Below are 72,089 nucleotides of genomic sequence, written 5' to 3'. Positions count from 1 at the left end.
GTTCTTTGTATTCATAAACCTCTAGCAAATATCACATGGTCCAAGAATACAGGGCCCGGTTCCAAGAGGCTTAGGAATCCTGTAAGAACGGGTGAAGGCTCCGAGCTGCCCGCCAGGGAAGCCTGCTCTCCATCTCTATAACATTAACAGGAACTCACAGTTGTTAATAGGAATGAATAACCTAATTAAAGCCTTCTGGTTAGGAGAACACAGACTCCCCATGGTCTAGTTGCTGGAGAATTAAGTTTGGAAAGGGCTGTGGGCCTGCTCGAAAGAGAAAGCCCTTGGCTGTATGTGAGGAACAATCCAGAGACACTTCGCAAGCTATGCTCTATATCATCATATAATACGGTAGAATGTTTTAATGCATACGATAAAACCTGATGGTGGTGATGTACACTTTTAATCCCAGCACTCAGGGAGGCAGAGGCAGGAACTCTATGGGTTCAAGGCCAGCCTCTTTTATGGAGCTGGTTCCAGGATAGCCAAGATTTCATAGAGAGAACCTGTATCAAAAATCCCCAAAAATAAAAATCTAAAAATTTAAAAGGAAATAAAAATAAAGTATGTGAGAAAACTATGTGCCTCGCCCTACCACCAAAACTCCTAACGTTTTACTTATTGAATAGATTATCACTCAGACTCCTATCACTCCAGTGAATGGTCCCATTTCCCCTACTGGTCAGTCAGGTTCCTGTTTTATTTCCTTAGCCACCTCATTCTCTTTAATGGATCTCATTCCACATTGAAAAATTCTGATGGGAATTTCTCTTTAATTGTGCAGTCCTCTTTGACGTCCCCATGTGCCCCTGTCTATCATACTCAGCATGTCAGCTCAAGCAAATAACCCAATATTGTTAATATTTAAATGTAAAATACCTCTTCACTGTCCAGTCTATCCTTAGGCCTTACTATATAGACCACAGCACTGGCATGTTGCTGTCTATAATACTGTGTCACTGACTGCTCCACTTCAAACATACTTGCCCACAGCTCCTCTACAAACCTGGTTTGGTTGGCCTTTCTACAGGTGTCCCCACTTATCAGATATTTGCCTTTTTGCGATGGTATTTTAGCAGCAACCATCATACTTCTAAACTTGAATACCTCCATAATTTCTACGTTTTTGTTAGCAGAAGCAGCAATCACCGAGTACTCTGTTCACTGTTTGTTCTCCAACTTGCTTCCTAGGCCTTGACGTTCCCAGGTTAGAAATACTCAGATAAAGCAAAAGGCAAGTATTAGCTGTCTTTTGAAAGCATCCCACTGAGATCGCTTCAATTTCTTAAATCACTCCCTCATCTAGGGCTCTTCCCTAGCTTGCTTGGATGTTTGTTGTGTCTGTTTCTATAAGTCAGACTGTCACTAAATCATCCTGCTTTAGCAGAACTCCCTTTGCAACCCAGGCTGCCCAAGGACTAGCAGTCTTTCTTCCTGAGTTGGCAATGAAGGTGTGCAGGGTGGCAGTGCTATTTGCCTGGCTTTTATAACTCTCATATGTCTACTATATGTCAAATTTCTACTGTAGTTCAGACCACTTTTGTGTTCTCCTTCTCTTTCTACAAACCTTCTGGTGGCTAATAAAAGCTTGTGTAACCACTTCCAGTGTGGCACATTTTAATCCCAAAAGTCTGAAACTGTGATCCTCCTCTGGGTCATTCATACTTGATTCAGAATAAATTAGTTCATTACATAAACAAATAATTGAATGTAATGAAAAAAAATAAAGGAAGCTAAGGCAGTGAAGTCACTCAGCAGGTAAAAATATTTGTCCCCAAGCCTGAGGGTGGCCCTGGTTATATCCCCAGACCCCACATTTGGAAAAAGACAACCTACTCATTCACAGTACTGTGTTACCTCCACGTGTGTACTCTGTCGTACACACACACACACACACACACACACACACACACACACAAAGTATACTCTCACACACACACACATACATACATACATACACAAAGTAATAAATATATATTACTATATCTAAAATATTAGATATAGCATTTTAACAGAATAGCATCTCCTATTTTATTGAGGTAAGAGCTGTATTTTTATTTAAGCAGGCCAGGTATCATTCTAAGCATTTTATGTATAATCTTCAGGATGCTTATGAAAGCAGCGGGTTCTCTGCATCATAATATCCTATCATCACTTGCTATTAACATGAAACATATATTTTCAACAAGATTGTCAAGTCGGCATTATACTTCCACATCTCGCAGAAGGGAGATGGACCCTGAATGGTGAGATCGCTTATCTTTTCTTCCTGAGTCTCATGGTTATGGTAATTAGCAGATGTGGCAGTAACAATGATGTCTGCTGACTCCTAGCAGGAACTGTGGATGCATCAAGTGGACTTAATTCCTGGCTCCCCACTTCCTCTCCTTGTCCAAAGTGTTTCTCTGCTATGCTCACCAGCTTTCATCTTTGTGTATGAGTTGTGCTCCTGAGAGGCATGGGGTTTGCAGTTGGTAACCCTTAATTATTCATCTTGACATCATCACTTTAGCCTGGATTCAGTGCATTGTGTACTGTGGAAGTGTTTTATAAGGGACAAAACTAAATGTGGAAGTGTGGTATATGTTTCGCTAAAGACAAAAAGCAAATGAGCTATGCTCACTATACATAGTGGCATCCTCTGAGTGAAAGAAACTGTGTTACAACTTTAAATAGCTTAAACCCATTTAAACAAACTCATAGAACACTTCTTGTGAGTCAGACATGGCAACGTAACATAATATATTAACATATCCATTTTCTATGTGACTAAGATAGCAAGTGATAGAACATCCATTGACATCTGCAGAAGTTGAGACAAAAGTTTATACAACTTGTCAAGTAGCATGGCTGACACGTGGGAGACATAAAAGAGAAGGCCATGGAACTCATCTCCATGCTCATCTCTCACCCTGGTTTGGATGATGAGTCCCAAGCCACTTCCTTAAATAATGAAGTCTCCTAGAATATGCACACACACACAGAGTCACACACACACACTCACACACACACTCACAAACACACACTCACACACACACTCACAAACACACACACATACACATTCACACACACACACACACACACAAACACACACACACATACACATGGAGGGAGGGAGAGAGAGAGAGAGAGAGAGAGAGAGAGAGGGAGGGAGAAAATTCTAAGGCATGAGTGGAACAGGGAACTAAACAGAATATGATGTGCAACATCTGTTCTTTGGCATCTATTCTAAGAGAGTAGGCTTGAATCTCTCCATGTTTATAGTGAGCAAGAATCCCCACCAGTGGAATTAAAAGCCTTCAGCCAGGTGTGGTGGCGCACGCCTCTAATCCCACCCCTAGAGGAGGCAGAGGCAGGCAGATCTCTGTGAGTTAGAGGCCAGACAAAGTTACACGGAGAAACTCTGTTGCCAAGGTGTGGGGGAGATTAAAAGTCTTCAAAGGCATAATGTGTTATATTTGTACATTATCTTTGATGCTCACTATTTCCAAGGAAACAGACTGAGGTAGACTATAAGATAGGACACATACAATCACACAGTATGTGCTATTTGCATACAGACTCCAGTACAGACATATCTAAAATGCATGCAAGGAAAAGTGGTTTCTAGGGATGGATTTTGCATGGTCCCCACCGGGAGGGAGTGTGTCAAGCATGGGTCTCGCCTTCTTAGTTCTTGCTTCCTCGTCCTTGGGTTCTGATCTCAGCAAGTGCTGTATTGAGCACATTCCTAAATATAGAATAAAAATGGTTTCGTGGATAAAAATCACAACTTGTGGCTTTTTGTAGACAACAGAAAGTACTTCAAAATATATTTTTGTTGTTCGAAACTAAACACACAAAATATGATCTATATAAAATATCCTTACCAGTATTTAACATGTTCTTTCGTGTGCCAGTTAGAGGTAGAACAGGTAGTATGCACCTGCACAAGAACTCTTACATAAGCCTTTGCTTGTTGACATCATACTTAAATGGATTGTATGATTATATCATTATCATTATATAAAAAATTATAAAAAACACAGTCTCTCTACTAAAATAAGTAATAGAATACTAGTCAGGGTAGATAAATGAGAATTAAACATATTTAATTTTATACCACCAATGACATAGCTGTGTTCCATGTCGTTCAATTCCTGTGTGCAAGATGTGCAATCATTATATATATATTAATACATGTATATTGATTACATACAATATTATAAATAAAACTTGTCTATAAATTATAAAATTCAGCCAATGTTTATATCAATAGTTATGTATTTGTCCAAAATTGAACTTTACATAATATAGAAGCCTGAATTCAGAGCTATGGCTTTGTGATGACACCAGGTTAAGTGTAAAATTTCAGTTCACATACTGCACTTGAATCCTGCACAGACCAGTCAGTCTGTACTCTCATGCCTTGTGACTGTTTTATCCCAGTCTTCCTCAGCATAGTCATTGCCATCCACAGATGAAGCTATTGTTATAATTCAGTCTCAGGCCAAAGATATATATTTATCAACAAGATGATAATTGTTATTTTAATTGGCTCTATGAATGTATAGCCATCTGTCCCATAATACAAATAAAATATTTACCTTTCTAATTTATCAGACATTATGATGTATAATATTGGCAACTATGAGGTCATTTCCAAGGGATGAAAGGATAGAATCAGTTTTATAGTTAATTGCTTCCTTTCTCTTCCACTAGCTGGGGTTGAGGTGAGGCAGCTCTTATGAATTTTCTGATTTTGAATTGATTGAGGTTGGTCAAGACCACATATCTTCTCAAATACCACTTAGTGGTTCAAAGTAAAAACATAAAAATGGCCTAGGATAAGATGTACTTTGTGAGATATTAAACACAAGGTGACTTTCACTCCAAGACCTAAGTATGAGAAAATGCCACTTCATATTTAGTTATATAGACAAACAAAGATCTTCAGGAGATACTTGGGGAGGCAACTGTTCTTGCTGTGAGGATTTTTCAAGCTACTGTGCTTTCCAGGGTGTTCCCCATCCCTGGCTCATCTCTGGCACAAAGTGAAGACATGAGATTGGGCAACAGATGCAGTGAAAAGTGAGCTAAGGCTTACCTTACCCCCGGGGGCCTCTAGCCTAGAAAAGATATTATTAGCCTGCAATTCATATCCATATGACTAGTGAGTCAGTACCCACTTAGGGAGATCTGCAGCATATATACACAGAGCTCTGTGGTACCCTTGCCTGAGTGGTCTGACTGAGGCCTAAGGGTGAGGGCTCATGACTCACAGCTTGTGATTTTGGCTGGTATCCCTGTTACAGTGGGATGATGAAGACGTTACAACACATTCCTGTCTTTAGTGCCATCTATCTTAAGAGCAACAACTGTAAAAATGATCAGTATGTGCATGGGAGAAGACTATGTAAGCACATCGTAGTAGTATAAATAAATAAGTTTAAAGGTACATTGTAAAAATCGAGTAATCAAGTTTATTCCTTCTCAAGTCTCTAATGGAGTTGAAGACCAGGTAGCTTAGTTCCGCAGTGAAGTTTAGTTGTTTAGAGGTTAACATGTTTTTAGGTTTAGATGATGCTTTAAGTTGATAATGACAAGATGTAATGGAGATTGAGTTACATTCAGAATTTTAGACACACCAAGATAGGAAAGATGTTTTCTTCATGGCTGTCAAATACAAATAGCCAAAACACGAAGAACGTAACATTTATGTAATTCCTGATTGTGTCATGGTTCTTCTTGCTATAGGTAGTTTATTGTATATATGTGTAACAATATAAAAGTATATGTAAAATGTTTAATTAATAAAAAAAGAAAAGAAAATTGGGTATTTCTGTGTTCTGATTGCTTCATGGTACACAAAACTGCAATATTCAAGTACCTTGTTCTTAGTGACTCCAGTTTTGAAAGCAAAAGTTTGTTTCATTTTGAGTACAAGTTCTAAGGAAAATGGTTCTGTAAGTTTGTACAAGTCACCAGCCACCATATGTCTAGTGAAACCATGAGCCTTAGGCTGAGAAATACCTTATCTCTACCGACAAAACTTAAGATTTACAGACTTACCAAGCTAGATCATGAACTTGTGGATACATGGACTAAGAAACAATGTCAGATAGGAGTTCAGCAAGCACCTGACTGAAGAATGAGACAACCCTCAATCGGGGTGATAAGAACTCAGGGGTTCCAGACATTGGGTCTAGCAGTATGTGGTGACATGCTTTTGGAACACCTGGCACATCTATTCTGAAATAATCAGGACTCACTTCCCTGATTCAACTAACCACGGCTCTAACTAGACCAAACCCATCTCAGCCCATGCTAAAGAAAGCTCATGACTTTCACACATACTCTGGTGCCCCATATTTGACCATGTCCCCTGGATGGGGAGACCTGGTGGCACTCAGAGGAAGGATAGCAAGCTACCAAGGAGAGACTTGATACCCTATGAGCATATACAGGGGGAGGAAATCCCCCTCAGCCACAGTCATAGGGGAGGGGAATAAGGGGAAAATGGAAGGGAGGGAAGAATGGGAGGATACAAGGGATGGGATAACCATTGAGGTGTAACAAGAATAAATTAATAAAAAAATCAAAAGAAAATAAAAAGAAAAACAAACAAACAAACAAACAAAAAAGAAAGCTCTGTGTTCTCATGGCAGTAGGTACCTTTCATCTCTTTACTCTGAAAGTATTATGACTAGGTTGAGAGTTAACATTTTGGAATCTTTAAGCCTTTTCTAGATGGCTTGATCTGTATTTAATACATGAAGTGTACTGTGTGAGGATTATAAGTTTAGTCATCAAGTACATGAAGGGGGCTAAAGTGATGTCATCCATTAAGAACACTGGCAACTCTTCCAGAGGAGCCAGGTCAGATTCCCAGACCCTAAATGACAGCTTTTTACCTGCTGTAACTGCAGTTATAACAGATGTGACATGCTGCTTTGGCCTCTGTGGGCAGTAGATGTGCATGTGGTATACAACCTTACATGCAGTAAAACCACTCACACACAAAAACATATTATACAATTTAAAATGATTATATAAAAATAAAAGAACCCTTGCCTGAAAGTGGTCATGATCACCAAGTGAAATCAAGAATGTTCCATGACTTAAGGTAGGTAAAATTGGCACCGCATGTGGATTCATTGCTATTCAATAAGTTTTGACACTATAAAAATATGCAAATACATCGACCCGACGATGCTCCTGGGATAGCTTACTTATGATGCATTTATTTTAATATGAATTGTTCATATGCACAATGGTATATACATTCATGAGAGAGAGAGAGAGAGAGAGAGAGAGAGAGAGAGAGAGAGAAATTCAGAGTGAGATAAAGGCACTGAGAAAGGACCTTTGCTAATTGCTTTTATGTTATATTGTGTTTGCTTTTAAATCTTTGATTTGTTGTAAATCAATGCCATCATGTGCACAGCAACACTAAGCATAAGATACAAAGCCCTTCTCTTTCATAGCTGCCCACTCCATTATCATTACCACACACAATCGTGAACATTCAAATATGTACAGACAGATGACTATATTCCGAGTCCACAGTGTACATGGGGACGCATTCCCAGTCTGTGTCTCCATCATCTTTGACAAGATGTACAATGACTTGCACATCATATCATCACCACCACACCGTCACTGATCCTAAACCCTCTGTTCTCCCTTCATGCCTGAAATTTCTTCTGTTTTCTTGTGTCCCTTTTTATGTCATGCTCTTCACATCATATAGTGTGTAATCCTTCAAAAATAGCAAATTCATTGGTAATATAAAATTAATGATCCTCAGTATCTTTCATTGTTTAGTAACTTACTTTACTTAGAATGTCATAATATTCTATTATCTGCATTTACCAATTTAATATATTGAAGAGCATTATATAAGTTACATTTCCATTGCTGTGATCAATTTACCTGACACAGATGGCTTATAGAAGAAAGAAATTATTTTGGTTCTTGGTATCAAAAAATTCAGTCTGTGAGAAAGGCATGATAACCAAGCTCAGTGCATAAGGGTGCCTTACTATCTTCTCTTTCCCATCCCAGATGATGCTGGTACCCACATTCATGGTGGGTGTTCCTTAATCCTCTATGGGAGCATCTTCACAAAGACACTCTGAGATGTGATCCAGTCTCCCCATTGATTTCAAATCCAATCAAGTCAACAATGAAGATCAGTGACCATAAACATTATGGTTGTTTCCAAGTTTTAGCAACAATAAATTAAACTGTTATAAATGTTGGTGTTAAATCCTCAGATGCCTTGAGGGTCACCAAGAGGCTCAGTGGCTGAGCAATAGTAAAAGCATTTTCGTTTGGGGGAAATCCTGTAAACGGTTTCCTAGATTTGCCATGAGCATTCTTTATCCCCACCACAAAGTTATATAGCTAATGTCACTGCACATTCTCATCAGTAATTGATAACATTAGCTTGTGGATGTGGGGCATTTTAATGAGGATATTACCTAAGGCGTTGCATAAGTTCATATTCTTCAGGATACGTGACCGAGTGACATCTTTATTGGTATGGGACAGTCATGTTGGTTAATCTCTCATGTTTAACAATTCCTTGTATATCTTGGCCAACAAATTTATACCAGATAGTGTTTTGAAAATGATTTTTCCTAATCTTTACCTTGCTATATTAGCCCTTGACATGGTCCTTCATAAAACAAACTTTATATTTTAATAATGTCTTGCTTATTAATTATTTCTTTTCTGGTACTTGGTATTTGAGTTTAACTGAAAACTCATAAATGTAATGATGGGTATCTGTGAAATATTATCATGGGGAATTATAACTTTATATTCTTCATTTGTTAGACTACAAATTTTATTAAAGGAAGGGAGTAAAATATATGTATGTGTGCATGTGTGCGCACTTGGCTTTGTGCTCTCTGATTGATCCAGGACAATTTGTTGAAATTCATTTCCTTCCACTTCCCTGTATTTGCCCCTTTATCTGCTGACTATGCTCATCTGTGTCTGTTAACAGGCTCTCTCTTCCTCTGCTTAGAGTGTGTATTCTCTCAACAGTGCCACCCTGTTTACAGGAAGCCTTAGCATTAGCAACTGTCAGGCCTCCAACTTTGTTCTTCTCACAATTCTCCTTCTATTCAGTATTGAGTAGTATTTAATGGGGACTAAAACTTGCTCCTGTAAAGTGAAAGGAAAATGGAAATAGAAAAAAAAGTTTTCATGACTGATGATAAAAACTGATTTCAAAATTTTGTTGGGAAATAAATTAAGCTTGAATATCTTTAAAAAAAAAACAGAGTTCTGAAGCCTACAAACTAATCACAGTGAGGTGTCAGTGGTAGCACTGAAGACATTAAAAACTGATGAGCCCTGGTCTTTTATTTTCTTTACCCTTATTTTTCTTGTTTTCCCTCCTTTTCTTCCTCCTCCTCTTCTTTCTCACTTTGCTGTTCTTTCTCTCCTGCCTCCGCCCCCTCCTCTTCATATTCATTTATTAGTTGGAGTCAATTGTTAAGAAATAGTGAAAGATAAAACTCAGACCTAAAGAAGCTACAGGAGCGTGGGGGACGGCACGCTGCCGAGAGCAGGAGAGGGGGAGCAGATGATCCATGACGTCATCTAAGAAGACAGAGAACATCTGCTTCTCTCGGCATTCTTGGCATGTGAAGTGTGCATAATAATCCATCCACTGAGTTACTGCTCACAACTTTGTCCACTTACAGAGTCTTTCTCCTGCTTTTACTCAGGAGCGACAATGTCCACTGTCTCATGAAGCCACAGGACCGGTTTCGCTTCCTGTCACGCCTTTCACCACCTCGCCACAAACTCAGACTCCCAAGGGTCCCTAATTTCTTCAATGTGCTTTGTGAGAAAGGAAAAGCAAAGTGTTGCTCCGAGAGTCTTTCTGGAACATTCTCACTGTTTCCAGAAAATGCAGATGTCCCCGGAAAAGAGCCACCTAAGAAGTATTTTTCTGAATCATGAGCTGCTAATAGGTCAGTAAACAAGATTTATTAAACACAGCTGCTTTCAAGGCCGTGAAGAACCGCAGGCTAGGGGGAAATGCAGAACTGAAATCTTAAAAGTGAGGGGGATTAAGAGAGACTCAATTAAAGTTTGCTAAGTAGGGAAAACTCAATTAGATGAAAGTAGTGTATCTGTTCTAGTAGAAATGTGTGGGTAGAATTTAAGTGAAGATTTGATCTGGGTTCTGTCGACAAGCAACAGAAGCAGAAAGACGCCAGGTGTGTGTGTGCGAGTGCATGTGCGTGTGCGTGTGCGTGTGCGTGTGTGTGTGTGAGTGTGTGTGTGTGTGTGCGCACACGCGCCCATGAAGATGATGTTAGGAAGGGTAATGAGGAAGGAGTTAGATGTGTATTTGAACTAAGTCAGCATAGTAACATTGGGCTTTGATCCCACAGTGCTCTAGAGTTCTGTAACCACAAGCATACTGTTGAATCTGTCTGTATCTCAGATATGCAAAATAATGTTTCTGAAAGATGAACTGATGAGTTATTAACCTAGTTAATAGTCATATTTTTATTACATTTTATTGTTTGTGTGTGCTTATGGGGACTGCTCTTAGGATATACATATGTCGCTGAGAATCTGTGAGGATCAGGGGATAATCTAAAGGAAACAGTTCTCTCATTCTGCCATGTGGGAGCCAGTGACCAAAATCAAGTACCCACATTGAGAAGCTAGGACTCAGTCATCTAGCTGGTCCTGATTAATATTTTTAAAGAGCAGTAATATTTGTATTATTTTGATCTGTGCTTTCATGGTCTTTTGAGTGGTTTACATGTGGGTTGGAACGTGTGTGTGTGTGTGTGTATGTGTGTGTGTGTGTGTGTGTGTGTAGATACCATGCATGTGTGCACTCATAAAATTGGAGACCAAGAGGTTAATGTCAGATATATTTTTTAATTGTTCTCCGTATTATATTTTGAGGTAGGGGCTCTTGTTTAGTCATGGAGCACACCTGATTCTACTAGTTTAGCTAGCCAGCATGTTTCTAGAATCTTCTGTCTCTGCCTTCCCAGCTCTGAGATGTCAAGGGCTGCTATTCCCACCTGATAGTCATGTGGCTGATAGTGCCAAACCTTGCACACCTAGTGCTTCAACACTGACTCATCTTCCCAGCCTGTAAAGTAATTTTTCTTTTATTTTAACAGTTCAATTCAATGAATTTTTTTTTTTTTAGCATTAACCTTCTCTGTTTTTCTGCCTGGGATTCTATAGCCTCATCCTCACTTATACCAACCTAAACAAAGCAGTGCACTTTGAGTGTCCATCTCCAAACTGGTCTTTGTTTTCTGCCACTTTTCTTTACAATTATTCCCTCAGTGGCTTTCCATCTTTGCTGCATTCTATCGCAGATCTTCGATCCTTTCCAGCTCTGTTTTCACCACATACCATTTGTTGTTGTCATTTTAATCTCTTGATCTACCAGTTTTGGCAATTACTTGCATATATTCAGACAACATTGGTTATTTTTATATTTCATCCCAGCATATGTAGAGCCCTTTGCTTATAATATTGACTACTTATTATGTTAAATCAAACTTTACATTTTCATCCTCTTAGCCCAGCTTCTCTCATGTAGAAGTTAAGCACCTTGCTATATAGAGGAACTCAACTCCACCATTAGAGAACTGTGCAGCAGCACACATTGGCACACATTGGCACACACTGGCCTCTTTGTTCCCCATTCACTCTTTGCCTGTGATCGTCATGACACCGTGGATATTGTAAATGCATGGATAATGTATAATCCCACTATATTTACCAGGGAGACTTTACAAACAGTATCTTACTAATGAAAATGTTGAAACCACTGAGTCACCCCAGTGGACAGATGTGCAAACATTGCTTGAAGTCCATTTAAGGTAAACTGTAGGTCTTCATGAGTTGAATGATATCCTGCGAGTGTTGAGAGTGTATACACATTTATAGAGAGTGAGTGCTGTCTTACACGTATGATGATAGCTTTGTATTTTCAAGTGAGGAATCTATGGAGAAATGGTAATTCGGTGAAGTAAGAATTGTTTATAGTTCTAAAAAGATTAAATCAGTATGAACAAAATATAATTTCACAGTGAGGAAAGCAGCATCCAAAGGGGAAAAAAGGAAAAGAAATACCACTGACAGGCTTCACTGGAATGGTTGATTCGTAGACATTAACAAATGTGCATATATCAATTTGGAGAGAGTTCAAATAACGAGAATGAGAATAAACTGTTCAGTGAGGCCAGTGATTTGCTATAAATGAGTCTAGGATATAAAATTTTTAAAGAAACGAGGTAAAATAGATCAAGTTGTTCTAAACTTTTTCCTGTGAAGAAAGAAGATAGCCGTGATTATGAAGCAGTTGGCAAAAATATTAAAACAAGAACTCATCTGTAATGGATTTTATTCAGAGATTCATTTCTTAAAATGTTGCCATAATTCAGGCGATCTTGAGGCAGGAGACAGCTGGAATTGATAATAGGGCTGCTCAAGCCTGTCATTAGTTCTGCAATATTAGCTTAAAATTAGTATGGGGGAGAATGCAAAGTTCATGCAGATATTTGGTTCAGTTCCTTACAGCACATAAAAGATGAAACAACATCTTTTACAAATTACAGGAACTTGTGCTCTTCAGAACACAGTGGTCTCCATTGTTAAAGTAGGCTATTAGAAACCATAGTTTACTAAGCATATAGAAATATGTTAGTAATATTTTAACCTAATTATAAAATAAATTAATTCCACAAAATAAAAATTTTCCCTAAAATAACTATGCTTTCACTGAATTATTTCATAAAGATTCACTCCAGAAGTGTTTATTTATCTTTAGGAAAAGACACATCCATCCTTCTTAGCTTTTTCTCCATTGGCTAAGGTGGAATGCCCTCACAGACGCAACTTAAGGGGAAAGGGGTCTATTTTGGAACACAGTTTCACCATTTGGATAAAGTCAAGTTTCATAGCAGAGGAGTCACATCGGCAAGAGCATTACAGGTATAATTAGAGACAATGAGCAAAGAACTCATGCTAATACTCAGACCTTTACTTACCCTTTACACAATGTCTATGGAATAGTCTTTCCTACAGTTAGATTTTTCTCTCAACTCCAGCTAACACAATCAAAGCTGTTTTCCACTGATAAACCTGGCAATCCATCTCCCACACTACTCTGGATTTTGTTAAATTGACAGTTCACCCTGACCACCAAACCATCTATTGCATAAATAGGATAAGTTAACTATGTGTAGTAACTTTGATTTTCAATAAATTAATATGATACCTATTAAATATCAACAATTAAAACCAGGTTAAGTATGCATTGAAGCAGTATCATTCCTTCAAAGGCCAAGTACTCAGATTGGATGCACACATGTAAGACCAACATTTACATGTAAACTACAGAGACTCAACAAAGGATATTAACTTTCTCAAGCCACAAAATCACATCTGACATTTTAGAAGCATAACAGAAACATTTGGTGTTTAATGAAATAAAAGCAACATATAAGCACTTTTATATTACTTTTTATGTTGGCACGAATTAATACAAATATATAAATTGTATTGAAATATCAAAAATGTTGCTTAATTCACCACAGACATAAAATCACACCAGGTACATAGATTTACAATATTTAGAGTTACATAATGATTCATAGTGAACTGTTTACTTGTCTGATTATCATTTTATATATTGTCTCCTTTTCTATCTGCATTCTTTTAATTGGTGTTTTAAAGAACCAAGATTGAGTCAGATGTTTTAATCAATTGTATCTCTATGGCTTTATTTTATTTAAAAATTATTCATGTAGGTTTTCCTGAGGCACTTCTGGTGGGCCTTGAGATACTGGCTAATATATGTGCATAATAACAAGTCATTAGGAATCACTTTGAGCATCCTCCCTTGATCCTCCTTGTTACTTATCTTCTTTCGGTCTGTGCATTGTATTATGCTTATCCTATATAATATGGTTAAAATCCACTTATAAGTGAGTACATACCATGTGTGGTGAGTCTTTCTGGTTCTCAGTTAACTCAGGATGATCTTTTCTAGTTCTATCCATTTGCCTGAAAATTTATTTCTTTTTCTTTTTTAATAGCTGAGTAGTATTCCATTGTGTATATGTACCAGTTTCTCCATCCATTCTTTGGTTGAGGAACATCTAGATTGTTTCCAGGTTCCTTTTATTATTAATAAGGCTGCTATGAGCCTGGCTGAGCAAGTGTCTGTGTTGAGTAGTGGAGCATCTTTTACGTATATGCCCAGGAGTGGTATAGCGGGGTCATGAGTTAGAACTATTCCCAATTTTCTGAGAAAGCACCAGATTGATTTGCAAAATAGTTGTGCAAGTTTGCACTCCCACCAGCACTGGAGGAGTTCCTCAAATATCACTCAGAAGGGGAGATAGAAAAGACACAGGTAGTGGCTTAAGAGAGGGAATTAAGTAGGAGAGGAAGTGGACAGAGATGGGAGGGAGGAGATCTGACCTGGGGAGAGCAGGGGCAGGAGGAGAGAGGGCCTGCAGAGAAAAGAGGAACTGTGCACAGCAGCATCTCTGGGACAAGCTGGAGACCTAAGTCAGGGTAGGCCTCTGGGAGGACATGAGGGGACACTCTGGCAGAGTCTCCTAGTAGCAGTGTCCGTAGTGTCTGAAGAGGACATCCTTTAAATGGACAAGACTCCTAGTGAAAGGAAGAGAACATCAACCCCCACAAAAACTTCAACCCAAAACTCACCCTGACTACAAGATGTGCAAGATAAAGATACAGCAGAGATTAAGGGAATGAATGTCCAACCAGTACCTGGCCCAACCCAAGACCCACTCCATGGGAGGGAGCCAGTCCCTCGCACTATTGATACTCTGCTATGCTTGCAGACAGGAGCCTAGCAGAGTTATCCCCTGAGAGGTTATATTCTGTGGCTCAACTGGGTAACATCCTTAGCAATAAGGTCTTGCTGTCTGTTTTTAGGGGAAAATAATCAAGAATATTACAATAGTCTTTAGTGTTTGGAGGTTCATGGGGCTTACTTGTCAACAAATACAAAAGAACTAATCTATTCTTAGCATTTTCCTTTTTTCTCTTTTTGCCATGTTTTAAGGGAACTCTATCTTTAAAATACTTTTTTGTGTGTTGATGTGCCATAGTTACTTTTCTACTGCTGTGAAAAGACACTATGACCAAGGAAACTTATAGAAAAAAATGTTTTTTATTTTGGCTTACAATTTAGGGGAGTGAGTCCATTAGCATCATGGGAGAAATTATGGCAGCAGGCAGGCAGGCATGGTGCCTGCTGGTGCAGTAGCTGAGTACTTACATTTTTAGGTGCAAGCAGGAGACATATGTAGAAACAAAGAGAGGGACGGACAGACAGACAGACAGACAGATGGGCACACACACACACGCAGAGAGAGACAGAGAGAGAGACAGAGAGAGAGAGAGAGAGAGAGAGAGAGAGAGAGAGAGAGAGAGAGAGAGAAAGCGAGGGGGGGCGAACTTGGAAAACATGGCATTTTGAAACCTCATCCCATTCCCAGTGGACACACCTCCTCCAACAAGCCCACAGTGCCTATGCCTTTCTCCTTCTCTGTGGCTTCTCCCCCTGGGTCCAAACAGTCACAACTATGAGCTGATGGGATTCGCTCATTCTAACCACCACAGTGAGTGTTTATTTTGGGAAGCTTCTACAGCAGATTTCCATATGGTTTCCCCTCTACCCTGCCTTCTCATCCCACATCCCATTTAACCCCCTTTCAAACATCATTTCCTTTTTTTTTCCTATATATCACTTTATTTTATATTTGTTCTCTTGATACCTTCCCAATCTGGAGTTTAATGGCTTCTATTATTATTCCAGTGGAGGCATAGATATATGCAGATTCAAAGTTAATATCCACAAAAGAGAAAATACTTAACATTTGCCTGTCTATGGCTAGGTTACTTTACACAAGATGACTGTTTCTGGCTTGCTTTGATTAACGCAGAGGCTCTCAACTGATCAAGATGTTGAGAACAGGTGACCACACTCAGCACTAAATAGGACCTCTACATCATATCTCCTCCTCCAAGTCTTGGGTACCACTGAACAAAGGGGAATGAAGAGGGAGGTTATCAGAGCAGAAATAGTGGTGGACTCTAAGGATACATTGTTTACCATACACAACTAGGGAGTCACACATAGTAAATCACAGCAGTTACGACAGCACATACACGACCTGCACAAATTCAAGCAAGACACAAATCACAGCACAGAGGTGGAGTTGAGCCTGAAGTCCCATTGTACACTAAGAGGCTCTCTGCAGTTAATAGTTTCTAGGAGAGGAAGAGTCAGTTTTCTCGAAGGGTATGAACCCTTGCAGGTCAGTAACAGTGCATTGCATAGCCATATCCAAGTGCACATGATCAGCAGGAATTGGACTTAGTAGGTTGTCCTCCATAAAGTGTTATGGCATGGTATGGTGCTTTGAATTCAGATGTTAATAATTTGTCCCCCACCCCAGATTCTTACTGTTTTACAAGCAGATTATTAAGTACCCCAAATGTTGCTGTGTAACCTCGCCTCCAAATAATCTCTGTTTAACCAAAAAAATGCTTACACTTGGGCAGGGCAGAAGTGAGGTAGGTGCAGGCTCAGGTGAAATAAGCCTTATAAAAACCTATCAGGTGTCTGAGTCTTTTATGGATATGGTAGTGAGTTAATAATGATTGCTGCACTAATTATAGGCTATTAATAGTAAATACTACATTGGGATAGAATGAAACACTTTGTTATATATAATAGTCATATGGAATGTAGAAAATGGGAATATATATGTGAGGCTACAATATATCCTACAATATAGGATTCATTGAAAGCATGAATGAAAGTAATGAGGAAAAGCATAAATGCAAGTAAGACTAACCAAACTGCACTCCACAGACCTAAATAAGCTAGATAACAAGGAGGACCCTCGGGAGGATGCTTAACTCTCATTCAGAAGGGAAAATAAAATAGACACCAGAAGCCACTGAAGAGAGGTCACAGGATAGGTGCCTACCATAGATGTCCTCTGAAAGACTCCATCCAGCAGGGGATCCAAGCAGAAGCCCACCTTTTGGCAGAAGGCATGGAGTCCTATGGAAGAGTGGAGGGATAGAAGGACCCAGAGGGGACAGGAGCTTCACAAGAAGACCAACAGAGCCCACGAATGTGTGCCCCAGGGGCTGGCAGAGACTGATGCACCAAACAAGGACCATTATGGAGAGGACCAAGGTCCCCCGCTCAGAAGTAGAAAATAGGCAGCTCAGTCTCCATATGGGTCCCCTAGTAAGGGGATCTGGGAGGAAATGACAGAGGGCCCTATCATTGGGATGTATAGTGAATTAATTTTTAAAAATAAATGTAAATTTAGAAAACTAACCAAACCCTCTTTACTATGCAATATAAGTAACAGGTTTACATACATTCAGAAATGTAAACTATACAGAGAGGTCAGGAGAGTGTTGTTTGTGGGTGGGAGGTGGAACAAGATCAGAGAGAAGCGTGAGGTGTCTGCACTTTATACTTAGTCTCCTTGATGTATTGACAGGCTTACATGCTTCTTTTTATTTATAAGTGAAGATATAGTAATACAGCTTTGGTGTGTTGTATGTCATATTTCAGTATAGAGATAGTAAGCTGAGAATCTACACCTGACCATATTCTCTGTTCTTTGCAGAGGCAGTAATATGTCCAATACTTTCTTTCAAGGAATTATGTAAAATTAGTTTTGGAATTTCAATGTTTAAAGCAATGTTTTATTTCTTATGGCTTTTTTTTTGTCTGAAATTCCCTTGCATGGGACCATAGATATTTGCTCTGTTAAAGGAAATTACACTGGCAAAAATACAAGGAAAGTGATTCAAATGTGTCATCATGAACAGTTAATCAGATGGACCACGGTATGTTCTCTTTATTAATGAAATTAGCAGAGGAATTGCATATCTTATGACATCCTCCTTAGTTCTAAAATTTAATCCCAGTGTCATTGTAAAGTGGTATGCCCATAAATAATGAAATAATGTTGAGGGATTCATATTAATTTGATCTTAATGGTGCATATATTTTCATTAGAAATCAAGCTGAAAATGTCTTTGAATGCTTATTTTGGATGGTTTTATTTTTAAACCTATGAATAGGCCTGCTGCAAATTCTGAAAAATATTGATGATTCCTATAAATATGTGATGCCTCAAGGTAAAAAAAAATAATTAAGAATCCTGGTGTAGGGCTGGAAGGATGGCTCAGTGGTTAAGAGCCCTGTCTGCTCTTCCAAAGGACCAGGGTTCAATTCCCAGCACCCACATGGCAGCTCACAGCTGTCTGTAACTCCAGTTCCAAGAGATCTGACACCTTCACACTAATGCACATAAAATAAAAATAAATGATAAAACAAGAATCCTGGTGTACTTTCTAAAGATGAGAGGAGGCAACAGTAAAATTTCTTGACTCAATAGTGCCTTTACCCAAATAATAAAACATTAATGTGCTGGCCTGATGCAGCTAATTCACACTTTTCGTGTGACCTGGATTCAGATCAGTTTTTTCCTCTTATAGACAGCAATATGAGGAAATGAAAAATAGATGTTTTCTTACAGTTCAAAAAGTAACTTCATTTGCAGATGTTTTATGTGTAGCTAAACACCAATAACAAAATGATTTGAAATAAATACACTTTGTTGTAAAATAGACAGATTCCCCAATATTTCTATATTCATATCAAAGAAAACATGATTCTTCTTGATGCAATTTTTAAAATTCAATAAGATCATTTATATCTATTAAAGTATTAAGGAAGTCTGAGGTATGGAACCTTGGAAATCATTAGGCAATGTGGAAAAGAGCAGATGGCTTGTATATTAAGTTGGATATTTCCTGTAGAATCAGATTCCGACAGAGTTCTGACTAATAAGAGAACCATATTATCACTTTGCCTAGTGCAACGGTCAAGTCTGTGTAAGGTCATGATATAAGTCACATTTCTATTCCAAATGCATATTTCACCTTAGCTTACTTATTTTTAACTTGAATTATTTCTCATGTATTTTGCAAAAAAAAACACACTAAAATATTCCTCCAGGGAAAATATATTTTAACTTAATTGCTCTATGTCTATTATGTGGCTTTTTATTAGCTTGAATCTTTTTGATAAGTTACATTTACAGAGGAAACACTGAAACATATTCATTCATCCTTTGTAATACAACATCTAATCTAATAATACATGAGAACACTTCAAATGTCGCTTTAGATTTCTATCTCTTCTATAGTGTTGGCCTCTTCATGCTGCCCTATTGTGTTTTATGCTGCATAGTCTACCAAGAGAGAAATACAGTTTTTATGATTAGTTATGAAACAATAATTTCAGTGATGTATATATCCTATCAATCTGTCTCTCACCCTGATAGCTATAGAATGCGAGAAGTCTCCTGTCATGGTCCCCTTAGGACTGGCAAATGTTTCCTGCAGAAAAAGCATCACTGTAGATGGATGGACAACTAGTTTTCAGAGCGGTTTCACTAAAGAGATCCCATTCTGATAAAATGCCACAGTCACTATTACATCTCTTTTGGTCGTCTTTGCCTTTACTTGCACTCTAGTAGTCTATCTTCTGTTATGTGTGAGGTGCTTACTCATGTTTCAGTGCAGGTTCTCACGTGTTTATCTTCATGTATGTGTATGCAAGTATGAGTGCACACCCCCAAATCTTTATGGGGGACCCTCTGTCTCTGCCTCCAGCACACTGGGATTATAGATAGGCAGCCTCGTCAGCCACGCACTTATACTGGTTCTGAGGATCCAAACTTCAGTCTTCACACTTGTCTAGTAGGATATTTGCCTCTCTGGATCTTATTTCCAAATCCTCTAACTTTATTTTTTCAAAAAAACATTTGAATTTATAATATTTATGATTTATGTTAATCTTTTCTGTTTTAAGTACAGTTAGAAAGAGATATGAACTCCCTTGGAAGTATTTTCAGGTTGTCCCTGATGTGGTAGCAATGTTGACTACATGAGGCAACATTTGCAGCTGTCAGTGTTAAGTGCCTTAATTACAACACTGGGGAAACTGAGGCAGCAGGAAGCATGTCCAAATGAGGTACACAGTGAGTGCTAGGCCACTGTGAGCTCTGTTCTGAGAACTTATTTGAAATAAAGGAAAATAACCCAAGCCTTCATTTTTATTGCAATTGAGGGAACCATCTTTTTTGATTAGTTATGGGTTTTTTTTGCATCCTCTTCCACTCTCTTATATCTTCACATCAGCTGATCGTCACTTTTCAATAAATATGTTTCTGTCAGAGGGTGATTCTTTTTAATTTTCAAGATTATTAATCCAGTTAACTTTCTTTGGTATTATGAATTTAGATTCATGCCTTTGAAGGTAAAGAGATTTTGCAACCAAACAATTAGAAGTGAAGCTGAGCAGGTTACAGTATCATAAACCTAAGCTCACAAAGTTACTCCTCAGAAGGAAGGAGTTTCTTCTCGAAGCTTTATAATATGCATGGAGTGCATCCATCAATAATGTAGTGGTTTAAAATGGGACACTTAGAGCTATGGATTCTTTTTCAAGTGAATAATTAATTGTCTTGCACTTCTTTCTTTTTTCCATTAATTAAATTATTTAATCGCTTTACAGACTGATCATAGCCCTCTTGTGCCTCTCCTTCTGGTCCCACCCTAAAACCTCCATCCCCCATTCCCACCCCTTCCCCTTAGAGAAGGGAGGCACCCCCATGAGTACCAACCCACCCTGGAGCATCAAGTCTCCACAGGACCAAGCACATCCTCTTCTACTGAGGCCAGACAAGGCAGCCCAGCTAGGGGAAACAAATCCCAAGACAGGCTGTCAGAGACAGCCCTACTCTGATTGTTAGGCCTGCACATCTGATAACACTTCTTCAGTAGAGAGAGATCTCGGTTGTTTCCAGTTTCTGGCAATTATGAGTAGGCTGAAAAGAACATAGCTAAACAAATGTCTTTGTGGTATGGTGGAGCATCTTTTGAGTATATAAGGTAAGGGGTATTACCTTATAATTTATTACCTATATTAATAATAAAATAATGAGATTCTTATGATATCATTGTTCTTTCATATAATTTATTATATTGGTCTTCTTTCATTTTATCTCTTCTAAAAATAATTTCATTTTTGATTATATATATGTGCATATGTGAGTGTGAGGTATGTTCCTATGACTACATTTGTGAAGAGTGCAGAGTTCAGAGGCGTCAGATCTCTCTGGAGCTGGAATTAGAGGTGGCTGTGTGCTGCTGATTATGAGTGCTGATAATGTAGATCAGGTCTTTTGCCGAACCATCATTTCTCAAATCCACAAAAGTGTATCTCCAACTCTCCCAGTACTTTTATGTTAAGTAAAAAGTAAAGTCAATTGAGAAAGATGTTTCTATGTTGGAACAATATCTAAAAGAAATAAATATATTATTATATACTCATATTAATATATGCAAAGTGATTCATAAATCTAAAATATATATGCTTATACAGATAAACTTAGTATATTCCATAAACAAGTACAATGGTTTTTTATTATTTAAGATTTATTTTTAAAATTTTGCACATGCATGTAATGTATATTGAGTTTGTTTCCTCTTACACTCTGTTTTCCATTCTGTCCTCCAGATTTTGTAGTAAATGTAACACAATTTTCTTTTTTTTTAATTAAATATTTTTTTGTTTTTATGTATACATTTATATTATATATGTAATAAACTACCTATAGCAAGAAGAACCATGACACAATCAGGAATTATATAAATGTTACATTATTGCTGTCTTGGCTAGCTATTTGTATTTGACAGCCTTGATGAAAGCATCTTTCCTATCTTGGTGTATCTAAAATTCTGAATATAAATCAATCTCTATCACATCTTATCATTATCAACTTAAAACATCTATCTAGACCTAAAAACATCTTAACCCCTAAACAACTAAGCTTCATTGTAAAACTAAACTACCTGGTCTTCAACCCCATCAGAGACTTAAGAAGGAATAAACTCAATTGCCCGAGTATGCTAGGAGTGCAGGTTAGTAGCTTTCCAAATGAGAAGATGACAAAGACAGCTTACTACCCGAATAGTTACCCTAAACTCTCTATAACTTTGGAGACACAATTTTCTTCATGCTACTCTTTAATAGGAAATAAATACTTACAATTGTATGACACTGAGTTCATATCTTTCATATTTTGTATTCTATGAATCTTAATTTCTGACAGTTTCATACTTTTTGTGACTAGGATATTTTATCACTGCAATGTTAATAACATGTGTTCATTTAAAATGTTGAAATGTAATCAACTTGTTTCTATAAAACTATGTGGATCTGGATATTGAAATGAGTTTTTTCAGATGTACACACTTGCTTATGCTGAAAGAAGGGGATTATTTGGGAAAGATGAAGAATGAATCAAAAATAGGGACAGAATTTTGATAATTTATTATCGCTCTTAGAAAGTGGTTTCAGATTACAAAATACAATCACTTTGACATTTGGCTTTTTGCAAAGCTTCTCATGTGCTACTCAAATGACTTTTAAAAAAAAACAAAGATTAATTAGCCTCTACTCTGCTGAGACATTCTAGAAAGGGTCAGAGAACAGAGTAGAGATCGGTGATAAATTCCTGCTCCTGTGTTTGCTTTCACATTAAATTTAGGAAACCGCGAATGGCTCTATGAAGGATCATCGTGCTGACGTGCAATGGTGCTGCGTGGATTGGACTGGTCCCCTTGCCTCGTGTCCTTCAGATCGGAGGGACTCATCAGTCAGTAGTGTCACACAGCTTCCGTCTCTCACAGCTCCTTGCTCTGAGGAACAACCACCGTGAATGGTAGATCCTTTCTTGTAGGGGTCTTGACAGCTGCGTAGGAACTGAAGAGAAGTGGGTGATAGGGAGGTCCTTCATTGAAATGAGGAACGGGAGGTAAATTATATAATTGCATTCTAGTCTCACAAAGCATTAGGAAAAAATCGAACCAAAGTATATTTTGTTCATAGCTGACGTCTGGCCAAAAATACAAGACAGGGTACTAGCAATTTATACAATTTGTCATACTCAGTTGAAAATTAAGGTGACAAAGGACTTATAACTATTTATCTAAAAAACCATCAATGATATTTAACATGGTTTGCTGTTTTGCAGATACTAGTAGCTTATTGATGTATAATATAATAAATACAGGGCATTACAATATATTATAAAACAATCTTCTTTATCTGCAAATGACTTTCAACTAAATGACCACTCATTACAAGGCATTCAAGGACATTTCTGAGCCTATCAATTTAGATAAGTCCTCTAAGAAAGATAATTCACAAACAGATATTTTCTTATCTCCATTAGAAAACATATTACTTATAAAATTGTAGAAAATGATATGTTTGATGCTCATACATGTTCATTACCTACAGGCATGATACTATTATTTAAAGAGTATGCAATGACCCAAAGATGTGTTCATGTGTGTGTGCGTGCGTGTGTGTGTGTGTGTGTGTGTGCGTGTGCGTGTGTGTGTGTGTGTGTATGTGTGTGTGTGTGTGTGTGTGAGAGAGAGAGAGAGAGAGAGAGAGAGAGAGAGAGAGAGAGAGAGGAGGAGGAGGAGGGGGAGGGAGAAGGAGAAAAAGGGAAGGAAAGAGAGAGAGGGAGAGAGAGAGAAACTGTGTGTGTGTGTGGGTTCATTTTGTACAACTCTCAGGATTCTGGTCTTCATTTTAAAGGGCATAATATTTCTAAGTATCAGGACTTATGAGTTTTTTTCCTATGACAATACCATTATCATAAGTTTGACAGCTATTTTCTGCCATGGATGAGCATATGATTTTTAATGGAGTTATTTCTACTAGAGACTCATTTAATAATGAGGCACATGAGGAATAGATTCACAATCAAAATGTCACTAGAGTTGTCTTATGTCTCTGCCTCTTAATTTTTGTAATTTGTATTAACCAATTAAATCATTTGATATTTTTAATAGTATAAGTGTGTATATGGGTCTGTGTTAGAATATGTGTACCACATACATTCAAGACACTGTGAAAGACAGAAGGTGGTGTTCAATGGCTAAAAATAGAGTTGTAGTTGACTGGGAACCATGTGGCGTCTGGGAATGGAACCTGCGTCTTTTACTGAGCCTGTCCCACTTTGCCCTTTCTTTACATTTCTTAATCAAACACACACACACACACACACACACACACACACACACACACACACACTCATGCATATGATTGTCCAAAGAGTTATTAATAATGATATATAAATAATAGAAATTATATGATCCTGACTTTTTGTATTTAATTATCTATAATAAATATTAATCTCTTGTACTATACATATAATTGAAAATCAGTATATAATAAATATAATACTTATGAAATATCATTGATATAAATTGTCTGCTAAATATAATTGAGAAAATTTCGTATAGCCAAACTTTTTGATCATTGACAAGAAGACATGGATAAAATAATGATAATACAATGTAGTTAGAGAGATGAGAGAGCAATCTAATAAAATGTCTAAGTTGATCCAAAAGTAAGACCTATTGCTCAGTAAGCTTTTTGTTTTTCCCTTTATTGTAGCACTTGATGGTCACATTTTTCTTGGATTATGTCATGAGTTAGGTTTAAGATTTTATATGATAATGCCAACATGTTAATAACCAAACTGGAGTTGACATTTAAACCAATATAAAAGTTTTAGTAGGAACAAAATTATTAGATTTATCTTAATATTTCCACAAATTCCTGATGGCTGATTTTTCACATACAGGCACCTAATTGACATTTAATCAAGCACACAGGAGTGCATGTTAAATATGAATTAATTACTGTGTGCTAAAATACTGCAATTTTCTGGTGTGCAAACATGTAAGAATATTTCAGTTCTCATTTAATTACTCATTTTATAGATTGTAAATGTATGTTTACTAAGGTAACAATTCATTACCTTTGTATGGAAGTAGAGTTTTTTTTATCTGTTTGTTAAGTATAATGTAAAGTTAATTAGGTGTCATTAACAGTAATATTTAGAAAGTTGTACCTGTTTTAGCCCATCTTATCACTTCTGATTTATGTCATCATATCAGTAATGTATGTGGAGAGTATAAAGTGAATAACAGATACTATAAATGCATACTTATATGACTGTAATTTGATTACCATCCAATGAAACAGTACGTGCACAGGAAATATTTTTAAATTGTGGGTTAAAATAGAAAAGGTATCTAATTATAAAATTATTTTTTGATAAGTACTGTGACTAGATGACTTTCAGAATGTGCTTGGTAAGATGCACATCTCTAAATATGTGTCCATGGTAACATAATAATCAACATCATCATTTTCCTTGTAGAGTTACCTGCCCAGAAACTTATGAGAAGCCAGACTTCCTCCAATCACCCTCTGAATGGGGACCAGGAAGCCACGGTGTCCCCTAACATTGGAAGTGTGGATTTCCTGGTGCCTTATTGTAATTTCTTTGTGACTAAGTTCTAATTTCATTTCTTTTTACATATTTTGATTTTAAGTTCTGGAAAATTCTGTACCGGAGGAAACAGCTTATTACTGAACGCATATTTAGATGCGCACACATCTAGATGAGTATGCCAGCGAAAAATTGCACTGTTAGTGTTAGCAAAGAAAAGATAACCCTCGCAGGTGTAGCATCTGACTGATGATAGGTGATTAATGACTAGCTCTAGAAAAGAAATCTTTGCATCCCACATGTTTAATAGTAAACCAGGAAAAGACTTGCTTCTCTGCCTTCACCTTGAGGTAGAGTGGTGCTGGCAGGTGTGCTTTCACAGGAAGCAGAGCCAATAAGCCCAGTGGGCTGAAAGAAGAGAGAAGTGTCCTAGCAATGAGCTACCTCTTCACTTCCAACTAAAGTCACATTCTCTGTTTGGATTTTCCACCTCAGGTTGTTATGCATCTCTAATCCAAAGAGGATAATGTTTTGGCCTCAATAGTCATAATATATGCATACTGCTAAGATATGCAATTTGGCCAGAAGCCATTCCTAACCAATGCATGGAGATTAAATACCAACACTGACTTTGCTAGACAGCTTAGTACCAAGCCATTTCAAACTTATCAAAACAAAATTAATTCCAAAGCCTTTAATAGCAGTTCTGAGGTCTTAGCTTCCTGGTTGCCCCTTAGAAATACATACAGTTCAGATATTAGTATATATCCACCAAGTGCTGGCTAACACGGATTACTACATATGACTATCCCAAACTACACACTGAAGCTTTGAAACCAACAATAGCACTTCTGATATGTAATAGTATCAGAATTCTGGCTGTTATCCTGTAACAGTAGTGAGCTCTAATTTCTGCGTGCAGTTTACAAATACATGCGGTAGCATCATCTGTGACATACATCTCTGTGGTGATAGCAAGAGTTTTAAAGAACCAAAGTTTATGTCTGTATACATACGTAATGTTCTCTGCCACTGGTCCTTTGTTGTTTACAATTAAAGATAAAATGCTGTTTTAGCACTCCATCTGAATAAAATAATTTTTGGAGGTGTCTTCAAAGGAAGACCAGACCATGATCTATGCCCTACTGGTTCATTACAATATGACTTTGGAAACAAGAGCCATAAAGTACTAAGATGTAGGGAAAATTAAAGTTCCATAGTGTGCAATGGAAATTCACATTTAATTAAATGGTAAGTTGTCTGATGGAAAATAAGCAGAGAAAATTCACATGAGGAGAAATTAGTATTTAGAACATCTTCACAGAGTGATTAAAATAGTAACCATGAAACTTCACACAGCTGATTACAAATTTTAGGAGACACAGAGGTCTCTTTTTTTTTTTTTTATTCATAAGGTGCTTGAACAAAATCTGGCTTCTCTCAAGTTTCCTGGAAGCTAATTTTACAATGAAAGGAAGGGAGTAAATTTAAACATGTTTATTCATCTACTCCAATGCCTGTCTTAAAAATACATTACCTGCTGCTTTGTGGCTAATTTTCAAGGCACATATATTAAATTTAGGAATATGTATATATTGAATATTAGAAATATATATGTGTGTGTATGGTGTGTGTATGGATGTAACAACAATTAATGGAAAAGGAGACTAAACTTTAAAAAGGGCAAGGAGAGGAAAATGGGAGGGTTTGAGGAGAAAAAAGAAAAGAAGAATGATTAAATTATATTATAAACTCAAAAATACATTATAAACTCTAAAATAAAAGAAAAAAAAAGAACAAAAAAGTTTTGACACCCTAATTAAATGGTAGTGCATAGGTCAGAAACAATGATGCACACACATCTAGCATGTTTTTCCTTCTCTGATATTTTCTTTAACTCCACCCACCATATTGATCTGCACATAGCAGGAAAAAGAGATGTAATGAATGCTAATTGAGAAGATATTCCCAAGCAGCCAACTGTGGTGATATAAAATTGTCAATGAAAGTTGAAAATAGTTAAGTTATAGGTCATGACTTTTTGTGCATTAATTGTGTACAGATTACTATTCTCAAATTGAATATCATATTCATTTCCATAATTCATTACTATGTGCACATGTGGTTCTACACGTATATGAAAAGTTGAGATGGACTTTTACAGAAATTTTAAGAGGCCAGTACAGCAATTCTGATTATCATTGTGTGTTAATCATCAACATCAGATAGCAGAATGCATTTGGGATTCAACTTTCCCATGTCTTGGTCATATTCCTTCTCTGTTGTGCAAAGGTGGAAAATTTTTAGACTTTGGCAATGTGTCTTTTCCTCCTTGTTTTAGCTGCTAAAATAATGGCCCATTATATTATAAAGTTCATGACCAGTGTTTTATTTTTGCTGTCAACTATTCTTAGGCATCACTAGACACACAGAGAACAAAGAATCCTAAATATATTTTTCATAAAGTAATATGAAAACAATAATCAGTGGACAGGATGCCACATGTGTGAGAGATTGTGCCAAGAATATTGTTATCAATGTTAACAGAACTTTATCTTTGAAATATTTTATATGAAAGTCACTAGACATTTTCAATATTACAGGAGACCCAAATAATATGTTTACATGCTTTCATTTTTTCTTTTTTTACATATATATTTATATTATTACATATATATAAAAATAAACTACATACAGCAAGACGAACCACAGAACAATCAGGAATTATATTCATGTTACTTTCATAGTTTTTTTTTTTCTGTTTGTATTTGGCAACCTTGAAGAAAAGAGTTTCCTATCTTGGTGAGTCTCAGATTCTGAATGTAACTCAATACCTATCACATTTCATCTCTATCACCTTAAAACATCTATCTAGACCTAAAATCATCTTGACCCCTAAACAACTAAACTTAATCACCCTGCCTACCTCAAAGATGATGATGAGCATCAATGAACCTCCTTATGGAGATGGATTCAAATATGGCAAACCAACCCCTGGGAAAAATGGCCTCATTTTGAACACTGACAGAATTCTACCTAAAACTGGAAAGCTGGGATGCAGGCAGAGTCGATGGCCAAACTCTGCCATGACAGAGAAAGCAAATCCTCCACAGACCCTGCCTCACAAATATGTCGGCCAGATACTGGGCCAGAAGGCCAAAGATGATACTCCAACGTTTTAGAGAGTTATGGGTAACTCAGGCAGCAAACTGTCTCTGTCATTTTTTTTTTTTTAATTTGGAAGCTGCTCACCTTCATTTCCTCTCTACTCAAGTAATTAATTTTACTCTTTCTCAATTCTCTGATGGGGTTAAAGACCAAAAAGTTTAGTTTCACAATTATATGCTTTCAATGTAAAGGTGAGGTATTCAAATGTTTGCTGTGTGCATGACTATGGGAATTCTTTGAATTCGTGAAGACTAGTGATCCCGTCACAAGGAGAACTGGGTCTTTGATGTATTGCTAATCTCAACCCCCCTGCTTTCTCTAGGCCACTTATATTTCTCAATTTATCAAGCCTTTTAAAGAATGGAGGCATGGACACGAATGTGAGCAGGAGAGTGGGCCTTGGACAGCTGTTTTCTGAAGAAATGAGATGAAGCTATAGTTAAAATACTTGAATAGAAATATTTTGGATTAATACTAAATTTCTTTAGTCAGAAGCATCATTAAATCAAGACTAAAATGAGAGGCAATCATTAAGCTTTTTAGACTATTTACTATCATTTGTAGAGTTCAACATTTTTATGGGATACTAATTTTATTTATCTTTGGAGAAACTTGCCCAAAACAGTTTTATATACTATATTCTTCTTTCCCTGTGGTATTTTCTCAGAATTTCTTGGTGTGATATATAATACTGTGGCACTTATTTCAAATGTTTATTTCATGTGTGAAATATTAAATTGTTGATGTTTAAATTATATTTGACTCATTATATAAAATTATACTTTTGGTTCATATTAGTAAAATCATGAAGTATAATTAACTGTTTAAGTACCCCTCCACTTGTTGGCTTTTATCAACTCAACACAAACTACATGTATCTGGGAAGTTGGAATCTTTTTGTTTTTTACTTTCTTAAAAAGATTTATTTTATTTCGTATGTATGAATGTTTTATTTTATTTTATTTTATTTAATCACTTTAAATCCAGATCCCATTCCCTCCTTCCTCCCCTCCAGGAATATTAATTGAAAAAAATGTTACTACAAGATTGGCCTGTCGCGAGTCTATGGGGTGTTCTCTTGATTAATGATTGGTCTGGGAGGCCTCAGCACACTGTGAGTAGAGCCTTCACTAGGCAGTTGGGACTGGGTTATAGACAACAAGCTCAGCAAGCTGTGAGGATCAAGTTGGAAAGCTCATTCCTCCATGGTCTCCCTTTTAGTCCCTCCTGGCCTGACTTCCCTCAGTATGGGAGTGTGACCTGAGAGATGTTAAGCTGAAATAAACCCATTAATGATGTATTATCACACCAACATAAAGTAAATTCAGACACCCCCTAATGTTTTAGATATTAATTCATCCATTAAATATTCTCTTTATTTGGATTTATTTTGGAACATCATATGAGATTAGAAAGATTTTGGATTATCCAGGTATTATATATTTCTAACACCATTTGACCCATTTATATTGCTTCCCCCAAATAAAAAGTAAATGTATAAAGACCTTAAATCCACGTTTATGTTTGGAATTTTTCTTGAACGAATTTGTAATACTATATTGTCCATGAAACAACCCATCATTATTTTTGCTGTTGATAATCAATTCTGGCTCCTAATTATAATTTGTAACTGATCTACATCACAACATTTCTATCTTTAGTTCTGTTTTGCACACATGCACATGCACACACAAATATATATAGTTGTATATATAATGTACACACATATATTATGGTATATAATGTATAATTATATTATGTATATACATAATTACATATATGTGTATATGTGTCAGGAATTACTCATGCAAAGAAAACAGTTAATGTATATCCTGAATTAGGGTAGAAACAAGCAATTCATGACAAGAGAGAAAGTCTATATGAAGTCTGTGCTGTAAAGGAACAAGGGAAAGAAAAGTGCCAATGACAATTACGCAGAAAATTTCAAGGCGTGTATAGTCTTCTGGAAATTATAAGGCAATATATATCTTTATCATGACATTTTCAAACACTGGTGTGATATACAATCCTGCTTAGAACATACATAAAATACGTCTTTGATTCTAACTCAAACATATGTAAAAACAGCTTATCAGTGAAGAAAATATGAAAATTGGTTTGACAATACTTCCAGATGTTTTGGTATGCCTTTATTAGATTATGCATATCAGTAGTTAAATTTGAAATAAATACTTTAAAAATGACAAAATACTAAAGTTATATTTTAAGATTCAAGGTGTATATATCATATAAATAAATTGTATGTGATAATTCAATAAGAGATTTATGATAATATGTGATAGGCATCGTTACCTGTTGTGCCAGTCAGTTACCTAACCATAGCTCACATAATGACTGATTAAGAACAAACATAAAATTCTGCATGAAGGCAATTTTATTTCCAGATACTATTGATAACTTTCTCCACAAGGCATATATCAGGACTTGATTCTGATATGTATATACATAAACACATAAACATACATATATATATATAATATATATTATGGTCAATATCTTTTAAATAAAGTTTTATTTACATACATATACAGTAAAAATATATAGTAACAAGAAAGAGTATCCTGGTTAATTTATACACTGAATGCAATTAGCTTTTTTACATTTATTTATTTTGTGTTGTACCTCACAGTGGTACAATATAATGATAATTTAATAGTTTTTACATCATAACGAATTAGAAACAGACTACTAATTACTCATAGTTCAAGGAGTATGTGTACAAGTTACATATAAACACTGCATCACTTTATTATAAAAGGACTCAGGTGTCTGTGAATTTTGTTTTCCAGAGAACTTTCCCCAAAGGGTACAGAGACTCATGTCCTGAGTTCTGGACTTCAAGGCTCCCCAGGAAACTCAGGGTTAGTTGCTTACACAATGGTGATATAATGACTGAGTGCTGTCAGAACTGAGCTGTTAGGCAGAAAACTTGTCTTATGCCTTATGTTGGAATATAAGCGACAGGCACAAGTGAGAAATTTCTGAGAATAAACCTTCATATGGAAAGTGAAACCCAGGAGTTCAGTATGATGGCAGGACATTTTTTCAGAACCTGACTACAGGGCAGAAATGGAAATAGAGTTAATCAGTTGGAGTAAGCAGGGTAAGGCTTAGAGGACATTGCAGTGTCTCACAGTGATTTTCAGGAGTACTGATGGAGAAAATTGGTCAAAGAAGTTGGGCGATGTTTAAACGGGAACACAAAAGCAAAGCTTTCCCGCAAGCCAGGTGTTTAATTGGACATGGACAGCCGAACAACTCTGGGGGCAGATTCCATCAGTGCTTTCACTCTCTTGGTTGCGGTTGTCCACCACTCTAGTCTTCAGGGTTATGGGTGATCTATGTAGCAGGCCGACAGGTGAACTTGCGTGCTGGCAGAAGTTCAACAGGGGAAAATAACAAGGTGACAAAAAGGCAGAGAAAGAACAGTAATGGGGACAACACAGAGAGAGGTTGCTGGTTGTGTGTAAGGCAGAGCGACACCATGGTAACCACTGCAGATGGAAGACAAGGGTATGCCAACAAGCACAGTACCCACCCTCTGAGCCTTCCTGATGGGTCCTAATAATGGGAAGGGAGACAATGGATGTAAATCAAAACAGGCATTATTTAGTACGTGTGTGTGTGTGTGTGTGTGTGTGTGTGTGTGTGTGTGTGTGTGTGTATGTGTGTGTGTAAATGTATAAAGACCTTAAATCCACGTTTATGTTTGGAATTTTTCTTGAACGAATTTGTAATACTATATTGTCCATGAAACAACCCATCATTGTTTTTGCTGTTGGTAATCAAGTCCGACTCCTAATTATAATTTGTAACTGATCTACATCACAACATTTCTATCTCTAGTTCTGTTTTGCACACATGCATATGCACATGTGTGTGCCTGTTAACCTGTGGGGCAAGCACAGAGATATGTCCTCTCACTTTTTCTGAGCCAGAGACTGGTCCATTTCTCCTCACTTACTCATATCGAAGTCATCATCTTGTGCTTTCCATGTAGACATGGATAGCACACTAACCTCCAATGGTATCAACTTCAAGAAGTCCAGCAAATGTGTTGAATCTGTGAATGTGAGCCTGGTATTATTTGTATCCAGTGCTAAGTGAAGGATTTGGGGGAAGCTCTCTAGTGTCTGGTCTGGTTGGACTCACACAGGATACAGGAGCTTGAACAAGGAGCACCAGGAAGAAAATATCTTACTGGATGCTGGTCCCTCTCCTCTTCTTTTCTTTTCCTCCCCCTTTTCTTCCTCCCGCTCTCACTTTCCCTTCTTCCTTACCTCACCCTTCTTTGGGTGGCCTGAAAAGCCTGTGAGAGAAGCCAAGGTAGAATGACAGACCCATGGTACCGTGACCCAGCCTTGAGAGAAGGAACTAAAATGGTATGTTATACTTTATGTTGAAGATTTGGGATGGACGAACAGCCACCAAGTGAAGGTCAGTAACATCTCCTTTCAGTCGGGTCTATATCCGTGTACACTACAGGATAAAAGAATATCAATACAGTGCTGGCTTTGTTTTCCATCTATGAAATGGTAGGGGAGCTTTGAAGTCAAGGAATCCATGTCTATCTCCAAGAAAAGACTTTCTTATATTCATTTATGCCTAATTGACCACACAGTTGCTTATGTAGAAAGCTAAAACTCAGATATTTATATCTCCTGAGAAGCAAGTCAGCTAAGTATACAAAATTTTCCTAAGTCTCACTTATCAGATCTTCATTACCTTCACAATGTATTTATCATAATTTTGACAATCTACTCTATTTTACTAAGATACCAATATATGGGATTAAGGTACACTAATAGCATAATTCAATGTTTTTGTTTTGACTTGAAAATAAGACTTATATAAACCAATGTTGGCAGTGAGAGGTTCAATATAATGAACGCGACACTAATCCCAATCCACGACTCCTTACTCAGATCTTCTTTCTCCCACCCCTAATCCCTTGCGCACAACGTCATCATGTCTCATCAAAAGCACTTTTATTTTTATTTTTTTCCTCATGCTCCCCTTCACAGCAGTTATTAATTTACTGATACCCTGTCTATCAGCCCACATCATCTTGATTAGAGCTGTTATCCTAATCAAAAGGCTGATAATTAAGACTATCCATCTGTAGAGTTCTAAGTGCTAAGATGAGTTGAAGATCCTAATTAAGATTATTTAGGTGTTACTTAAATGCCATCATTTGACTCAGCTAATCATACCAGCAGGTACATTAGATTTGCATTAATGTTCTGCTGAAGCCAGCAGCTATTTAGGCAGATCAAAAATGTAGATTGCAGATACTATTTCAAACGTCTTTATTTGAAAGTGATATTGAGACAATACGTTAAGATAAGCAGGGTGTTAGAACAGCTTAGGTTATTTCTACATTGCTTAATTTACTTTATGGTAATAAGTGGAGTATTTAGAATAAACAGCCTATTTACTGAATTTGCTGTGTATCATTTATCATTCTGCAGTCTCTCTACACATAGATGCACTCCCTAACACTGACACCTTTTTTTTTTTTAGCATCTACTGATATGTCTGCTATACTGACAGTGGCATAGAACAGCCTCTTCAAACTGAGGCTATTAAGCGTAAATATGTGGGTGTATACAGAACATATTGCAACCTCTCAAAAGATCACTGTACTATGAGAGGAAGAAATAAAATAGCACGTTAATTATAATTCAGTTGAAGTCTAGATAGTATAAATGATCAAGAATGTCATCACAGAAAGTATAATCCGTTTATATTTATTTTTATTGTTTTATTTATTTATTTTTTAAAGATTTATTTATTTATTATGTATACAGTGTTCTGTCCATATGTACACCTGCACACCAGAAGAGGGCAGAGATGGCTCAGTGGTTAAGAGCGCCGCCTGTTCTTCCAAAGGTCCTGAGTTTAATTCCCAGCAACCACATGGTGGCTCACAACCATCTATGATGTGATCTGATGCCCTCTTCTGGTGTGCAGGTGTACATATGGACAGAACACTGTATACATAATATTGTTTTAATTTTGATGAATAAAAGTATTTTTCTATTAAATTTATGTGAGTAAAATAGAATGAAGTTGGTTCACACTACTGTGCCTGCTTCTAGGACTTTCCTCCTTAAATTCTAATGAGATCTAATACTATGGAAAGCAAATTCTTACAGGAATAGTTCTCCAAAACATGCAAAGTATTTTATAGGCAATGTACATCTCATGCTGTCACTATGCACCTGCCACAGGCTGCTTAAGAGAGAAGGGTGTATGGTTTCACTGTTCCAGAGTACTCAGTCTGTCACTGAGAGAAATAATTAAAACTGGGTGGAACCCTTTGCAGGCTGGAGCTTAGGATGTGGCACCTGTTACTGTCTAGAAGGATCAGAAAGCAGAAAGCAGGAATAGACATGGGACTTGGCTATCACCTACAAGACTCATCTTTATTAGCCTACATCTGTGAGGTAGGCCACATGTTCAAAGGCTGTACAATCTTCCAAAACAGTAGCTCCATCTGTGAACCAATTGCTGAAATATGCAAACCTTTGGAAAAAATTTCATATTCAAACTATAAAATTCTGCTTCTATCTCACATAGACTTATTAGTGTCTAATAATTGGTTCGGTTTTTAAAGTCTCTGTTTTCAGAACCCCAACCTTGTTATAAAAAATGTCTTTTCAGAGACACAATGTAAACATTAGGAGCCAGCTTCAATTTGAACAATAGGTTATAAACTTCCAGTATGCAGGGGTACAGAAAAAATATTCTTATAAAAAGAAGGGAGGGGGACAATGGCAGAGCAAAACTCACAAAATTATGCCTGAAAACAAAAGGACAAGCATCTAACACCTTTAGGTCTGTGTCCAAAGTCTAGATATCTTAGTTGGGGTTTTATTGCTGGGGAAAGACCCCAAGACCACAGCAAGTCTTATACAGAACAGCATTCCATTGGGGCTGGATTTCACTTTCAGAGGTTTAGTCCGTCGTCGACACGTCTAACAGCATGGCAGCATGCAGGCTGACAGGGTGCTGGAGGAGCCAATTCCACATCTTGATCTATGTGCGACACTGGGAAGAGCTTGAGCGTAGGAGGCATCCAAGCCTGCCCCCAGTGACACACTTCCGCAAGCAAGACCACTCCTACTCCAACAAGGCCATGCCTCCTAACAGTTTCTCTCCCTAAGGGGCAAACATCAAACACATGAGTCTGTGGGGGCCATACCTATTCAAACCACCAAACTAGGCCTTATGGTGATATTATCTGAGCACTAAAAGTTTTGGGAAAATAACCCTTTAGAGCCCAGACCCTTGGAGTATACATGACACCTCCCTTGTACTAGCACACTCAATATCTTCTTAGTCCTTGATCAATACCCCAGTTTTTCTTGAATCTCCAACATCTTGGGAGTCACTAGAATTTGACCGTCACCTTCAGAGATTCATGCATAATCCTTTCACGGGACGCCCTGAAGGAAATGCAGCCATGCTACACACTGTTCTGACTAATCCCCCTTCCTCTAGAGCCTCGGAGCAAACCTTGATGAGTCTGTAAAGATTGTAACTTGCAGCTTCCACATCTTAGTGTGTAAACACCACAACCATAGAAATGCTTCCTTCACCCTTGTTTGAGCAGATAACGCTGAAGGGTCTGCTTCCTCAAGGAAAGCTTCTCAGATTAGTGTGTCTTCACACCTGGATCCTTCATTTGATCCAGTTTTGCCCGGAAGGCAAAGGCTTCCCTATAATAACACTGATATTTTTGACAGCCCCAATTACTGTCTTAACTCCTGGTTTGCCTTCTACTTTAAATCTCCCCACTCTCCTTTTTTTCATTAAACTATGCAATTTCCTATCTTTTACTTTTTTCCCTTTGAGTTCTGATAATACACCTGAGTTGTAACAGTCAGGAACAGGTCAACAACAATCTGAACATTATGCAGTCTTTAACTTAAAAATAATGTCCAATGATATAATTTGCCCATTACTTTTGATTCAGCCTCATTCAAAATTGTAGGACCCAGGTAGAACACAGCTTAATTGCTTGTTAGATTTAATACCAATAGACCCAAAGATCTTCTCTACTGAAAACTCATTTGAACATTTATTTCCACAATTCCTTCAAAATAGCAATTTAAAAAATTTGAATCTGAAACATTGAGGGATATGGCTTCTTTTGTGTTATTTTATATTGCACTTTAATTATGACATTTTCCTTACCATTTCTCCTTCCAAAACTTGTCTGTATATCTACTTATTATCCTTTCAAGGTCTTGGCCTCATTTTTCATAAATTCTTATTACATATATATTGCATATATTACATATATGTGCAATTATAGATTTGGCTTATTTGTCAAAATCAAGTATCCATAGATGTGTATGCTTATTTCTGGGCATTCAATTCAATTCCATTGATTGACCAGCCTGTTTCTATGGCAGTACCATGATGTTTTTATCACTGTCCCTCTATAGATAGAGATTGCTCCTGAAGATCTTTTATTGTACAGGATTGTTTTAGCTACTATATATTTTGTTTGTTTTGTTTTGTGTTTTTTTCTTTTCCAAACAAATTTGAAAATTGATATTTCAGGTTCTGTAAATAATTGTGTAGGAATTTTGATTGGGATTACAATGAATCTGTACATTGTAAGATGGCTACTTTTGCTATATTGATTCTCCCTATCCACGAGCATGGGAGATCTTTCCATCTTCTGATATCTTCTTCAATTCCTTTCTTCAGAGACTTGAATTTTTTTTCCATACAAGTCTTTCATTTGCTTGGTTGGGATTACACCAAGATTTTTCTATTATTTGTGGCTATTGTAAAGGATGTAGTTTTCCTTCTAGTATCTTCTATAGGCCTAGATTTATTAATAGGTTCTCTTTAAATTTGTTTTTGTTGTGGAATATCTTGTTTTTTCCATATAACATTAGTGAAAGCTTTGCTGGGTATAGTAGTCTAGACTAGCATCTGTGGTCTCTCAGGGTTTGCAAGACATCTGCTCAGGCCCTTCAGGCTTTTATAGTGATTCTGATAGGTTTGCCATTGTATGTTACTTGCCCCTTTTCCCATACCACTTTTAGTATTTTTTTCTTTGTCTATAAATTTAGTCCTTGGAGCCTATGCAGGTGCCTCAGAACTTCCTACTAACCTAGATGACCTGAGGTTAGATCCACTTGTGTTGAGGCTGTCTCATCTGGCCTAGAAGCCCCAGTAACTGGTGTTTTTGTAGCACAGAGCTACCTCTGAGTCTAGGTCAGAAGCCATGTCCCTTGCCAGGAATGCACCTAGAAAATGGTGCCAGCGCTGGAGCCTGCAGGGACCCAGGGAATTTTCTGTGGATTAGCCAGGTGATCTGAGGCTGGACCCACCTGTGCTCCACGCAATGTGGACCTTTCTTACCTGGAGATCACCAGCACTGGAGTTTTGTAGTTCTCAGTTTGGTCCTTAGGTTGCTGTGAAGTCACTGCTGCCCTGCTGATCAAACAGGGTGTATGTTCATGCCAACATCATGGATCCCCATATGCATATACATGTACATATTTCCAAATGTAACCAGCTGGGCCCATATAATGTTACTTGAATGTATGTTTCATTCTGAGGGACAAATCTCTCACTACCAGTTTTCCTTATTTGCTTATAGTACTTATTATATGGTTGAGGCCTCATGAGCTTTTCTTTGTATCATTTGGCATGTTCCTGCGTATTCAGTTCATGTTGGCCTTTCATTGATGAGTCTTTATGGGTGATGTTTCTGCTGTTACTAGGAGAGACAGTCTCACAGCAAAGTCCCTGATCCTCAGCCTCTTACAATACCTCTGTATCCTCTTTTGTAATGTTCCTGAGCCTGAGGTGTGGGAGACTCACTAGGCTCTACAACTGTATATAATTGGTTGTGGTTTTCTGTTGTCGTCTCTGCTGTAAAGAGACAGCTTTTGTTTTGTTTTGTTTTTTTGGGACAGAATTTCTCTGTGTAGCCCTGGCTTCCCTGGACTTGTTTTGTAGATCAGGATGTCCTGAAACTCACAGAGATCTGCCTGCCTCTGCCTCCTGAGTGCTAGTATTAAAGGCTTATTCCACCACACCTGGTCAAGAGAAGCTTTCTTTCCTCCTTCCTTCCTTCCTTCCTTCCTTCCTTCCTTTCTTACTTGACATTTTCCTCCCTGCTTTATTATTTGATTAACATTTTTAGTTTAGTGTATAACCAGTAGTGCCTTTGTGCTTATGCCATAAATAGCTTTTGAGCAAGTATTTTTTAATGGACTTCCACATATTTCTTTTCTTTCTTCCCTTTTTATTACTCTTTTTATTTATATATATATTTATATTATTACACATATACAAAATAAACTACCTAAAGAAAGAAGAACTATGACACAATCAAGAATCATATAAATGTTACATTCTTTGTGTTTTGGCTATTTGTGTTTGGCAGCCTTGAAAAAAATATCTTTCTGATCTTGGTGTATCTAAAATTCTGAATGTAAATCAATATCTACCATATTTCATCATTATAAACTTAACACATCCATCTACACCTAAAAACATTGTAATCCCTAAACAACTAAGCTTAATTGTAAAACTAAACTATCTTAATGAGAGGTGAAGACTACAATTCTCTATAGTCATAAGAACAAATGCTTAGAGATTACTGTTAGAGATTATGTTTATAAGGTAAATTAGTGGTGTAGATTAACCTCCAGTAACCATGATGGCTCTAGGACTTATTAGTTAGCTAGGTTTACAGAAACAGACAAGGTACCCTTCTTGTTGAGAAGGTCGTAAGCCCAATTAGAGAGCTGTTGGTTTCACTTCTGGACTTGTAGGGTTAGCCTGCTGTACTAGACATTATTGTGTTTCATAGGCAGCATAGCTGGGTAGGATTGTTGTTTGCCTCTTTCCTTTGGATTATTACATAGTGTCTTGCGGTACCATGAAACCAATCTTCCAGGACAGGACATTCAGATAAGTACCAGCTCAGAGGCCTCTGGACCCTGTTTCTAAATTACATGATGTCTTCAGCAGTAGGGACATACCTTCTACCCCAGGGAAGGAAACTCAGGTCAGATGTGATAGGATGTAGGTTTTGTAAGAATTTAGACAGCCCTGGCCAACAACTCAAAATAGGCCTGCTTAAGTCTGGCATTAGAGTTTTCTCTAAGCGATTGTTGGCTCTTTGAGGGAGTACCATATAACCAGACGAGAGGAGTTCAGTATGTGTGAAACTGTAAGCTTATACACTGAATTACATACATGAGAAGGATTTATGTGGCAGCAGATAGTTAATCATATAATCTCTTATGATTTCTTTCAACAAAGTGTTTCTTTTAATTTCCTTCTCCTCCTTGATGGAATAGCCAGCAGATGTACGTTATAGCCATTTTCACTTCTTATATCTAAATGTTTTATGGTGAAAATTAACCATGGCATATTTTGTTTTATTTTATTTTATTATTGGTATTTAGGTTTTAAAAATCATCATGTAAGTCATTAAATAGCATTATATAATTTTAGAATAAAATGTACTTCTCAGATTTCCCTCGTATCTTCCTCATCCTATTCCTTACCCCTATTTCCCCCTTGTAGCCTCCCCCAGTGGTTTTTTTTTTTTTTCATGCCACATTTGTCCTTTTACCCATAGGATGCATCCTTGTCACTTCCTATTACCCTCCCTGGTCTCCTCTCTAGCGCTTCCGACTTTTCGTGTTTACAAATGTTAAGCTAATAATCATTACATATGAGAACATGTGATTAATATCATTCTGAATCGGGTTAACTCAATATTATAATGTCATGATCCATCTGTTTCCTTGCAAATTTATTGATTTAATTTTTTTAATCGATAAATATTCCAAATGTATAGGTACAGCCCATTTTCATTATGCATTCCTCTGCTGCTAGACATCTAGGCGCATCCTATGGCCTTCCTGTGTGAATATGGCGGCACTAACATGGGTGTGCAAGTGTCTCTGTGGCAGCAATCAGCAAAGAACGGTTCCTCACTGTCCATCTTACTGGGATGAGGCGGTATCTCAAAGTAACTTGAACTAGGCTTTCTCTGATGACCATGGTGTTGATCACCTCTGAGAATACTTATTAGAAAATTGCATTTATTCTTTTGAGTCTTGTTGTTCATTTTGTTAGCCTGTTGAACATATACCATTTGGTGCTTAGTGTTTGCAGTTCTTTGTAAATTTTATATACTATCCCCAGATCTGAAGTATAGTTAATAATTTTTTTCTTATATTTTGAAGGCTGTTTTCTTTCTAATGGTTTCTTTCGCTCTGTAGAAACTATAATTTCATGTGGTGCCACCTGATGATTCTTAGGGCTGGCTCCTTAGCCGGAGTTCAGGAAGTCTTTGCTTGCACTAACACCTAGAAGAACTCTTCCTGTTTTTGTTTTTCTTTAAGAAGTTTCAGCATTTGAGGATCTAAATTAAGGTATTCGACTTAGTCTTGAGTAAATTTTTTGTGCAGAGTTTAAGCTCCATCTGAGTTTATTCCTCAGCAGATGAATTTTGCTAGGACGATTTGTTGAACAGACTTTCATTTGTCTATTGCTTGACATTTCTTGCTGCTGTTAGTTTTGGTCTTGATGGTCTATGTGTTGTTGAAGGAGAGGTGTTGAAGTCACCAATTATACTTGTGCATGGATCTATCCTCCTGTTTATTTTCAGTAGTGTTTCCTTTTAGTGGCTGGGTACATCAGTATTGAGAGCACACAAAAACATGCAATCTTACGTAGTTTTGAGTTGATTCCCTTTATTGTATGTGGTAGGAGTCCTTTTAAATGTTTTTTCCCCCTTAGATATGAAGCTGTTTAATCGCACTTGCTTTTTATTTTGTTTATTGATCTATAACTTTCAGCTCAGTGTCTTTTCCATTGTCCTGTTTCATGTAGACAGCAAATTTTTGTTTTCTAACTTTTTATTACATTTATTTTGCTTTTATGTGTTTAATGTGCTTTGATTGAGGTGTAAGGCTATCAGGTTACCTTTTTGCATAATTTACTTGAATCAAAACATTTGTTTTTGTTTCTTTATTTGGTTATTTCTTTGTCTTCTATTTCTGAAAAAATCATTGGAAGTTTGATTACACTGAATCTTTAGATTGCTTTAGGTACAATGAGTATTTAAGAATCATTACCCTTTCTCTTAATGAGTAAATAATATCTGTTCTGTGACATTTAGTACATTTAGAAATGTTTTGTATTGGTATTATTTTACCTATGCACAGCTTTCTCTTCTTTGAGAAAATTTCCCCTGATTTACATTCTAGTGCATGCTATCATAAATGAAATGTATTTTTTCCAGAAAGCTCATGTATAAAAAAGACACAGAATTTTCTATGTTTATTATCTATTTTGTGATTCTACTAGGCTCATTCCACAGATTTCCTCTGTAGTTTTAAAGGATTTCCATTGATGTATTTCTATAATCTATAAACAGAGGAAAGTTATTCTCACTCTTTTAGCTCAAACGCACCCCCCTCCTCTTTCCTCTTCTATATTTTGTGGTCAGGGTTCTACTTAAGAAGAATGGACTGGAATAAGAAAGTACCATGTGCTGAAACTGTTGCTTAGTGCCTAATGAAGTCTGTTACCATGCCTCAAGACCACAGTTTGATCCACATAATTAAGAAAAAGTAGTGACTCTCACAATTATCTTCTGACTTCCATATGTGTACATTAGCATGCACGTCTCTCATACATATTGTAGAGGAATTTTAATCTAGCAGCATGGCTTTTCTAGCAAGGGATCAAATCCAAAGACCTAGCTCTGTGTGACCTTGCTTTAATATACACCTTTAATTTCTCTGATGGACTCTTGTGGCCTCAGTGGGAACCCATCTATGCATACATAAATGAATATATGCAGGAAAATATTTTAAAAGATGGTCACATTTGTCTTTTATTTTATTGATGAAAGGAATTTTTTCTTGATTTGCAAATGTTAAACTACCTATCCATATCCTGGTGAAAATTCCTCTTAATCACATGATTCCTCTAGCGTGCCCGTCATTTATATTTAGAAGTATTTTATGTGGGTTCATGTATGTGTAAAGTATGTTAGTCTATGTGCATGCTTATGTGAATGAGTGCAAGTACACATGTTTCATTAAGAATGTGAATGTCAGAAGACAACCCAGGTGCTTGGTCCTCAGTTTCCATCTTGCTACAGACAAAGTCTTTTTTATTGTTGTTCACTGCCACACATAACAAAATATTTGGCCTGAAAGTTTCTAGACATTTTCTTCTCCTCATACTCCATTCTTCTGGCAGAACATTGGTATAACAAGCATGGGAAAAATACTCAGCCGTGTTTTGCGTTCTGAGGGATAATTCACGAAGACCTGTCTCCAGCCCTTTGATGAGAAATTCTTTTTCAAGTTTATTAGCATGGGTATTGTAGTGGATGTAAAAGTGTTTTTGTTTTGATCCCAAGTGTGGTATGTGAAACAGACTTGAGTGAGGGTGTGCTTGTGGTTGCAGTCACCTTTGCTGAATTTCTGGTTTGATATTTAACAGGGTCTGCTGGAATCCTGCCAACTATGTCAGTGGAATTGCCCCCAAGGAATTGAGTCTAAAAAGGTCTACTTTTCCTGTTCCCATTAACCTCTTTTCTCTACTATCTATTGTAGGTGGATTGGAAGGGAGATATAAGCATTAAAGAACCTCAAATAAATTAGGTTTGAAATAGTTCAAAGCCTACAGGGCATTCTTTATCTCTTCTATTATATCATTTTATACTGATATTATTGTCACTATAAGCATACTTGTCCTGGATCTGAGGTGCAGTGGGCCCTGTATCCTGTATCCAATGTGTCAGTGTACCAAACTTGATCCTGAAAATAAATCTCCCTTAGTGGAAATAGGCTGCAGGAACCCGGCTTCATTCACAATTCATAACTCCAACAGCCACAGTACCAATGGCCATGTTGCCTTCAGTAGCTCTAGCTTTATTTGGTCCAAGTCAGTGCCTTCTCTGGATAAACAGAAACAGGCTACCACATCAAAGTAACATCCGTTTTGCAACCATTGCAAAAGAGTCCCTTGTTAGTTGACGTCCCTTGAAAATGATGAAAGTAATGGATGTTGCCTGAGCTGTAGACACCACTGGAAATGCAAGAGAGGCAAACAGATATGTTACTATCAAAGTAATGCAGTAGCTATCCAGTAATGGCGACCTTTAAGATATGGAAATGTAAGGGTTCCGGGAAAAGGACTTCAGCATAATTATTGTAATGAAGTAGTGAGAGACAGCACACTTTCCGTTCCATCTCCATCATAGACATTGGACCTTAAGAGACAGGGAGTATTATTTCAAATTATAACTTTAAGCTATAACTGGCTTCATTATCCATAATTTACAAAGTACTCCTTAAAAACCCAGTCTTTAGAGCTTCCAACATTTTTTTCCTTCCTAGACATTGACACATCAGTTATTTGTCTGATGCAGTGACATAATTTTCTTCCACCCTTAGGTAGGAAAGGTCTGAATTATTAAACTTAGAAGCAGTGCTGAAATTCCAGATGAATACAAAGAACACGGAGGCCCTGAGTGCCCTGAACTTTGACTAGACCTGAACTGAGTAATTTAGAGGTAGATATGTTTGGCACTATTAGACACTGAAGCCTCTGATGGCAGCTCTGTAACTCCACTTTCCTGGCAGGTGGCCAAAAGTCCTTTAGTTATGACTTCTTTACTTTAATATGACTAATTCTTATTTCACCTGAATGATTTTCACAAAATTAATTTAATTTTTATCATAAGTTGTACTTTTAATAAAATTTAAATTTAATTCTATTACAAAATATATCTTTACCTAATGTTTTGTTTACATTTCTTATAAGATTAATATCATTTAAAGTTATCCATAAATTTTCTTGGTAGATGGCTACTTGGATCAATTTTTTACAAGCTATTTGTTTCATAAAGCTTAACTGATATTAAACAGTATGCTTAATAGGGAAGTTAATTTTAGGTACACAGTAATATACACAATATCACACAAATTTTACATATAACCCTTTTTTTTTAAGTACTCACTCTGTGGAAGACATACAACTTATAGTTTTACTTTTATACTTTAGCTTCTTATAAACAAACTAAATTAGTCTCCATGGCAACTCTAGGACATTTAAAGCATCCCTGGTAAGTCAGTGTTGAGGGCACCCGAAGAGATATGTATTATCACCTGCTGCAGGAAGGAAGTTTCATCTGGTTTGTAAGGATGTTGTACAGCTTGAGATGATTTTCCCATATTTTCTTCTCATAAAAGTGTATCCTACAATCTTTTTTTCATCACAGTAAATAACAGTTCCTTTCTTTTATTCTCTTAGGTTAAAAACTCTTAGAAACAATGTCACTGATTTTTTTTCTTTTTTTCCCAGCAATCTTCACAGAAAGCCTTTGGCTACACACTCATGGCACTGACAAGCCCTCCCACATAGTTTCATTACAGTGTAGACACAGGCCAAAGCTGCACTGGACTTTTCATTGTTTAGACCGAGTTAATTTAGGAAGAGGTCGGCTTCCATAATATGTACATAATGCCTTGAAGAAGAAGAAAAGTGGACAGCGTTGTTTTCTAGACCACACACACACACACACACACACACACACACACACCACTTATGAGGTTGATAAATTGTAACACCTGAATATGGTTTTAGGCTCAGAAATATCTATTAATAATATCCCGCAGTACATCTTGAGCAAGCATATATGATATTAACCTTCAATAATTAAGGGCTTAGAGTGTGAGTCAGGCCTTATGGAATAAAGTGGTAAAGATTGGGGGTCCATAGTTACACTGCTCTGCCTTCAGCCTTGCACTTGATGACACCTGCTGATATTCCTGGATTTTACATATCTATAACATTCAACAATAATGTTACTGGTCCTATGAGAATTTTTTTTATCGTCCTTAAGGTACCATCCTGATGATCTACCTTCAGTAAGTTCTGTGTCTTGAAGTCACAGACTCTGAATGAAGTAAAGCACTGATCTTTTCTGTGGCAATAAAAAGTGCATGTTTCTGAATATAATAGGCTGAAAGAGGAAGGGACTGGGAAACAGGAAGATACAAGATAACAAGGGGCCTGTCATCAGAATAAATTATTTAAATAAAAAAATTACAAAAAGAACCTCAGTGAAGTAAGGAAAAACAGATTCTCGTATGCAATTTCAGCGTGGAGAGACAACAGATGACTGGTAATTGATGAAGTTGATTGGATCTGAACACTTAGGACTGTTAGAACTGAATTGAGAGCCCCTCCAATATTTCAAAGATAAAATTCAAATATCCGGAGCCTAATATGTTCACTGAAAGAATATTTTAAAAGGTAATTAAGGCAAGGTTTTCAGTAGAATAATTTAGGCACAGACACACACCAGGTAGAGATATTGACAGAGGAAGAAGCTTCATTAGACATCTTCCTGACACTTTCAGCTCAGGCATCCATGAAATAATTTATCTTCCAGATAATAAACTTCTACGGTTGAAGCCTACTCTCACTGAGTCCTTGATTACACTAGTCTAATACACTAGTGCAGAGATAATAATGCTGACAGGTATTTAAGTTCATAGGCAATCTAGAAGAAAGAAACCAGTGGTAACAGTAGAAAGCCTCTGTGCAGTTTAGATTCAGGATTAGTAAGATTTGTTTTTTCAGACCTGCACTATAATATATTTAAGTCCCTTCATCTAAGAAATTGAGGTGATTTTGAAGAGAATACAAAGTAAAAACTGGTAAACATAGGTTATTGAGAATGTTAACAATATCTAGTACAAGGGAGACCCAAATCAAAACCTCAAAACTTTATTATTTTCTTTGCATTCCTTTATTCAAGAAGAATAAACTCAATGTTATGTTATTAACAAATTATCCTGGAGATACTACATTGACTTGCAATTAAATAATACTGCTACCATGTAGGCTTACTGAGATGGTATATAATTAAAAATAGAATATATGCAATTCCAGGTATTAAGTTACACAGGTCAGAGGATAAAATCTATCAGTTCTTTGAACATACTGCAACCATGCAATTGTGTTGAAGTAGTAGAGAGGTCAGATAAGTTCTGTACTGTAATATTTATATATTAGCATTTTGTAATCCAGAACTTATAAAACTCGTGTTATTAGTTAAGAAATTTTATGGACTGAAATAGTGTACATGCTCATTTTTTTTTTACTATAGGCTTAGCCCTATTCCAAATTATTTATATAGACATTGAAAAGGATACTGTTTCAGATAAAATAACCACTCTCACATAGAGTTTGTCAATGACTCAACCTGGTTGCTAGGGATAAGGACTCTTGCTGTGGAAAGCACTTATGAAAACTGGTGTTCATATTAGCTAAAATAAACAAACCGAAGTTTTCTTCTCTTGACCTTAGAAGCTCATCCTTCTGGAAAATGTCTTTGCATCTTGTTGAAGTGTTTACCTTCCTAATCACCTCCTGGTGTTTTAGTGAGGTTCCCTCTTTTCCTGGTCTAAAGAGTTCCTCTGGCCCTTGGTATTTGCACATGGAGTCTAAATATTTGTGAGAGTCCTTGCCCCTGCTCCTTCCTCCTCAGCCAGCAAAGGCAAACATCAATTACCTTCAGCCTGCCACCAGCATGGAGGGAAAACGCTTAGTCTCTCCTGACACTGTCTGTGCTTTAGCAAGGACCACTGTTTATTCCCTCAGCCGTCAGTCATTGACAGGCACTCACATCCAATACATGCCACATTTCCTCCGTGAGTTTTGAAAGTTTTACTCAACGCTCGGAAGCAGATGTCAGTAAACACAGGTGGTTGCAGGTGCTGTGCGTCGCCCACGTGTAAGAAGTAATAGCAAATGTAGAGCAGTCTGACCAGGAGCTTAGGATAACAGTCTAGATGAAGAAGGGATGGGGAAAAAAGGGATACTGACAATGCCAACAACTCTGAAACTTGTTTTAGAAAAACGAGACATACCTAGCAACAATAAACTGAACATATGAAAATGCAGAATGTGAAACATGTATGTATGTATAAATTATTGGACTAATTGCCCCAATTGAGACTGTGATCCATAAGTGCAAGGAAATTTCATATGTGGTTGGTTTAAAATGTGATGTTGTTGAAGAGGAGGTGCTGAGTCCTACAGCCACGTAATGTGTCAGGGTGGGCTGGTACCTATGGAGGGCTTCCCCCTTCTCTGAAGAGGAGGAGAGGGCACAAGGAGGGGGAGAAACATGTGAAGGGATGACTGAGAAGAGAGGAGAGGGCCTGCAATCAGGATGTAAGGTCAATAAATAAATCCATTTTAATAAAGAAATTAACAGAATGATAAAAACAAAAAATACATTTAATGAATGTGACAAAAAGTTTCAGTCATCTTGTCGTTCCCATAGAAAGCCCCTTCTTCCAGGAAATACTAGTCTGATTGATTACTAGACATCACCTTGGATCTTCTAGGAAATTCAACACTATAATCAGAGTGTACGGGCCTTTTTTTTTTTTTGAGAATGAGGAGAGAGGCCCATTGTACTTCACTCAAATAAAATTCTTTGAAATCCACCCACTGTGTTAGACGGGTTAGTTCCCTCTTTTTCTTTGCATTCACCAATTCCATTAGTATATTTGTATGATCCAGAGAGCTATTTCAATGTGTGCAAATGACACACTCAGACATTATTTAACATTATATGAATACAAGCAATTGACATTGATAGCTATATAGGTGTCAGTTATGCCATGTTCAACAACAGTCTCCAGTTTAAGTCTGTGTTCTAGATAACATAGTGGAAGTGTTTGTTATGTAAATGTGGTTTTTGTTTTGATCCCAAATGTGGGATGTCAAACCGCCCCATATTGGTTGCCAAAATGTTATTTAATTTTATAAAACTATGTTTGTTACTCAATTTTCTTTCTGTCTTAACCTGGCTATCACACAAATACTTGAGACCCTATTATATTATTTAAACAAGCTTCACATCACAAGGACCAAGCAATTATTGATCTATTTTAAACATACTAAGCTAATTTGGCTTTCGCCCAGCTTACATCCTAGAGAGGCTTGCACTTTGTAGCCTTTCCTATTCCATCTTCTTTCCTGGTGTCGCTTGGACCTTTCCTCTAGCTAAATCCTGTACTTCTAACTCCTCCTCCCCTGTCTGGCAGAATTCCGGCCTATTCTCTACCCTGCTCAGAGATTGGCTGTAAACTGCTTTGTTTGCATTACCAGGGAACAATTGGGGAGCAATATTTACATAACATTGAGACAGGAGATTCTCAGACTAGAGATTGCAACTGGAAATGAAGGGTACAAAAATCAGCATTTGAGTCATGAGTTAACCCTATGCCTACAGATAACACTAGCAAATTAAAATGTTTTATTTGAAGTTTTTAAATACACCACTTTTTAAATTTTGTGCACGATACCTGGCATTGTACCCCAAAATGTTTTCACAATCCAAGGTCACAAATGGATTCCTTCTAGATGACTCACTGTTACATTTGAAGCCGTCATTCACTTTGAGTTATGAAAAATCTTTTTGTGGTTTTATTTTGTCTTACTAACACACACAGTTAATCATTCAAGCACCATTTATTCATTCGTTCGTTCATTCATTCATTCATTCATTCATTCATATTTGAGTTGGGATCCATATAGCCTAGGCTGGCCTGGCACTCTGTGTGTATCCACAAATGTGTTGGATTTCTCATCTTCTTTATATCCCCTGCCGAGATTGCAGACATGCATGCTAATGCCTTGTTCACATGGGCTGGAACTGAACAACAGCTTCACACAATGCTATATATACATTCTGCCTACTGAGCTGTGGCCCCAGCCCATGTGCTCCTTATTGAACTGAAGCCCATTATTTCCCCAATTTGAACCTTTGTTGAAACTCAGCTCATGTGCATGTGGGTCTACATTTAAACACGCTGTTTCTTTCTAGAGATCTATGCAGTTATGTCATTACCCTTAACTACACTGTGTAGATCATTACCACTTCATAATAAGTTTACAAGTTAGTCTGTTTTTGCTCTTCAAATACAATTTTTTAAATTCAGTTATCTGAGCTACTCTGGGTACTTTGTGTCTCTATAAATTTTAGTATAAGCTCACAAGCTCCTATAAAAGACCTGCCAGGAGTTTCATTTGATATACATTGAATTTCTGTATCAGTATGATTCATATATTTTATCTACTTTTTCTTTCTCTCAAACTTGGGTAGAAGCAGAAAATGTACCTTTGCTAAGAATACTTCACTTTGATGAAGCCTTTGAAACCAAGGTTGTCGAGGTAAATTAAATCTTGAAACAACTGATAAGTTTGATTCCAACTGGAAAAGGGCAAAATGAAGATAAAAATATGTATCTGTAGGCAGAATCAAAACCACTAGATGATCACTTGTTGTTCTGATAATTTGTTGAGTTCTGATTTTAATAGCAGTAATTGAATAACAGTAATAATGTTTGTTATATTCTGAGTTTAGATGTCCTGGCCTTATCACCTTAAACTGCTTCCTAGTGCACATGTAATTAGCATCAGTCTTTAATTTTTCGCTGTAACACAGAACATTAATGTAGTCTAAAGCAAAGGATTTAGTGTAAATAATGTTATAAAATACTTAGACTCTGTTAATTATATGTAAAATATGCTTCTAACAATGACAGTATTAGAGATCCTGATGGTTTTCATTTTGTCAGGTTACATAGACAATGGGACAGAAAAGCCACCATGAATACTGCGGTCATGAAATGCTACATATCAGAGCAAAGCCCGAGACTAGAAATAAAGTGTTGTGCACAGGTCATGCACACACTATATGCTGCGTTCTTTCCAGGACTTAGTAATTTCTCCAATTTTTTTTATGTCTTTAATGGCTAATATTTACGGCCATCTCAACAGGATCTAGATGAGCTAGTGGAGACTTTTGTAGGAAGGCCTGTGAGGAATAATCTAGATTAAATGAGTTCAAATGGAGACACCTGGCTATGTATGTGGGCATGTGGTGGCAGCATCATTTCCAGGCTAATGTGCTGAGCACAGGTGTTCATCCCCCTATGCATCTTGCCTACAAATGCAATGTGGCCGGCCGCCTCCTGCTAAGCTTATGCAGTTGTGACCCCTCTGCTGTGATGGAGAGCACCATGGAATAATGAGGTAAAACAGTGCCTTCCTGATGTTGCTTTTGTTGTGTATGACAATATTACAAGTCATGAAGACACTCCCTTCCCCATCTCTGGCAGGTCATCCAGGCTGCTATTAAGATTTTTCTCCTTCATAAGACTTCATGTAATTTGATATGCCATATGCTATAGTTATTTCTGCATGAAAGTATCCGTGCTTGATATCTAAAGAGGGACTTGGACCCGAGGAGCTCATATCTACCTATCTCTCTCTCTACCACTCTCTCAGCTACCATGTGTCTTCTGTCTGCCACCCCCACCTGTATTAATCTACCTTCTTTTCTGTATATTTTTATTTTATAAACTTTATTATAAAACTATACATCTTGTGAAAATATTACATACCACAGTTAACTATACCTAAAGTCTATGTACTTCAATAGGATTCTATAAAGTTAGAATAGCCATTTGGAATGGAAGCTGGGTAGCATTACACTGTATTTTACACTTGTACTATGGGATATATCTTATGCACTTGTATACCACTAAAAACAAAAAATTCATGACAGAGTTAGAACTAGACTTATGTCATATCTTATACTCATATATGTGTGTTACCTTGCTTATTCCTTGATATTATAGACTTATTTTTTCTTTAATCTTCATGTTAGAATGCACCGACATGTACATTTGCTTATAGAGAAATATATATTATCACATATAAGGGAGAACATGCAGTTTACTTCTGAAATCCTGTGACCTCATTTAATATTTATGGATTCTAAAACTCTCTGTTTTCTTCCAAATTTTCTGATTACATTCTCTTTCAATCTAATTTGTATTCAAGTTTCCATTACCCATTCATATGTTGATGGACAAGTAGGTTAATATCAATTCTTTGCTATCATGAATAAACAGTAATAAACATGGAGTGCAAATATTTCTATGGTAGTTTATATAATTCTCTGGGTATAAATTTTTAATCATTTATTTTATTCCTTCAATTATATTGTATTTTCATACAAAATTTTAAATCTGATGCAGAATATATATTTTTTTCTCCCTTTTGTCCTTAGTGTTTGAGGGGGGAGGTGTTGCTTTTTTTTTTTTTTTTTTCATCTTTGTCTTTTCTTACACTAGTGCCTTGCTACTTTGGTTTCTCTAAGTGAAACAATGTGATGATTAAAAAATGCTTTTTCTTCTACATTACTAAATTTACATTCTGTATTATTTCTTCCTGGTTTTGTAGTAAGTGATTGTGCTCCTGAATATTGGTTAACTATGCCTTCTTATTTGCATACAAATGTCATTTATTTGGCTGGAAATTTTGATACTAGAAATCCTATGAATATTTTCCAGTTTCATTTATAAAATACTAATTTACCTTTGAACAGGTTGTTACTTTCAACTACTGAAGTGTTAAAAACTTCCAACCAGTGTGGCTCTCACCACATAACCTTCCAGTTAGACCAGCACCATTTATTGAAGATGCTATTTTTTCCCATTGTATGAATTTGTCCTCTTTGTCAAATAAAGTGTCTATAGGTATGTGGGTTATTTCTGGGTCTATGATTCAAACCTATTTTTATGTACGGACCATACTGTTTTCATTACTGTTGCTCTATAGTACAGCTTACTGTCAGGGATAGAGATTCCTCCTGAAGACCTTTTATTGTACAGGGCTGTTTTAGCTATTCTGACTTTTTGTTTTTTTCATAAAGAATTGTGTAGGTATTTTGATAAGGATAACAATGAATCTGTAGATTGCTTTTTTTTTAATGGTCATTTTTATTATTTTGATCCTCCTGATCCACAGCATGAGAGATCTTTACATCTTCTGATATCTTCTTCAAATTTTTTCTTCAGAGGTGGGGAGCCCTCGGGGGCACAGGCTGTCCAAATGAGACCTGATAGGCTGTGATCATATGGTGGGGGAGGAGGTCCCCTTCTGTCAGAGGTAGGGGAGGGCAATAGGGCAGAAGAGGTAGGGAGAGTGAGAATGGGAAGATACAAAGGAGGGGATGACATTTGGGATGTAACCTGAATAAATTATAATAAATTTAAAAAATTTAAAGACCCTTCTTCTTTAGGGCTTTCAGAATTTTGGGGTTTAACTTTTTTTGGCTGTCTCTTCATAGAGACTGTTTCCTGTAAGTCTGACTACCATGGATCTCTCAGCGGTGCCTCATTCTTCATCACTGGGAACACAGTTCTTCTACCTTTGTTTTCCACCTTCAGAGCTTCACTAGAAAACTCTATAGAAGGAAAGTTGTTTCCGTATTAAGAGTTTTGTCTTGAATTTCATGCATCAAGGACCACCGTTATTCTGTCAGATGTCTATATTATACTAAGGACATTTAAACCTGTTGTATAGTATAGATTAAATATGTTGAAATGTTGAGCAGGTATTGAGTAACAAGTGAAGTGATGTAAGTGTGGTAATATTTTTTATAATTTTAATTAGATTGGGCAATCTGTTGAATTCTTGTCTAAAGACTATTAGGAAATGCACAGGAATTGTTTTGAACAGAGAGGGAAAAAGATTTCTAAAGGAGAAAGCAATCCTATCTCAACACCAAAAGCAAGGGAGAACTGTGTTGAGATTAACTGAGGGTAAATTGACATCAGCCTGGTGATTGCTAAAACCTGTGGCCCACTGCAAGCGGACAGCGGGATGCCTTGAGGTCCACACAAGGTAGGTACTCTGGAGCAGTGAGCTTGCCCTCAGGTCTGCTCTGTGTCTTTTCTACAGAAATCTGTGATGCATTTCCTGCCTTGCCAGCAATACCACCCATGCTCTTCTGCCCAGTCTCCCCTTCCTGTCTGGGTAAGTTCACAGAAACTTTGGCAAGAAGCCAGGCATTTTTGCAACTTCTGTGATGAACAAACAATTAAAGAAAAAAAAAAAAAAGGAAGCAAACATTCTCTATCCGTGAAGATAGTTTGGGGAGTTTGAGAGAGGTCTCAACACATTTTTATGAATTCTCTATGGATTCAACTTTGTTGCTTGCTGAGAAATATACTGGTGCTTCAATATTTGTGCCTAATTACCTAAACAGATGGTGCTGAGACACACCAACACTCATTATAATACTGTAAAAATGGATATCACTTGTGTTCTCTTAATTTTCCCTTACATTGGAGTTCTGTGATAGTGTGACTCCAGGCTGCCCAGCTAACCCAGGCAAGAGACTTTTTCATAGAACAAATATTTAAGGAATGCATATCAGGAGCTTCGCAGGCCTTGACTTTGTGGGTAGCCATATTGTGTTAGTCTCTTCATGTATAGAGTAAACGGTATGCCTGGGGACATGCCATATTTAAGCCCATGTGAAACATTTGTGCTTGCTAGCACAGCCATAAAGGACTCAGGTAATCATTTTTATGTGCATTGTAAAGTAATTTAAGGTTCAAATAAGAATATTTATTACATAGAAATAAAGCATTCTCATAATTCTTTAACTCAGCAACATTTCATATTTCATCAAACGTTCTTAGCAGAAGTTTATATTAGATATAAAATTAGAAGTGCATGTGATTGTGTGACCTTTCCATGCAAAAATAGTGCCACTTTTTTTTTTCTTTTTTTGTAGCTTAGAAAGCTTTTGACCTTGTTGTCTGGACAACTACAGAAACAGAGTTGTCTTGTGGAAAACAGTCTGCTCTTGAACCTGACAAATGCCCTTTCCAAAATCTGGATCAGGCTTTCAGAAGTGTTGCTTCTCTAGGGAGCTTGGCCATTTTGAGTGTCTCCTGTTGTGTGTGCTGGTTAAAATCATTGAGAACACAGAGACACAGTGGCATGCCTCCCTTAGCTTAAGTGAGGGTGGGAAACAAAGAAAGGACAAACATGGAAAACTTTGTCTCTTACTCTTACGCCCATCTCCCATGGAGTTTTGTTGCAGGTCCTGCAGAGAACTTTATTGTCGGGAGATTTTTATTTTTGTCCCTTTTTTAGTATGTGTGCTGAATCTTGTCATGGCATCAATTCCAGCCTTCTGCTTTGTCCAACCCCTACTCCATCCATCTTCCAAGTTACCCTGTGGTTAAGATGTTAGACTTGTTTGTAGGACGACACAGACCAATAAATGGCACAGGAGAGGAAGTCCAAAGACAAGCCAAATATATATTGTGCATAAGTTTGAAGTCTGCTGGATAAAGATGACATTTTTTATCAGGGGGAAAAGGGATGAATTATTTAACTTACAGAACTGGGCCAATTGTCTATCCATGTGGAAAAGGAAGACAAACTAAATCTCTACCTCACAACATGCAGACTAATAAAATCCAGATGAATTAAACATTCAGATGTCAAGAACGGGAACCAAGAATCTCTGAAGTGAACTGAGGGTAGATATACAATACTGGGACAAGGGAGGGAAGGCATAGACTGCAAGGAATGGGTAATAAACTGACTTTCTGTTAGTCATAAAGTACAACTATTGGCAAATACTTTGACACATGTAACATATAATATTTATGTTATAAGTATTTATTAATATTAAAAAATAATATAGAGGTAGAAAATGTTTAGTGCTGTGTATAATTGTTATCAACCATTGAAGATAAGAGACCAAAATAACAGACAAATAAGAAAAAAAGAAAAGAGTCAAATTCCAATTTACCTAAAATGGTGGGAATTGGTTTGGCTTATATATTATTTGCAGAAGTATAATCCACTTGTACAACACTGGGGTTACAATGGTTGTTGATGGTGGGTACCTCAGAAAAAATATGTCAAGATAATAAGAAAGATATATTTTTAATTATAAATTGTATTCACTATCTTGGAGGTAGGTAAAACATGTGAGCATCACATTGTTTAAAATAGTTAAATGTTAAAAACAATATATGTTTGTCCATAGGGAATAGCCAAAAACATAACATCTAAAAGGTCTTTGAACATTCTATTTACAGTGATTAGATGAGATTCTTTTAAAAATGATCATGAGAATATATTGTTTAAATTTATCTGATTTTGAAGCTAAAACTCATTATCGGGTTTTCCTAGTCATATTTAATTATATAATAGAGATATATTACTAGTTGTTACCATGTTAGAAAACTGGGGAATTAGAAAGATTCAATCACTGCAAAAAGGTTTACTTAGCAAGGCTGTTAAATCATGAGCCCCAGGAACTAGCATAGTTTATTAGATTATATCCTGGTGAGCTTTTTGACAACTTGACTAGAATTATCACCAGATATTCTCAAATGAGGAATCATCTAGATCACTTTAGCCTGTAGGCATCTCTGATTGCTAATTGATGTAGGATGGCCAGGCCACTGTGGGTGGTACCACTGCCTTCGCGGGTGCGTCTGAACTAAAGAGGACAATTAAGCCCTATCTATGAAACAGAAAGTGCATCCCTTGTGGCTCAGGGCAACCTTTTTTGTCTGTAGAGTGAGTGTTTAGATCAAAAGAACAGCAGATTAGTGCCCTCAGTTTCTATCTCTACTTCCTTCAGTCATGGATTATGAGCTGCAATTTTAAGGCAAATAAAATTTTTGTTCCCCAAAGTTGTATTGATCAGGTTATCTTTTCCTTTTTATTATTATTTATTCACTTCACAGCCTGATCCCAGCCCACTCCTCTTTCCTCTCCCCACATCCCCCACCTCTTCTTTTTCCTGGAGAAGGAGAGACCCCCAAGGAATAGCAACCCACCTCTGCTACAGAGGTCAGACAAGGCATCCCAGCTAAGGGAAAGGGATCAAATACAGGCAACAGAGTCAGAGATGATCCCTACTCACATTGTTAGAGACCAGCGTGATGACTAACTGCACATCTGCTACATTTCCCCGACTGCTAGGAATCTTCCCTAAGGTCACCCCATAGATCCCCAGGAGCCTCCTGTGTCCTAGAGATGCCCCCTACTGATTTCTGTTCTTTCTCCTGGTCCATCCCCCAATACCCCGGCACCCAGGCTCTCTCCATACCTGATCCCCCCCCAGTTTCCCTCTTCACTTCCTCTTCCTCTCCTTTCCCTCCCTCCATCTACTTCAGGTGTCTATTTTATTTCCCCTTCTGAGTGAGATTCAGGCATCCTCTCTTTGGCCCTCCTTGACTCTTTTGGGTCTGTGGACTGTAGCATGGTTAGTCTATACTTTATGGCTAATATCTACTTTTAAGTGAGTACACACCATGCATGTCTTTTTGGGTCTGGGTTACCTCTCTCAGCACGATATTCTCAAATCAACAGAAATAAAATGAAAACAGGTAGACACATCAAAATAATAAAATTACTTTACTTTGAAAATAGTAATGAACAGATAAGGTTTTGACTTCATCAGAGCATTACTAATTTCTGAAGGAATTCTAAATAAAAATGAGGAAATGGGAAACATGTATAATTTAATTATAGGAAAAACTATGAATACAGTTTGTTACACTGAGGTCAGTCTAGCTGAAAATAATAATCGACAAACTAGCAAACTAATTTCAAAAACTTTTGGGCCTTTCTGACTTACCATTCTATGAATAATTTGCCCAGTGAATGAAAAAAATATTTTTAATGTTTTTATTAGTGTATTAAGAAAAGAATACAATTTAAACAAACATATTTAAAATTATTATATCCATAGGTTAGCAAACTGTCCATCCTCATCAGAGAATAGTCAGTAATTAATACAGAGACCAACAACAGGGCAATATATACAGAATAGGACAGTTCGGAGTAGTCAGCCTTAAGTGAATGTCTTCATCATAATCTTCTCCTCCAGGCTCAGGGATCTATGCACCAAAAGAGGCAGCAATATTATATAAGTAGCAGGGTAATTGATAACTTCCAGGAAATAGAATTTTCAGACATAACAGTTCTTATAAACTCAGTGGAGCTGGGACAGCACGCACATGACCTGTGTAAGGGTAAGCCAGACAAAATCCCAGTGCCAAGAAGGTGACATGGGCACAAAACCGCACATTCAGCTTAGCCAAAAAAAGTCTTTGTAATTGAGACATTTAAGGTAGGGAAAAAAAGAGTTTTCTTCGATGATGTGTAACTGGCTCTATCAACCACACTCTAGGCCAGACTTCATGCTCAGATGTCATTGGATAACACAAAGGAGACTCCATGATGTTTGTGTGTGAGCGGACCCTTATTTATATGTTTGTGTTTTGTTTGTTTTGTTTTTAAGAATGAGAAAGAAAATAAATGTGGATGTGTAGACAGTGATAGGATCTTGAGATAGTTGGAGAGATGAAAGAATATAATAAAAGTTATTATAAGAAGCCTTTTTAAAAAAATAATAAGTCAATAAAATTGTGTGGGTATGTAAACCTCTTTGTGATATGGTAGTTCTTATTTCCCTCTTTTTACATGCACCATTTTTCTTGTCACATTAGGATAATTTAAAGTATCATATGTTCTTATAATCCCCGAGCAAGTTAGTATGGTAGCGATCTGTCAAATAAAACAGGTTCTAGTGTTTGCCTCTTAGATAAAACTTCTTTGTTTATTTCTTAGAGGCCAGTAGGTGAGCAAGCACAGGTAGATACACAGAATTTTTCAATCATTTGTTTCTTAGGTAGCATCTTCTTTCTGTGGATGCTGAAGCCTGTTAGTGCCATGAGTAAAAATTAGTTCACTCTCATTCTATGATTTGAAACTATGAGAATTTTATATGTATGTCTCTCATGTTCTGCTGATAGCTAATAAGAAAGTTATTCCTAATCACTCTACCTTAGAGGGGCATGATGTGTCTGATGTCTGTCTGGAGTTTGAAACTCACATCTAGTCCATGTGTGAGCTAAGCATGTACCTGTGTTCCATATGCCACTGTGGTCTCCTAGTTTCTGCAAAACAAAAGATGACTTTCTGTTCTCTCACTACAGAGACTTAATGTCTTTGACGTTCTGCCAGTGTTTCCCTGGTTCATAGTTTCTCATACAGAACATTAACCCTCCCTCCTTCTAAAGGACACTTCATCCCCATGTCCTCTGATGGTGCAAGTAATTTCATGAAAGCTGGGCTGACTGTGAAATTCCAGAAATTATTTGACTTAGTCCTTTCCAACTTTGTTATATATGAAGAGTAGCTTTAAACTCGCTATGTGTCTAGGGTAGTCCCAGAATTCCTTGTGGTCCAGCCTCCATCTCCAGTACACTTGGATTACAGTGATGCATCATCATGCATTATTGTGATTGGGACAGAGCTCAGTGGTTACTGCATGCCAAGCATATAAAGTACTGAATGAGCCAACATGGCTACAGTCTCTTTAAGACAATATTGTGTTTCTTAAATGACTTTGCTGCAGTTCTGGTGATAACAGTTACCAGTGTGCACAAAGCCTCATCAGTTAGCTGTCTTCACTGGACACCTGTTCCAACAATCACCAACTGCAACTTTCTGTAAAGAAAGGGTATATTGTCTTCTTTTAAGTCCTTTAAAGCCAGTGAAGTAAAGATTGAATGGAAACTGTTTCTTCTGTTGACATTGAGCATGTTGCTTTATTATAAGGCATCCAGTACACAATAATTATTAATAACTTCTAAGTGAAGGTTTGACAATATATTAAAGGGAATGTCTAATCACCATGACAAAATTAAAGCCTTAAGGAGATTGCCAGAAATCACCTTCTCCTTGAGAAAGGTTACTCCTGGTCCTAAATACAAACTGCTTTAATATGTCAGGGGAGCTCATATACCCTGTGTTTTTGTGTGCAATAGAGACAGATCGTCCATCATAAGAACTTCCATAATAGTTTCATGAGTTGTCAAGTTTTAAAAACAATACCCAAGGGTGGAAGTAAAGTCTTGCAGTTTGAGAGAAACCTCATGGCTAAGAACCCTATCAATATCTTGGAATTCAGTTATTTACTGTATTTAGACTCAGAAAATTTCATCTTAGTTGGGAGTACTGTATTATCCACAGTATAAGATGACTTTTTAACCCCCAAAAATCTGTGCCAAAGTTGTGGGTCATCTTATACACTGGGTACTTACCTGCAGCTTGCTTCCTCTTGCTTCCTATGTCGGTTCATATAGTGGGGGGAGGGGATGCCTCGGCCAATTCTCTGCTCTGTGTGGGGAGTGTGAAGCAGGGAAGAGCAAGCTGCACATCTTCCTGTACCTCTACAAGAAGAACATGAGTGTGGATTGGCTATCCACCAAACCTGCCCATTCGACTTGGAGGGCTGTGCTCTTTGGGTTGAGTATGGAACACGCTGTAAAGGGGAGATGTAGGCTGGCACCAGAAGTCTGCCAGAATTTAATAAAGCTCCTGGCTGTCTGTGCCCTGACTGCAAATAGATATATGCCTGAATCTGTTGCACAGGGCGTGTGCTGGTAGAGGGGTAGTCTTATATGGGAGTACATTCCAAACGATACATGCTTTTCTTTTTTATTAAATATTTTACATATACATCTATATTAAACTTATATACAATAAACCACCTACAGCAAAAAGAACCATGAAATAATCAGGAATTATATAAATGTTACATTCATAGTGTTTTGGTTATTTGTATTTGGCAGCTTTGAAGAAAACACCTTTCCTATCTTGGTTCGTCTAAAATTCTTAATGTAAATCAATATCTATCATACTCATCAATATCAACTTAAAATATCTAGACCTAAAAATATCCTAACCCCAAAACAGCTAAGCTTAATTGTAGAACTAAACTATCTGGTCTTCAATCCAATCAGTGACTTGAGAAGGAATAATATTAATTACGTGAGTATATAGGGAGTGCAGGTCAGCAGCTTCCCAAATGAGGAGATCACAGAGACAGTATGAATTTTAACTGGAAAAGCTGGGGGTCATCCTATACTCCAGAAACAGATTTTTAAAAGACTACAGTTAAACTTTTCCCATTGTGCTGCCTTTAAGATATTAGATGTGAGCCCCAGTGTCTAGAACCTTTACAGTTTCACAAGCATCACAGTTTATCTTGTTTCCCCATTTATATAGAAGAGGCTGGGAGAATCCTGTTTTCTTTGGTAAAGTATTTACATCTATTCTTTGCTAGAATTTATTTCTTAAGCTGATCTAAGCCTCTTGCTGCACCTCAATAGGTTGATCACTCTCGTTTCATTTAGTTTGGAGTCAGGTGCTGCATATTTGATTCAAGGAACTTAAAGTAAGTTTGACTGTTTATCGGGCCCTAAGAATGCCCCGATGTATAGGATTTGGGATGAGAAAACGTAAACCCCCACCCAAACACCATCACACATTCCTTGTGTATTAATAAACAAGTTAGCTGTTATCTACCAGCTTTAATTTTTCTTCTCTACTAAGAGAGTCCATCTCAAGAAGAGAGTCCAATACAGTAATTCACTGGAAGGAGTTCATAAATTTATGAGAAGAATCCTATATAAACCATAGTCACTTTAAATACAGTAAGTATGTTCCACCAGGATGCTGCTTTGAATCATTCTTCTGCAAAAATATTTAAATGTTGTTGTGCCACAGTGTCTGGCTTGTGCTTTAGAGTGCTAGTGTACCTCCCAATTTATATGAATGGAATATATTCCCGATCTCATAATAATCGACTAGTCCTTTCATCTTCTACCTTTCTTCTATGTGTATATTGATGTCAAAAGTTACTCAATGGATTCACCTCTTAATTGGTTCTTTTATTTTCCATCTGTCTTTTCCTTCTCTGGCCTTCAATGCACTGTCACTTTCTGAATAAAATGAGAAAGAACTCCCGTCAGGCCAACTCAGGTTTAAATTCTGGATCTGTTGGTATCTGTGTCTGTGATTAGGTACATAAGACATTCTTAAGGTCTTGATTTTACCCGTGAAATCAGTATAATACTAGCCTCTCACAGAGGGTGTATTTAATGAAATTATCATATAATAACTTTCCCTGCTCAAAATATTCAAAGACTCCCATTTTTGCTAAACAATATTCAAGATTGTCCGAATCCTCATTTAGACTAGAAATGTACTCTCCATAAATGCATATTCACTCTCACAGCTTTGTAACTTAAAATAAATTTTTCTGCCCAGATACTAGAGATTCATAACTTGCTTCTCACTAGTGTTCCTTATCGGGGTAATTAACTGTTCAATTTCTAGTTTACAAACAAACAAAAGCCCAAGTTAAATAGCTGGATTGCCACAGAAGTACTCTTATGAAGAAGATTACAATCTATATTCAAAAATATGGCACTAACTACTGCTACCTACTTGCATAGCACCTTCACTTTTGTGTGTCTTTTTATCAATAAATCCACAATAGGAAGTAAATATGAAATCATGCTGCTGAAGATTCATACTACGATTCATTTAGTCTCTTTAACAGTGATGGACCCCAATTGAGAAGATGGGGCACTTTTCCATCATCGTTCAATTTCTGCTCATGAGATTGCAGAGCAAAAAACAAAATATGTAATGTCCATTTGCTCTTGGAATCAATGTTTATGAAGCTTACCAGGCAGTCTCAAAACCTTATTTTTCTTGGTTCTATTGATGGTGTATAGGGTTTGAAAATATTATTTTCCAGACAACCACATGAAACCATAAAAGAATATTTGACATGAAAGAATATTTAGTAGTTTTCTCCTGCATAAAATGTGACTGGCTACTTGGAATACATACAATAATACAGACCTCAGCAGACAGCTCTCCATATGTGCTTAATTCCTGAATTAGTATATACTGTCTCTTGTCTCCAAATGCCTTACTACTTAACTGATCACATTAAAACAATCAGTGTTTACGTTGCAAGATCGATTCTGCATTCTCTTTTGAGCAAAGAGCTCAAATTTTGAGCACACATGAAAGGGCGGGTGCCTGATAGAAATAATGTTCCAAGGACTTGCCCTTCCTTGAGAGATTCCTACATCTAAGTCAGACCAAAATTGAAAGGAAGGGGAACTTCATTGCCACCATTTAGCAAAGGTCAGAGAAAAGACACAGACCCAAGGGAGACCACGGGAGGTTCGCAATGAATTCATTTGCCACTTGTCACTGGCAGGAGAGGTAGTGGATCAAAAACCAAGGAGCCAGAGATGAACATAGATGGGATGTCAGAAAAAAAATAGGCACAGGTCTCAGAGATATCTGTAGGGGCTGCAAAAGAAAGATGAAGCAGTTTAGAGGACAGAACAAAAATTGGGAGCCTTTTGTGTGTAGGAATAGAGTTCTCATGATACTACGGAAGGGAACATTCTCTCCATGGGATACATTTACACTATGGAATACTACTCCATATCAAAACGAGGAAATCTCGAAATTTGTGGACAAATGGGTTGAACTAGAAATGATCATAATGAGTGAGTTAACCCAGAAGCAGAAAGAGTCAAGTGGTATATACTCACTTATATCTGAACACTAGCCCAAGGGGCATGTCCCATGAAAGTCTTCACTTACCAGGAAAGTGGGACAGAGGGGAGGACATCCTATTGGGACTCTAGGTGAGAAAAGCATGGGAGAATGGGGAAATAGAAGGATCCAGAGGGTCCTAGAAGCCTACCAGAACATTATGATGGGCAGATCTGGGCCCAGGGGTCCTGCTCAAACTATGACACCAGCCAAGGACAATACAGGAAGTAAACTTCGAACCCCTACCCAGATCTAGCCAAAAGCTAGAGTTTTATATGGCTTAACAATTCCAATCTGTGAGAGCCTGGATGAGGAGCCTCTGGCTGAAATGAGGAGGCTGTGGAGAGAAAAGCGGAGCAACTAGCAGTGGGAACATAGGCGCATCCATGCTTTTCTCTTTTAGTTGAGTGGCAAGAAGTGAAAATGTGATGGGAGCTATCTAAATTAAATCCCCAACTCAAAGTTGCCTTTGTTAATTTTGTTCATGGCCCAGCCTTGTTTGGAAGAGTCTATCTTTTTGAATGAAATGCTTATCGCTTTAATCCTATTGAGGAAGCTTAATTGTTTCTGTGTTTGTTGTTCCTCACTTTATTGTTTAATTCTCTTAGCAAGTTGTATGTTCTTGGAGAAGAATAAAAAGAGCAAGAACATTCTCAATTAAAGCATAAACCTTTTCAGCCATTAGCCCAATCCCCTGATTAACGAAGGGCATTTTTGTCTTTTTTTTTTTTTAATGAGTTGTCAGTTTTACCATGGGGTAGGCTTATGAATTTAAATTACAAGCAGGAACAAATGGAATTTCATCTGTTGTGAAACACAAACAGTATGGTAGTACAGGGACTGTTGCCAAAATGGTGTTATCCAAGGTTCGTAAGTGATCCCGGTGGAACACAGAGCAGAAAACACACAGCAGAATCTCCTGTTTGAAAATGACATACAGTTTTTAGTGAAGAAATGCTAAGGCAGTGGAAATCCAAGAAATACCTTATTGAATCCAGATGTTTCTCTCCTCTCCTTTCTGACCCACTTTTCTACAATGTAAGGTTGTATCACGTTGTATGAATTTGTGAGAAGCAGCCTCTCATTATTCAAAGATGGAAACATCAATAGTCAAAATATAGTAGTTTTCACATCATGTTCTGAATCAGTGTGTGGCCACTCCCTTGGCATTTCCAGGCTGACTGCACCACAGGAGAGCAAGAAGAGACCATTGAATGTTAGGTCTGATAACAACTTTCCCTAATATGGTTTTATAAGTAAGGCTATGATCACATCACTATAACAAGGTTATTGAAAAAGAAATGAATAATGAGCAGGGGCCAGCTTACATGGCACGCTCAGAAAAATGAGCTGATCTCTGTATGCTGAAAATAACTGATTTCATAATTCATGCAAATAACTTAATCTGTTCTGTTTTATTCCAATAAAATATATACCTATACATTAAATATAGCTCTGTAATAATTCGAACTCAAAACAATTTTCAAGTTATGCCTCCTGTACTTCTAGAAGGATATTTAGTCATATTTCAAAAAATATCTTTGTTAGCGATAGCTTAAGCCCACTCTGTATATGTAGCTAGTTTTTCTACTTTTGAATTCAATTAATGAGTTATCTGCAGTTTATCTTATATTAATTAAGTTAATCTCTTTTTGACCTACCAGAAACTTTAAGTACATAAGCAGTAATGTCAAAAAACAAAACAAAAACAAAAACAAAAACGATCTTCAAAGTAATCCAACTCAATACAGCTCCCCATTTGTCAAGGATGACTTTAATAAATGACCAACATAGTTCTATATAGTCATATAAAAGACATAAAAGCATTTATATCATTAACAATTTTGATTAATGTGGTTTTCTTATGGAAGAAGAAAATATTTTTACCTAGTTTGATATATGTTGGTGGACAAATTCACATTTCTTATCTATGAATATATAGAGAGTAACTTTTATTCATTCTGGCATTGTAAGTTTTGCTTAAAGGTATTTGTAAACATTAAGAATCAGAAATATAAAGTTGGGAGGACTCTTGATGTTTGCCTCGTTTAATTCTCCTTCTCCCCATCCGAACTGCACATAGCCCACAGGCAGGGCCTCGAAAGGCTGGGAGAACAATGAACGCTTCCATCCTTTCTTTGTGTAATTCTAATTGTTCTCAATGTTCATAGAAACATTCTTACCAACACTATGCAGTACAACAGGAATAAATTTAAAATAAATGTTGTAGTTTTTGTCAGTTTCACGAGAATTTATGGTCCTAAAAAGTGCCCTTTTTATTGTTATGTCTTGCAGACAGGAGAAGGGTTTAGGACTTATTCTCATTTTTCTATTTTGTGGCTTAGAAAGGACTCAGGTTCACAAGGATTTGCCTGAAGCAATCACAATTTCTACAGTGTGAATCTTCAATACAAATTATTGATTGTAAGAAAGATTTTGAAAACAAGTCAGCTTCCAATCTGTCAGGGTTGGAGGTTCTTTGGTGTGTCAAGCAAACATTTACCTTCTGTTGTTGTGGTAAAACACTAAAAGACAACTTAGTAGGTAAAGGATGTACTATGACTCAGGGTTCCAGGTTGTGGTCAGTTGCTGAGGGGAAGTCAAGGCAGAAACTCACACAGCTGCAACATTGCAGCATCACGTCCATAGCATCCCTGGCCAGGAGCAGAGAGAACGTGAGCAGACGCACCTGTACTGAGACGTACTGAAGCCTGGGAACTGGAGTGGACAAGTTCTCCAACCTCACCTACAGCAATAAATATAGTGAATGTATTATATAAAATTTAAAAATATATATCTTCTTAAAAACAGCAACCACAATGCCTCATAGACAGGCCAAATTCATTGAAAAGCCCTTCATTTGAGATCACGTTCCAGAAGAAGCTAAGTTGCATCAAGACATCACTTAAGCATAACGATCACTAAATGTGAACCTGACTCATTTCTCTTGACCCTACTTCATGACTTTATGCACAGTGGGGAATATAGTCCTGTGCTTGAAGGCAAAGGCATCTTCCTTTATTGTAATTTTGTTTTCTGGCTATTAAGACCCTGGTGTGCAGATAAGCATCTTACAGAGTGCCACCAGGGGTGATGTGAGAAAGATGTAAGACCCATCCTCACACAACAGCCGTGGCTGGCAGCTCAGAGCACATGAAAATAGTTTCCATGATTCTTTCACAAAGACAAGGAAAAGGCAGGAGTGTGACTCTCATGAAATGTGTACTTGTTTTCCTGAACTGCATCTTTTCCAAAACAATAGGACACACAATTATTGTCATTAAAGGAGTTCATCAAATACAAGACAAACATGTTTGGACCTCATGCTCCCCCAGCCCCCATATATAGATAGATGTCAAATCTGTTATCAAGGTCAGCTGCACAGACAAGGACATCACAGTGACCAAGCAGCTAGCACTGCAGCACTCTGCCTTGCTGCCTTTTTATTGCTCAAAATGAAGATAAATTTCAGCATTTTCCTTGCTTGCATAATCTTAGTGTCACATTCCAGACTGCTAGTAGCTTTTCCACGTATAAATTATTGGGCTATCTCTTCACAGAGTCTGGTGTGCTGCTATTTTAAGGAGCCTGCGCACCTTCCCTGCCCTCTCTTCGGAGGCATCGCTGTTACAGACCCATTAGAGGGAACAGAACTGCTGTTAGCGTGCAGGATCTGTGGTCCACATTTGGAATCAGATTGCAAAAAGCATGTATATTTGATGAAGCTAGCCTAAATAGAAGGTTATGATGTTCAATAGCCAATAAAAGGCAAGTAAAAATATACGAAAATGTCATCTTTTTATTACCGGATGCCATATCCAAAAACTAAGAAAAATGTTTTTGTTTGGTTAATAAGAATTATCCTACTGAATTTTCTTGTTATAAGAGCAATTTTTTTTTAAATTATGTGGTAAAAGTATTAATGCATGGCTTCAATTATTAGCATTATAACAATTTAATTTTGTGTTTCAAATTGATGATATAAGGAAATGCTTGCCACAGCACGGAATGACTAGGGTCTTATGCACAATCTATATTTGTAATAACACCATATTTGTTTCTTTTTCTGCTTTTTGCCTTGGGATAGCTGAGAATTTGAAGTCATCAAGCAATAAAATCGGCATGCTTTTTATATGCATATGCCCTTGATTGAAGGTGGTGCACAGTGAGAGGAAGCAGGTCTCCCCGCAAGCCCGCATGTTCCGGGAGCTTCTCCTCTTCAAAACACTGTAATAGTTTGTATTGAACTTAAAGTTCAAAGGATAATACTAAATAAGGTCATTGAAGTTTTGAACACATGTTCCCACATTTGCTTCTGTTTTCTTCTATTTGGTGCTAGTGTTTCTGTGACACCCATAGCTCTCACTTCATCTAATGGCATTGTACTGTCTGATGCACCCAGGACTGGCTTTAGGTAAAAACTGGCTTCCCGGTAAGGACTTCTTTGACTTTTGCGTGTAGATGCATCTCAGACAAACCAGATATTATCCTGAAGAACTCTTTCCCTCAGTTTAAGTTCCATTTGGTTGTTAGATAAACAGTGATGGCTGCTCTTGAAACCACCATTACTGGCTGGGGAAAATCTCACTGATCATATTTAACACCCTGAAACTGAGAAAAGACAGAGTTAAAGCAATTTGCTTATTATAAATTCACATTACAATGTAGCCAATTATTTAAAACTAATGATATTTTGTTTTATTTTTTAGAATGAATCAACAATGTAGCCATAATTTCAATAAAGATGTTTACTACAATGCATATTTTCAAATAAAGACATTTTTAAAATGCTCACTGACAACCTTTAAGGAATTGGCTGTGAATTAAGCATTAAGACACGTAACTTGAATCGGCCTTTATTTCTTTATTTCTGTAGACATTAGTGGCATATTTTTCTATTCTGTAACCAAAGTCTTTTTACATATTCTTTATTATAATTTTCAGATGGAAAGTTGCCCCAGAACAATGATTTAGAAAAAAATCACAATTGTGCTAGAGAAATGGATTCTCCTCTAGATGGTGTTTGAGATAAATGGGCAAAGTTGGGATTTGCAGAGGTCATTTGTTTAAAATAACATTGTAACAAAGTGCATTTGTCCTAGTAATTTATTTCAGTTCCCAGCGTATACATTTTTAAAGCAAAGATAGTTAACATTTACTTTGTGATAAGATCAACATTCAATTAATCTTTTTCTTCTTCAAAGCCTTGAAAGCGAGCAATTTTTATATTTCCTATATTTTACCTTCTATCATTTTTCACTTATATGATGTCTACACACACAAGAGATTTAACAGTAGGGGAAAGAAAGGCCAAAAATAAGTTATCAAAATGATTATGATGTGGGGAACAACCCTGGGTGTAATTTGTTGCTGAGTGAAAGCGCAGTATAGAAACACAGTGAATTATTTTGTAGTGCTTGGAAATGTAAACAGACTCTATCTATGTGGTCTCTTGACTGTGTAATCTCAATACACAGGCTTGCTTAATGCAGGGGCTCCTGTCCTTGCTTCCGCGCCCCGTGCTATCCCTGCTGTTTTATTAGCTAATTGCTAACTGCAGATGTTATTTCTACAATAATTTTTTCCCTTTCCTTGACCTAAAACGAGCGAATAAAGTTGCCCACTGAACATGAGTGGAGAAATCAGCCTAAACAAATGGCTTAGCTTCGAATTCATATTCAAGAGCATTATGTTAAATTATGGGAAAGTGTTTTCCAATATCATCTATCAAGTAGCATGCCTGTAAGCTTTACTCTTCAACAAAACATGTAACCAACAGCAGTTGTTGGACTTACCTGTTCCCTAAAAATCTATATGCAAACACGCTTTTTTCCAGGAATATGCAATGTCCTGAAGCAATGCTAAGACCTTATATTCTGATCAGGTATTCTCCACACACAAACCTGAGTTTGATGCACAGTGTATCCAACTAACTGCCTCTCTCACTCTTTAACACAAGTTCCTTCCCTTGGTGTTGACTTTGATGAGGTTGAGCAGGTCACACATCTCTCCACTCTGCTTCTCCCACAGCCTAAAGTGAGAGGAAGTTGGTTATCTCCCTTTGGTCATGAGGCTGCGAGGGCAAGGGGAAATGTGTCAGGGGAGAAAGCTCAGAATCTGCACACAGTTGTCAAACAATAAATTATTGAGTACCCGGACCACAGAGATGGGAGTAGAGATGAGACCAATCCATGTGACCTTATAGAATCCAAAATAGCTACAGTGACAGGGCACAGCAAGGTTAGCCACCTTGGTAGAGTAACAGGAGCTCCTCGGGTCATTCCTTTGTAGTAAAAACCACACCAGGACGACAGCTGCAAAAGGATCTCAGTTATTCCACCTTGTGGTAGAGGTATAACGAAACTCGTACTTGTCCCTGTTGGTGTCATGAGAGAACTGATATTGACTAAAGAAATTCTGTTCTCCCTGAGTCAATTTTCTGGAGTTCTAAGTAACCTTCTGATAAACAAGGAGATCATTGTGTGGATCTCTTTGATAGGGAAGAGTTAATAGCTTTGTACAGAATTTTCTTTTAGAGATAAAGGATTTTGCCCTTCCTCTAGAAATACTCAACCCCAAATATTCTGAACCTATTGCAACATCCTGAAAAGCCCACATCCACAGCAGTCTGGTGTCTTTCTGTCTAGGATATTAGCATTTCTCCTAGTCTGTAAGTCATGATACTTCAGGCTAAGAAGAGAGACAGGAAGTTGAATTCACATGCCCAGGGCGACCAACCTGAAGCAGCTCCATTTGGAAAGCTGATCCTTCCCTTATAAATAGTAGCCTTGGCATTCTTACTTTTAACTTTGTACTTGGTATATAGCTCATCGTTGTGGAATTTCTTTCACATCACCAGGCAACACAAATCAAATGAAAAGATCATTTAAGTATTTTTTTTCAACCCCATGTCTGGAGAATATGCTACCAAAAATACATGTGAGGTTCAGAATGCCTCTTTGGTCAAATGGTTACTTTTTAAAGGTTGTTTAATATTTTAAATTCTATGGTTTTAAGATAATGATAATTTTCCAGTGAAACTATGCTATGTATGAACATTTGAAAGGTCTAATAGTTTGATACAGGAGTTTCCTTTACTGATAAGGAATTTTGCCCTTCCTCCAGATGTGTCCATGCTCAAAATATTCAGAAAACTTGAAAGTTCCTGAAGAGGCTGGTGTCAGTGGGTGTTATTGTTTTCGTCATAGAGTAGTACTTCTAGGTGGCAGATGAAAATTCCTCTTGTATAAAGCAAAGACTTATAAAAGAGAAATAGCTACTTACTGAGATTCATTCTATATTCCTCCTCAACAATAGGTTTTATGTATGACTTATAGACAGGTAGGATGTATCTTGTACCTTCATGTGAATCTTACTTTGGACTATCTTTCTAATTTTTTTTTCAAATTTTCTTTTGTACTTGATTGAGCGATTCTCACACATGAAATTTGTAGATGACTACTTTCTTTGTTGCAGGTGGATTGCAGCATTATCCAAATACCCAGTGGCAGAAGGGCATGGCTACCTTTCTCCAGATTCTGGTGGAAGATGTGTTGCCTATTCTTAACTCATACATAATCAAAGCAGGTTATTTGAACCTTAAAAGCACCCACGTGTGCCGAGAGGTTTTCCTTGGCTTTCTTCTATAAAGATGATCAGATCCTTAGTGAAATAGTTGGGTATTACAAGAACTAACTCCCCTCCCTGTGAAGAATGTTAACACTTGCTTCCTAAAATACATAACTTTCAGTGACCTCACCTCAAAAGAAAACACCATGATCTTCATCAATAACATAAAAATTGAAACAGGTCATTAGGACACAAAACCTTGGCATGAATGTCTAAAGTGAGAAAAGAGAAATCACATTAAAATCTAGAGGCCTCAAGATTTAGGAAAAATCCTCACAGTACAATGGTATGACGAACTTTGAGAACATGCTGAGAAATGTCTGTGTATCTTCCACTACCTAAAGAAATAAAGAAATAGGCAGCATACTCAACAGTTTATCCTCAGCAAGTTATCCTCAGCAATTGCTAAATCTTGCAATGATGATTATTAAAATAACGATTGTAATACCCAAGACCACAATAATTCTTTATGTTTTAGAACTAAAATATCATTGTGTGATATGGCAGTCCTATGGTGTCTTTGAAAAATCCTGAAAAGAATAACAGCACTATGACAGTCATAATTGTTGTGGAACCAGGCCCCATATTGGATGCCCAACCCTGGGACATGTGCATCCAGGAAACTATTATCATCTGTGCTCACCAAGTCCTGGTGGGATGCGGTCCTCAAGCTATGACCTTGCATTTGCGTGAAGAGTGTTGTATGGGTGAATGGAAACCACATTTGCACAGCGGGACCTGTTAGAGTGAGGAGAGGCCCAGTTCTCTGCAGTTTGTGAGGATGGGTCCACTACTAGAGAGGGCACAGAAGCACAGGGTATTTAATCATTTACAGCACATGTGGCGAGAAGCTTGGGGTGAAACAGTTCAACAGTTATTATATGATTAACATTTTCAGAAACATAAGAACAAAATTATCCTTGAGGAATTGATGTATATCATTGAAAGACATTTTTCTTCTTGTTAATCTGAATAATATCACATTCCTCTTTTACCCAATAATTGGCGTTGCATTTTTATTTTGTGTTGTTATTTATGTTCTTTTATTTTTAACTTTATGTGGCTTCATCTAGCAGATAATGTGTTAGTTGGTTGTTTTATTTTTGGCAGTAAGTATCTTAAAACATGTAATAAACTATAGTTTTGTTTACTTTTGTTGCTATTGCTTGAATTGCTTAATTTTATCATTTGTTATAAGAATGCAGACAAGCCTGTACATTTACAGTGGCTTGTCCTGGTTTGTGTTTGTGTACATATAAACTAACCTGACAGTGCTTCTAGAGTGACCCAAGTACTTTGCAATATTTAAAAAAATGTTTTATTCAAGATTATCATTGACTAAATAAAATTTCTTCTGGAATCAGAATATTTTACATATTTGAATTTTTAATATTATATTTTTATTGTAGCATTTTTACTCCCTCAACTCCCAATTCCTTTTGT

Source organism: Acomys minous, assembly GCF_964271855.1.
Source record: "Acomys minous genome assembly, chromosome: 15".
In the NCBI taxonomy this organism is placed as follows: domain Eukaryota; kingdom Metazoa; phylum Chordata; class Mammalia; order Rodentia; family Muridae; genus Acomys; species Acomys minous.
Note: the sequence above shows the minus strand (reverse complement) of the source record.